We start from the raw sequence: 72,089 nt of genomic DNA on the forward strand, positions 1-72,089 counted from the left end.
GGAAAATATGAGGGACTTAATGATGATGAACTGCATGTATTCCTGTATAGAAAAATGACATTAACAATACTCATATGAACCTTCTCAGTTAATAGAGCAGGTAGAGGGAGCTTTTATAAAGCACAGGAAAAAGCTGAATTTCAAGATAAAATATGGTGTAAAAATGGAGTCAATAGAAAAAAGGGAAATGTAATGGAAGAAAGAAAAAGGAGAGAGGGAATAGGCCAAGATAGTTCATATAAGATTTTTCATTATTACAATGAGCTATTGCAATGATATGGAATAGGGGAAGGCAAGGGGGAATGAGGGAAACCACTCTCATCAGAGCTGGCTAGGAGAGGAAACAGCATATATACTCAATGGGGTATAGGCATCTGGAGTAAGAAGGAGGGGGGCGGGGGAAGGGGGGAATGTGAGTGATGGAGGAGAGGATGGACCATGGGGGGAGAGTGGTCAGATATAACACATTTTCTTTTTTACTTCTTGCAAGGGGCTGGGATTGGATGGCCTGTCCGGGACCACAAGGCCAGGTGGATGCTGGGCCTAAGGGGTGGTATGGGGGCTCAGGGCCTCTTGGCCCCAGAGCCCGGGATCTGTCTGCTGCACCACTCAGCGACCCTACAGCAGAGTCAGAGTGAAAGGAGAGAGAAAATATAGTACATGGTAAGGGAGAAATACGAGAGTAGGGAGTTGAGATCAGCAATGGCAACGGTGGAAAAATATGGAAGTAACTTTTGCCATGGACTTATCATAAAGAATGTGATACACCCACGACAGAGTTGTTGGTGTTGGAACAAAGACTCAAGAACATTTTTTATTATTATTTTTGGGGGGGTGCAGGGCAAATGGGGCTGGGTGGCCTGCCTGGGGCCACATAGCAGGGTGATCATTAGGTGTCTGAGGCCGGATTTGGACCCAGGTGCTCCTGGTTCAAGGGCCAATGCTCTGTCTGCCACCCAGCCACCCCTACTATTATTACTATTTTATTTTGGGTCTTTTTTCTTTTTTTTTTTTGGTTTTTGCAGGGCAGTGGGGTTCGGGTGGCTTGCATGTCACATGGCTGGGTGATTGTTCGATGTACAGGGCTGGATGTGGGCTCAGGTGCTCGTGGCTCCAGGGCTGGTGCTCCATCCATTGTACCACCTGGCCATACCTACAATTATTACTATTATTTTTTTTAATTTTAATTTTTTTCTCTCCCCCTTATCACTCAAGCAAGTCTATATTTATGGGGGGAGGGGGTATTTCATTTACTCTTAAACAAGAATATTTTATTAATGTAAAAAAACATTATTTGTACAAAATGAGAATAAATATTAAATAAAAGAGAAAAGAAAAAAAGATTTTATTTTGAGTTTTACAATTTACCCCCTAATCTTCCTCCCCCCGCCAGAAGGCAGTTTGTTAGTCTTTACATTGTTTCCATGGTGTACATTGATCTAAGTTGAATGTGATGAGAGAGAAATCATATCCTTAAGGAAGAAACATAAAGTGGGGCAGCTAGGTGGCGCAGTGGATGGAGCACCAGCCTTGGAGTCAGGAGTACCTGGGTTCAAGTCTGGTCTCAGACACTTAATAATTACCTAGCCGTGTGGCCTTGGGCAAGCCACTTAACCCCATTTGCCTTGTAAAAACCTAAAAAAACCCATAAAGTATATGTGATAGCAGAATTACATAAGATGATAACAGGTTATTTTTTGTAAATTAAAGGTCTTTGGTCAAACTTTTGGTCTTTGTTCAAATTCCCTAATTCTTTCTCTGAATACAGATGGTATTCTCCAACACAGATACCCCAAAATTGTCCCTGATTAATGCACTGATGGAATGAGCAAGTCCATCAAGGTTGGTCATAGCCCCCATGTTGCTGTTAGGGTGTACAATGTTTTTTTTGCTTCTGCTCATCTCACTCAGCATCAGTTCATGCAAATCCTTCCAGTCTTCCCTGAATTCCCAATCCTCCTGGTTTCTTGTTTTTTTTAGGTTTTTGCTAGGCAAATGAGGTTAATTGGCTTGCCCAAGGCCACAAGGTTAGGTAATTATTAAGTGTCTGAGGTCACATTTGAACTCAGGTACTCCTGACTCCAGGGCCGGTGCTCTATCTACTGTGCTACCTAGCTGCCCCTCATTTCTAAAATATAACAGAGAACTGAGTCAACTTTTCAAAAAAAAAGAAGCCATTCCCCAATTGAAAAATGGTCAAAGGATATGCAAAGGCAATTTACATATGAGGAAATCAAAGTGATCCATAGTCATATGAAAAATTTCCCTAAATCATTACTTATTAGAGAAATGCAAATTAAAGCATCTCTGAAGTACCATCTCGCACCTCTCAGACTGGCCAATATGACCAGAAAGGGCAATGATCAATGTTGGAAGGGATGTGGGAAATTTGAGACACTAATGCATTGTTGGTGGAGCTGTGAACTCATCCAGCCCTTCTGGAGAGCAATTTGGAATTATGCCCAAAGGGCAACAAAAATGTGCATACCCTTTGATGCAGCAATAGCACTACTGGGTCTATACCCTGAAGAGATTATGAAAAATGGTAAAAACATCACTTGTACAAAAATATTCATAGTAACCCTATTTGTGATGATAAAGAATTGGAAAGCAAGTAAATGTCCTTCAATTGGGGAATGACTTAACAAACTGTCGTACATACATACATACATATATATATACATATATATGTATGTATGTATAATATATCACAGAACACTATTGTTCTATTAGAAACCAGGAGGGGGGCAGTGGATAGAGCACCAGCCCTGGAGTCAGGAGTACCTGAGTTCAAATCCGACCTCAGACGCTTAATAATTACCTAGCTGCGTGGCCTTGGGCAAGCCACTTAACCCCATTGCCTTGCAAAAGTCTAAAAAGAAAAAAAAAGAAAAAAAAGAAAAGAAATGAATCCTTTCTTAGAAATACTAGTCTTAAAAATTGTTTCCCAATTTACTACATTTCCTTTGATCTTGGTTACAGTGGTTTTTATCTGTGCAAAAGCTTTTTAATTTAATGTAATAAAAATTATCTAGTTTGTTTTTAATGATGTTCTCCATCTCTTCCTTGGTCATAAATGGCTTCCTTTTTCATGGATCTGACAAGTAAACTATTCCTTGATCTTCAAGTTTTCTTATAATATTTTTTATGTCTAAATCCTTTATCCATTTGGATATTATCTTGGTTCCAATTTTCCCCAACAGTTTTTATCAAAGAGAGTTTTTATCGCAATAGCTGGACTCTTTGGGTTTATCAAACAGAATATTACTATAATCATCTCCTGCTATTGCACCTAATCTGTTCCACTAATCCACCACTCTATTTCTTAGCCAATACCAGAGTGTTTTGATGACTGATGCTTTATAATATACTTTTAGATCTAAGGCTGTCACCTTCTTTTGCACTTTTTTTCATTGAATCCCTGGAAATTCTTGACTCTTTCTACATATGAATTTCCTTACAACTTTTTCTGACTCAATGTATTTTTTTTGGAATTTTGATTGGTAGGGCACTAAATAGGTAATTTAGTTTTGGTAGAGTTACCATTTTTATTATATTAGCTCTACCTATCCATGAGCAGTTGATGTTTGCCCAGTTATTTGAATCTGATTTTAATTGTGTGAGAAGTGTTTTGTAATTGTTTTCAAAGTTTTTGAGTCTGCCTTGGCAGACAGACTCCCAGGTATTTTATAATGTCTGAGGTTACTTTGAATGGGATTTCTCTTTCTAGCTCTTTCTGCTGTATCTTGCTAGTCATATATAAGAATGCAATAGTTAATCAGAGAAGAATACCACTCTTTTGCAACAATGATGGCCCAGGTAATATTAGATTATGTAAATTTGAATTATATCCAATTCAAATGGTTCTATTATTTTCTCCAAATAATTAGCAATGTGAGAAAGTAGTAGCCAAGGTATTGACGTTTGGGTACAGTCAGAGTTAAAGATGGAGGACAGTATAACTGATTAATCAAGACTGTGAAAAAAAAAAGATAAGGCCAAAACACAGGTCATGGTAAGAGAAAAGAAAAGGTTAAGAAAGAATGGAATAGAATGAAAGATGGGAAAATTAGATGACTGGAAGGGGAATTTTTAAGCTCTGGGTAATGCATCCTCAGCCTCAGTTACCTAATCTGTCAAATGAGTATCTTGGACTAGATCATAGGATCATACATCTAGACCTAGAAAGAACTTCAAAAGCCATGTAATTAAAATCCCTCATTTTAGAGATGAGGAAATTGAAGCTTTGGTTAGATTAAAGTGACTTATCCAAAATCAACAGAAAGTACATATTAGAGGCAGAATTTGACTCCAGGTCCTATGACTCTAGAGTCTATAATAATCTGATATCTAAGATCTCTTCCCAATTCTAAATTATGGTCTTTCCCTCTCTCTCTCTCTACATTACATGAAATATGCATAAACTTTATGTAGAGATTTATATAAATGTCATAGCCTACCTTAAATCCAATTTATGCACAAGTTAAGACAACACCCTGTGATTTCAATGGTCCTCTTTGAAAACAAATGACAAACAACAACAAGGCTATGTATACATGAAAAATGTTGATTCAACTATTTTGATTACTGGTCCAATAACTAATTTGATTTATTCAATGAATTTATTGGTTCAATTTGGCTAACATTTCTTAAGCACTCATTCATACACTAGGAGCAGGGGATGCAAAGGCAAAAACAAAATAATCCTGATCTAAAGAATCTTAGACACAGAATAAATATACCTAGTGTTCTTTGGGGTTTTGTTTTGTTTTGGGGTTTTTTGACAAGGCAATGGGTTTGAGTGACTTGCCCAAGGTCACATAGCTAGGTAATTATTAAGTATCTGAGGCTGCATTTGAACTCAGATCCTCCTAACTCTAGGGCCAGTGCTCTATCCACTGCACCACCTAGCTGCTCCTTAGAGCTCTTTTGATAGAGTTAGGAAAGGTCTTGAAAACTATATTGGGTGGGGTTGCTAGGTGGCGTAGTGGATAAATTACCAGCCTTGGAGTCAGCAGTACCTGGGTTCAAATCCGGTCTCAGACACTTAATAATTACTTAGCTGTGTGGCCTTGGGCAAGCCACTTAACCTCATTTGCCTGGCAAAAACCTAAAAAAAAAGGAAAAAGAAAACTATATTGGTATTTCTGACCAGCCTTACAAGGTGAAAATATATGAAATATACTTTATTAGCAAACATTAAGTAATGTAAGTTAGTACATATAAATTCTTTTTAAAATATTTTAATCTCTTCTTTGTGTATCACCCTTCATTTTCAAACACATCTCTCCCTTGTGACAAAGGGAAAAAAGTTAGGCAAAACTAACCAACACATCAAACAAGACTCATGGTATATACAATGTTCTATACCTAGGGTCCCCAAATAAAAGAGAAGAAGCATTTTATCCTCTTTTCTTTGGAGTGAACCTTGATTGCTATACATAGTATTGAACTTCACTTTGAGTTTTTTCCTCATATTATTATGGATTTCTGATGGAGTCTGGCCTTCTCTAAAAATGTCAGTATTTGGGTCAACTGCCAAAGAAAAGGAAATTAAAACAATTATTAGGGGCTATTTTGCCCAATTATATGCTAACAAATCTGCCAATCTCAATGAAATGGATGAATTTTTGTAAAAAAAAATAAATTGTCCAGATTAGCAGAAAATAGAATCACTTAAATAACAAAACTTAGTAAAAGAAATTGAACAAACCATCAATGAACTCTTTAAGAAAAATTGCCAGGACCAGATGGATTCACAAGCAAATTAACTGTTTAAAGAACAATTAATTACAATACCATAAAAACTATTTGGAAGCCTTGGTGAAGGAGGCCTATCTAATTTCTTTTACAACACAATTATGATGCTGATACCTAAACTGAGAACAAAAACAGAAAAATAAAACTATGAAACAATTTCTCTAATGAATATTAATACAAAAATTTTGAATAAAATACTAGCAAGGAGATTACAGCAGTATATCACAAGAATCAGACACTATGACTAGGTGAGATTTATCAAAATTCCAAGATTGGCTCAATATTAGGAAAATTGTCAGCATAATTGACCATATCAAGAACAAGAACAACAGAAATCATATGATTATCTCAATAGATGTAGAGCAAATCTTTGACAAAATACAATGCTCGTTCCTTTTAAAAATACTAGAGAAAATACGAATAAATGGAGATAACCTTAAAATGATCAGTAATATTTATCTAAAATCATCAGCAAGGATTTCCTATAATGGGGAACAGTTAGAAGCCTTCCCAATACAATCAGGGGTGAAATAAGGATGCCCATTATCATCACTGTCATTCAATGAAGTACTAGATATATTAGCTATAGCAATCAGAGAAGAAAAAGAAATTAAAGGAAAACAGGCAATGAGGAAATAAGACTATTATTCTTTGCAGATGATATGATGTCATACTTAGAGAATCCAAGAGAATCAACTGAAAAACTAGTTGAGGTAATTAATAACTTTAGTAAAGTTGCAGGATGTAAAAGTCTCACATAAATCATTAGTTTGTCTATATATTACCAACAAAGTCCAGCAGCAAGAAATAAAAAGAAAAATTACATTTAAAATAACTGAAGGCAATATATAATAAATACTTGGGAGGCAACCTGCCAAGACAAACCCAGATACCACGTCAACACAATTACAAAATGCATATCACACAAATAAAGTAAGATCAAAACATGGAAACTGGAAAAATGTTAATAGTTTGTGGGTAGACCAAGTCATATAATAATGACAATACTACCTAAATTAATCTAATTACTGAGTGCTATACCAATCAAAATACCAAAAAATATTTTAGAAAGCCAGAAAAAAAATAAAATCAATCTCAAAGAACAAAAGGTCAAGAACAAGAGAATCGAAAAAAATGTGAAGGAAAGTGGTCTAATTATACCAGGTCTCAAACTGTATTATAAAAAGTAATTATCAGGATGTCTAGGTGGTGCAGTGGATAGAGTACTGGCCGTGGAGTCAGGAGGACCTGAGTTCAAATACAACCTCAGATACTTAATAATTACCTAGCTGTGTGGCCTTGGGCAAGCCACTTAACCCCATTTGCCTTGCAAAAAAAAACTAAAATAAATAAAGAATAAATAAAAATAATTATTATACAGTCTACTACTGTCAAAGAAATAGAGTGATGGACCAGTGAATTTGGTATATATTGCAGTAAATAACATTAGCAATTTATTATTGAAAAACACAAAGATCTAAGTTTTGGGGACACAAACTCCTCACTGACAAATCTACTTGGAACACTAAAAAACAGTATGGCAGAAATTAGGTATGGACCAACATTTTATGCCAATTAGGAGAGTATGAAAGAGTTTACCTGTCAGATCTATGGAGAGAACAAGAATTTAAGTTGAAACAAAATATAAAGAGCATTATGAAATGTAAGATGGATAATTTTGATTACATAAAATTTAAAAGGCTTTGTGCAAACAAAATAAGAAGGAAAGCAGATAACTGGAGGAAAAAATTAAACAGCAAGAATATCTGATAAAAGTCTCATTTCTCAAATATATAGAGAACTTAATCAAATTTATAAGACTGCAAGTCATTCCCCAATTGATAAACAAAGGATAAGAATATGCAGTTTTCAGACAAGGAAATCAATAACATGAACTAATACAAAGTAAAGTGAGCAAAGCCAGGAAAATAGAGATAGAATTTAGGAGTCAAAATGTTAGAAACAATTAGAATTGTTTTCCCCCAATATTTTACTTTCTACAATTACATGGAAACAATTACATGGTTTTTCCATGTAATGGGGAAAAATAAAATATTTCTAAGAGAACACAAATATAAAACTTATCAAAGAAAAATTATGTAGGAATTATGAACTATAATATGTACATTAAAAAGCATATAAAGGTTTTCAATAAAAAATATTAAGAAATACTAATATTAAGTATAATGCCTTTCTATAAGAATTGTTAGTATTCACTGGATTTAAGCTGAAGACATCCCAAATTATCTGGTTTACCAGTCAGTGTCAGGACTCCTGTGACAAGACCTCACCTCTTTTTTTTCCTCTTTTATTATGTTTTTCAGAGTTAAGAGATCCAACAAGCAAACTGTCCAGAGCTTAGCATAACAACAATCTTCTGTGGCTCACCCTTTGGATGATCTCAAACACAGCAAAATCCCACAATTGTTTCACACCAGCACCAGGTTGTCCCTGATCAGACAATCACTGGCAGTGTCCATGTTCCAGTCATGAAGTCCTTGTCTCATTGATGCCGTTATCTCTTAAGTCAGGGCTACAGCTCACTGAGTAGCCATTGGTAGAAGTATGGAAATTTGTCCCCTATAGGGTGAGGGGCAGGGGAGGGGAGGCTACATATGAGTCGTTTCCTTGCTCCCATGGAATACAGCAAGCTTTTTGTTAATAACCACTGGTATCTCTTTGATTTTATTTTTTGTTTTTAGAGTTAATTGTGAGCTCTCTGAGGTTTTTTTGGAGTTAACAGCAGTTGTAGAATTAATAGCAGTTGGTCATTTGTTATCAGGGTTGACACTATTTAATTCCAAAAAAATTAATGTTGTCTACTAAAAAAGTTGTAAAATGAATGGGTTCCCAAGAGAATGTAAAAGATCATAGATTTAGACCATAGAGGTCATGGAGTCTGACTCCTTCATTTTCATGGAGTCTGACTCCTTCATTTTGTAGATGAGGAAACAAGTCCATAAATACTAAGAGACACAGCAGGCAAAATTTGAACTCGGGTCTTCCTGTCTCCAAGTTCAGTCCTCCACCATTTTGCTTCACAGTATCCTTTAAATGTCTGGGACAAAATGTTAGATGAATGCATCAAAAAAGAGATTCGACTTTCAATGAGAGGAGGAAGGACTGATAACTCTTGAGTTCCTGGATCCTAATGTTGATTAGTCAGCAAGTAGTTTAAGTAAACTGATCCTATTATAGGCCTGTTCTGGTTTAGTATTTTAAATTAAATGTCATTCAGTGCTTTTCTGCCAAATTAGTTGATTGTTCATGAAAGCAAATAAAGGGTCCTTAAGGATCTCATACTGACAGGCAGTCTAGACAAAATTTCCAATAACCCATAGAATGATACACTACCACCATCAACAAAAAAAGTAAACAATTCTTCTTGTTAACAGCTCAGGTAGTTTTAAACTTCATGTTTATCTCTGTCTCTAAACTGTAGAATTCACTAATACTAAAGAGTTCAATATCTTTCCTTCAGCCACCAGTCAACTTTGAGAAGTCAGTGTAGAATACAATATATACAATTCCTAATTGGAAATAAATGTGGCTGCTTCAAGAAAATGTGGTGTGATTCATTTTAAAATTCCAGATATGTTTTAAGAAATAGAAAATTTTGTTTTTAAATTTTACTGTTATTGAGAAAAATAAATGTTTGTTGGGGGGGTAGATTAAGAAATTTATTGCAAATTGACCTTCTGATATTATAAAACCCAGAGACTTGTCATATGACCAGAAGGTGGTGCTATTATATAGTTTATAGGAAAGAAAATCTGTTCTCCATTCATCTTAATGGTAGAATACTACTTTGTAAATGAGATATAATAATCAAAATTCTAAAGGCTATCTCAATCTCTCAATGTTGGAAGAAATAATTTTGTTCTATGTAATATTTAGAGAAGTGCAATTTTTAAATTATGCTGAAATCATCTGATTTATACATATAATTTTAAATGATGCACATATTTAAAAAGTTGGTATGAGAAATAAAAGTAATTTATAAACACCTTGTATCATATCTGTGTGTTTATGAGCATTTGGAAAACTAACCAATCCTTTCAAAAACAAAGGGGGCATCCTTTAGCAAATCTGTTTTCATGAGTTTGATACATTTCATATAATCAATTACATGACTAGAAGGGGGAAAATTATATACTTGATATCAAAGGGAAAAATTATATACTTGATATCAATTTTACTCTACTGCATAGAGTAAAATACTAAGAATGAAAAGATCTGGATTCCATATAGAAAAAATTCTTTTTTAATTGAAGATTCCTTTCACATGCCTTACTTTTTAAGTGTTCGGTTTTAAAATCCTTTATAGTAGGTTAAAAATCAAATAAAGTTGTACTAGATAAAATGTGACAACACTAATAGGGATCAGAATTAATGTGCTGCTAAGGAAATGTCGCATGATAATAATGTCATAAAATTCACACTGGAAGCAACCTAAGATGTCATTTAATTGTAATAACATTATAAAATTTAGGTACTTAGGATCTAGGACCTAGAGAAGTGCTTTACCAACAGCAGGTTAGAAGAGCAAGGATTGGATGGAGATGTCATCCCTCCCTTCTTTTAACTTATCAAATGTTATTTCATGAAATAGATAATTTTTAACCAATAAGAAAAATTCATAAGGATAATATGATCTTTGGAGTCATATTGTCCTGAACCCTTAGAATAAAATACTATGGAAATAAACACTAGGAGAAAATATCCCATCACTAGCACTGGAATTTTCTTGGGATTAACACCCATATAAATGCTAAGGTAGGAGATCCAACCCTACCTCAAGAAGTTAATAGGTCTGTGTCCTTAGTCAAGTTAGCCTTTCTGGCCTTCAGTTTCCTTATCTGTAAAAGGGGGGGGGGGGCTAAATTGTTTTTGTCATTTTAGTTGAATCTGACTCTTCATAACCACATTTAGGGTTTTCTTGACAAAGATACTGGGGAGTTTTGCCATTTTCTTTTCTAGTTCATTTTTACAGATGAGGAACTGAGGCCCAGGGTCAAACAGCTAGAGTCTGAGGACAGATTTGAACCCAAAAAGATGAGTTTTCCAAGCTCAGACTTTCATCCACTGCCAAAGATTGGACTAGATGGTTTCTAAGACACACACACCTCTCCATCCCCTACTCCCCCCAACCCTGGATCTAAACTTATGATCCTATTATAATGGTAGAAATATCATTAGAATATTCCTAGTGCACAGATGGCCCTGAAAGTAAGCCTCAGAATTAAGTGATGGTGATAAAGATGACAGGTACCAAAAATACCAAAGAAAACAAAAATGGACCATTCTGAACATCTAGGCACTTCTTTCTTGAGATAAAATAAATATTAAATATACATCTTACATGTAGGTAACTCTAAATCTCTTTTGGTGTGCTGGGTGAGGCTTCCCAGAAAAAAAAATTAGGATTTTAAAATAATTTGAGGTAAAAGAAAGGAATAAAGGTCATTCTAGAAAGATTGAGACTTGGGAGACTTGAAGAAAAAGGTGATAAAAAAGACACCAAATAAACATGTCTAGAACAAAAGAAAAGTACAGGAGAGAAGAAAAAGACAAGAGCTATGTCTTAGTCTAGAACATTCTTGAATTGAAATCTAAGTTAGGATGGATACATATTCTTTTATGATTTTCAAAATATTTCCACATATTGATATATACATACATTTACATGTGTGTTATACATACATGTATAACATATATGTAAATCTTGATTCTATTCCAAAATGCAACTGAAAGTCAATGGAAGTCTCCAAAGAGATTTTTAGATAATCTAAGGAATAGTCAGAGGGAGAATTTCCTCAGAGGTTGGTTGCAATTCCTAAACAATTCCTGGAAAAAGGTCTTCCAAGTCTTCTAGAGGGACAAAGGGGAGGTGTTGGAAAGCCTTTATGAGCACAGTAAAGAAATAACTATCATCTGGAATAAGGCCATAAGGAAAAGATACAGCAACACAGACTTAAATTTATTAATTCATCCAATAAATAATTATGTATCTACGCTAGCCTGAGGAGTGAGGTCCACAAAGTTTAGATAAACCTTGGAGGCCACAATCTAGGAGCAAAATAATGCAAGTGCATTGAAGTTGTAAATTCTGGAATAAGGTCTGAGAAGATTTAAGATATTTCCATAGCTCAGGAGGGCTACGAGTTTTTACAAGTCTTAGTACCAGATCAAGTATCTTCTGTTACAAATTATTTTCACTGTCCAGCCCTCAATTCTGAGGAACAAAGGAGCTATAAGGTGATACACCAGGCTATTTCCCCATTTCATAGCTTCCTCCTTTCCCCTTTCCCATATACTTTTTTTTTTTATTTTTTATTTAAGGCAATGGGGTTAAGCGACTTTCCCAAGGTAACACAGCTAGGCAATTATTAAGTGTCTGAGGCCAAATCTGAACTCAGATCCTCCCGATTCCAGGGCCAGTGCTCTATACTAGCTGCCCCCTTTCCTCTATCTCTTTTGGGGGTTTTCTCTTTATGTATGAGAAATTTGAGGTATTTAAAAAGTACCCTATGGTACTGGAAGAGAACATCTATGTCATGGTAGGGTAGTGAATAAAGAAATGTGTACACAGTAAATAGTAAAGTGAATACAACTTTCATTATAGCATGCATCAAATTAACATTTAAAATCATCCAGGCCATAGTAAACATCCTTCCCCATACTCATCTTCAGAGAACTTTAAAATATGGAGTAGATGTTATACTTAATGGCCCCATTTTTAAAATGAGGAAACAGGGTCAAAGATATTAAGCAACTTGCTCAGGATCCATTGCATAAATGTCAGTGGAAGACTTTTTTAAATTATTTTTATCACAATTTAAATATCAGAAGAGTATTTTCCTATTCCCAGCAGAACATAAAAACAGGATTGTCACATGAAACTTTAATTTTTCATTTTATACCCTTTTAAAGTGTAACAAATTCCACACTTAACTACAAAACTATCCTATTTGTGTTTCCTTGCCCTTTTATTTTAAACGTCCAAGTTGGGTTTTTTTTTTGGGGGGGGGCACATTACTAACCTCTTTTATCCCCAATTAAAAACCTAAAGAAAAAAAAATCACTTTCATAATAAGTAATCATAGTCAAGCAAAATGAACTCGTACTTTGGCCACATCAAAAAAATGTCTCGTATCATCTGTCTGGAGATGGGTGACGTGCTTCAGCATAGGTCTTCTGAATTGTAGGTGGTTATTGTTAAATCAGCATCCTTAAAACTTCACATTTTCTTTTAATTATCATGTTACTGTCCATGTATAAATTGCTCTTCTGGTTCTGCTTACTCTATAGTCATACCTCCTAGGATTCTCTGAGACCATTTCTTTTGTCAAAATATCATTCCATATTTGTACAATAAATCCCCAAATGATGGGAATGCTCTTTTAAATTCCACTTCTTAGTCTTTCTTCATGCTTAACTTCTTCAGGGTCAGAAAGTTTTTATTTTCAAATTCCCTCATAAGTCCCTTCTCCTCCATTTTCCTATTGAGTTCAATGGATTTCTTCAATTTTCATCTTGGGTGTGTATGAAACCCTCCATTGTAGAGGAAGGCTTGGAACCCAGATATTGCTGACTCCAAGTTCAGAAGGTTCATCATTATGCCAGACTGCTGAATACAAGCTCCTTCACTCATGTGTTTCTCATACTGTAAAATGGGTGCAGTGAACTTTTTCTCATACTAGATTTTGTTTTCTTTAAGCATCAGTGACATGAGTCTTGAGCAATGGCATATTTGTAAGTTAATGGGGTCAGCAGTCACAAGGATGTAGTCTGTGTTATTGAAATGAGTTGGGTTTTTTTCCTTTATGCTAAATGATGCATGAGAATTAAATGCTTACTTTGAATTTTAATCATACTAGACATTCCAATCATATATGCTAACCATATTATTCAAAATACACTGTACTATGAAATATGATTAATTTTATTCAGAAAACTAATTCTACATGTTAACAAGATAATCAGCTTATTTTTTTTCAAGACATTATCTTTCTTTAAATTAGGCTATGGTCCAACAATCTTACCTTAAAGCTGAAGCTTATTGTTATTTATAGGCAAAATACTTTAAAGGGCCCAATACTCCTTATATGTGAAAATCAAGTCAATGAATTGAACATAATATCAATTTCTTTATCAAGTTCCATTTTTGGTGTTATGCTATAGAAGAACTAAAGAAACCAAAATGAACAACAAACAATAGAAATTAAATCTAACCAATTTATTAGTTAGTCATTACAGTGTTCAACCAGTCTGGGGGGAAAAAAGCACCTTAATTAAACTTAAACGTAGGTACAAGGGAAGAAGGAAGAACGAGTAAATATATTTTCCCAATTATGAAAGAAGCATGCAACATAATGAAAAAATGCAACAACCATTAAGTTATCCAAACTATTTTATTGACATTTCAAAATGTGACATATTTACAAGAAACAGCACAAGTTCTAAAATAATTTAACAATTTTCATAGATTTATAAAAGTATTGATAAATATTAGAACCTGACAATTATCAACCACAAGAACATCTTCCTATGCTAATGAACCACCATAGTAGTTCTATAAAAAGTCCCAAAATGGAGCTAAACTTTTGCCTCCACCAAATATGTCAAATTGCCAATACCAAAATACACTAAAATGAACATGCAAGGTAAAAGTTGTACCAAAGAAAGTTAAGTTCAGGTCTAGAATGAAAACTGTTCTCCACAGCTATACTTTCAGAAATTTTCAAAATAACTATTTTTGATAAATCAGTTAAACAATTTTAAATTACTTTAAGCAAGTTTGATTCTGTTATTAACTCTCAAAGATATTTGCCAAGATAGATGTAGTGCAGTATAGAAAGTTGACCTGAGAGCTAGGAAAACCTGGGTTCAAGCCTCAACTCTCACAGATTCTGAATGGTGACCATAAGCAGTCTCAGAGGCCCAGGCAATTAACTCTAGGTTATAAATTGGAGAACTGTTGTTGATCTGCATTGGTAGAGAGACCGGGACTTCTCTAAACCAACGAAATCACAGGTCTGCAACAAATAAACAAAATCTTTAAAAAAAATCTGACAAAGAAAATAGAAACCATTTACAAGTAGAACTTTTATAAATGTTAGCTTATTTTAAAAAAACCCTCAACAATGGCATCCTTTATCCATCTTGGTTTTTAAATTGTTTTATGTATCCTGGCATTATCATGAAAATTGTATGACCCTTAGATCCTGCTTGTTTTAGTAAAAAAAAAAAAACAAAAAAAAAACTTTAGTATCTCACAGATGAGAAGTCAATTTGAAAAAATGAAAAGAGACTCACATGACATGTTATCTATTAATTTGCAGGGAAAAAAAAGCTACTGCAAAATGGCAAATTGTAATCACAAAAATAGCAGCACATAAAATTCAAGATTGTTTGGTTAAAGCAAATGTTTTCAAAACTGAATCACAAAATAGTACATGCTCAATTTAGATTCACTATTAAATATTTGAAATTTAAAGATTCCTTAGAAGTACTGTTCTTATTTATGACATTGTATAATATAATGTATATCCAGAATTCAGTTTTAGAAATGTACATATTGCACAGCTAGGAGATGTAATATCAGAATTCTGATATCCCTAGCATAAGAAATTACTTAAATAGTTTAATACAAATCATACTACTCAAAAACAATCTCATCCCAAGTTTTTAAACCAGTAAGGTAGGGTCATGAACACATTGATCTCAAAATGTTTAGAAACAAAATGAGAAAACACAGGCACTTTAATATAGATTATCAGTGACAAAAGTTACAGGCCACAATTGAATGACTAAGAGGTTCATCAATTATGTCTTTACATATAAAATAAACTTGAGGTCTTTCACTGATCCAAGTATAGAAACAAGAATTAGTCACAAAATGTTGATAAGAAAAATCAAATCTCTCAAAAAAAACTTATATCAAATAAGGTAATTTTCAACATTGAACAAAGCAAGGCCTGATGTAATACAATATAAAATGTACTTAGTTCAAATGTCTAGGAGATAGTAGTTTGAGTTCCCATTTTTCCCCTTAACCCAATCCAACCAAAACCCTTACAAAGATGGTCCAATAATACCTGATGTGCAAAAGTTACCACTCACCTTAAGAACCAGTGCATTTAAAAAAAAAAAGAAGAAAAGGTCTAATTTTCAAAATCATCAACATTCTAAAGAAAATTTTGCAGCACCACAGACTTAAGATGAAAATAATATCTTAGTCTGGTAACTTTTCAATAGATAATGCTGATCAATCAAAAGGTATAGACAATGAAATACTTAAGAGGCATTCACATCAATCTTTTTTTTAAAAAAGACCAATATAATCCAATCCATCCACCCCCTCGAAAAAATTGAATGTTTTTAATATGGTATGTATGAAATTGTCAAATTTTCCAAGAGTGATTTAGACAGATGTTTAATCACTCAGTAGAGAACATAAAACATTACTATTTCTTAGCAGGTGCTTACATCAGTATTTATTGAACTGAATTTAGATCCTTGGTACTGAAACACATTCTTAGTATTTTAAGATTGGTTCTACTTTGACCATTCTCTAGTTTGACCATCAGAATTATCAGCTTATAAGAAAAACAGGTTAGAGGCAATACATTTCACGTAAATCTTCCCCAAATTTATTTTACCCTCTCCCTTTCTTTCTCTTTTCATCTTTGGCTACAAGCCCCTAGAAAGGGAAAGCAAGCATTTAACAAGTGGATCCTTCTCTCCAAATATTTCCATTCTTAGACATCACTAACTGGAAGGCTTGCATCATCCAGATCCACTAGGTCATTCTCTCTTTCCTGAGGGTCACTGGGATGCTGAGGTTTCATCTCGGCTTGTACAGTCACTTTGGAAGCTGGTTCTCTTGGAGTGAGAGTCTGGACCTTGAAGCTCCCTGGCTTGGCCTTGGCAAGAGATTCGTAAAATCCTCGCTTCTCCATGGTAAAGCTTGAGCCCAGAGAGTTGTTGCGAGAGGCTGTGGAATGTGAGGTGGCTGCTGTTGCATTGGCAGAACGGAAAGCATAGACTGATTCTGAAGAACAGTTGGAATGCTCCTGTAAAGAGGAGTATTGGTCAAACACGCCATTAGTGATGAGAATGAGAGCTCAGTGTTAGACTGAAGGACAAAACATACACGCAGACACATGCAAACACATACACACAAAGCGAAGCATGAGCCACAACAGCACAAATAAACAGGGGCTTTCCCAAAGCAATGTATTTTTAGGAGTGAGTATGTAGCAGTGAGAGCCAACAACCATTTCAGCTAAGAAATCAATTACCTATATATGTAGATATATGTGTGTATGTATACACACACACACACACATGCACATATATACATATATATAACATTAAAGTTGGTCTTGGCAGCTCCAGAAACTTTAAGGACTTTGCCAACTTAAGTTGTTCTAATTTAGTTAAGTGTTCCATTGAGAACTAAAAAATATATTTCAATGGGAACCTAACAATGATTTCATCTCAATAAAAACACTACGTATAATCTAATTCAATGATAAGAAATATTCTCCAAACAATGTTACAAAAGAATAATATTCCTAGTCGTTCAACATAAAAAACATAGGTTAGAGAAATAAAATTCCATTGCTTCAAGTAGAAATCATCAGTTGTTCTTTTAAAGGTGCTATTATTACCTAGCAATATGATTTACAGTGAGTTTTTATTTCACTTACTGACAGAATTAATAATTATATATCTAGACACATGTATTTTTTAAGTGACGGAGAAACATATAAATAAAATGTTTATTAAAACAAATTTCATACATTTCTTATTGAATTTCATCAGTGGATATGCTTAAATCTGGCAGTTGGCTACAACTATATATCTTAAGTACACTACATTCATTTTCAATTCTCACAGGTTTGAAAATAAAGGGTTAATAAAAATTATTCAAATATTAGTTTCCATAGGATGGATCTATCTAATCTATAATTTTAAAATGTCAAACAGATTATTTTAATAATCTGTTTTTCAAGTGTAAGTGCATGCATGAATTTATACATATCTGATCATTAGGTCAGAAGTGACTGACATGAAGAGTAATGTAAAAATTGGAACTCTCATGGGAATTCAAAAAACTAATTTTTACATGAATTACTTGTAAACTTTATCATACTTCGTAATCAAAATGTATATTTTGTATATCCTAAATGATCTCCAACATAGATGAAACCTGATGACTGGTTAGTGTTGACAAAAGCAGTTATGATAACTGCAAGAGATAGTTTAGTTAACTCAACTTTCTATGATAAGTGGTGAGTAGTGTGTAAGTCCTAGCCCTCTGTTAAGAAGGCAAGTTTATATGAGAGCCCACATACGTGCTGCATTCACCAGTTCTTGATGTATACCTCGGTATACAAGGATTCGACAGCCTTCTGGCCTGCCGCATCTGGAACACAGTGCAAAGCTAAGATTAGAGTTAACCTATACTTAAGAGAGGGAGGAAAAGAGAAAGTGTTGCTGAGAAATAGGAATAGTTAGAATGCCCAATTTGCCCCCACCACAAAGCACAAACACCCTTCTCCAATTTTTCCTTGCCACAACACCCATTGCTTTTGCAGAAAGACTCATACTTCAATGCTAACAAGTTCACATGTAACATTAGGCAGTTTAAAAAATTACTACCTAAGATTTCACACTTATATTTTTTAAAAAATGTATATCTCTAATGACTTGAATGTTGAAGAACAAGCAAAAATTGTTTTTTAAGTACTGATCTGTTTGTAAGAAAAGTACCACCACCAAGGAAAATACAAAACTCATACTTAATGAACAGCTGAGCTGTGATCACTGCATGATAAGTCTACACATAAAGGACATGATACTATAAAAATTGTCCTGCCAAATAGAGTATTTTAAGAACAATTGAGAAACTTTTTCACAGCAGAGTTTAGACTTCCTAATTACTGGTCAAATTTTATTCCTTGTTTATATGGGTTGAATAAATACTTGAAAATTTCCTACCAAAAGAAAATTAATGTTGGGTTTTTTTTTTAACTGTTTCTGATGAGAGGAAAAACCCATGCTGTTTACCTTTTAGTACTTAACAATATTTGAAGCCATTAATCTAATTTATCTCTATGCATTATTGTCTATTTGAAAATATATTTAAAGGAAAGCAATTTTCACAGCTAGTGTTTCTGATAAAGGACTCCTTTCTAAAAATATAAAGAGAACTGAATCAAATTTATAATACAAGTCATTCTTCAACTGATAAATGATCAAAGGATGTAACAGGCAATTTTCAGATGAAGAAATTAAAGCTATCATATCAAAAAATGTTCTAAATCATTATGGTTTAGAGAAATGCCAATTAAAACAATTCTGAGGTATTACATCACACATATATGATTGGCAAAATGATCAAAAAGGAAAAATGATAAATGCTGGAGGGAATGTGGGAAAAGTGGACACTAATGCACAGAGTTGGTGAAGTTTTGAACTAATCTAATCATCTGGAGGACAATTTGGAACTAAGGGTAACAAAACTGTGCATACCCTTTGAACTAGCAATATTACTACTTTGTATCCCAGAGAGATCATTAAAAAAACGGGGAAAGACCACCCCATTGCAGAAAAATATTTACGACAGTTCTTTTTAGTAGTGGCAAAAAATTGGAAATTTGAGGGAATGCCCATCAATTAGGGAATGGCTGAACAAATTATGGTATGAATGTGATGAAGTACAACTGTTCTGTAAGAAATCACAAGCAGGTGAACTTAAGAATAGTCTAGAAAGACATAAACTGAATGAGCTGTGTGAAGTAAGCAGAACCAGGGAATATTGTACTTATTGACAGCATCACAGTCTGATGATCAACTACAATGGACTTAAATCCTCTCACCAAGTCAGTGAGGAAGGAGAATTTTAAAAGATGACAAATGTCAATCACATTCAGAGAATAAACTATGGAGTCTGAATGCAGATCAAAGCTATTTTCACTTTTAAAACTTGCTTTATGCTTCCCCCCGCCTTTCTCATGGTGTTTTCCCCCACTTCAGTTCTGATTCTTCTTTCACAACATGACTAATATAGAAATATGTAACATGATTGTACATGTATAACCAAATTTGATTACTTACTGTCATGGGAAGAGAAGAAAAATGTGGAACTCAAAAGTTTACAAAAAAGATGAATGTTGAAAATTAACTTTGCATGTAATTGAAAAAATAAAATAAAATAAAATAACATTCAAAAAAAAGAAATAAATTTTTTTAAAAATTACTTTTCTAATTACTGTAAGGCTATCTACTAAGCAAACCTATATGCTTCAGGCAAAGAACTTTATACCCTATGATACTGCCAAGTAAATATAGGCCTAAGTTACATAGCAAAAAAAATGAATAAAAATGATCTCTATGAAGAAGAAATTCTACTTCCAAACATAGAAATTGAGATGCACACCTCCCTCTCCCTTGTCTATGGGTCTAGATATGAACTGGATACTGATCAAAATGAAAATTGACTTAAAATGTTTTATCCAAGAAGACTGTACTGAACAATTTACAATTAGCTTCATGGTGTTAAGGACATACTAGGGCTAGACATGCAGCCCAGAAAAATCACAGTAGGTACCCAACAATAAAAGTTGATTCATACAATTACACTGGAAAACTCACGAATTTGCAAGTAATTTGATTAAGATTCAGTATCTCTAATATAAAAGATAAAGACCTTAGGACAGATTTAAACTGATCTTCGAGACTGTAAAAGTTCCCTAGTGGTAAAAATGTCAATTCACACAAGTGGTCAAATGAGTTAGAAGTTTTCAAAAATCTGAAAAATGATTTAATGCTAAGAATTAATTGGTTGTCCTAAATCTATAACTATTAAAATTTTATCCTAAGACTTCCTAAAATCAATAGAACTGGGAAAATATGTTTTCCTAATTGTGCATTTAGGACAATACAATGCACACAAAAAGGTACAAATACATAACACTAACAGGAAGCATTAAATTAGAAATGCATTATTTTTGCAAGTCTAGTTGGTATGACAGTTATCATGCAGTATACTTTACTACAAGAGGAAGACAAGAAGGATTAGGAGGAAGGAAAGGATATACAACTTCGTAAAATGGAAATAAACCTTGGAAATCAATAAAAGCTCAGAAACATACAGAAGTTGCTGATCTTCCAGGTCCCCGTTGTGCTACTATGGCACCAGAAATTGCTTTAATCCAATTATGCATCTCCTCTGGACTGTCAGCCTAAAAGAAGAGGAAGAAAATATTTTATCATGTTTTTTTCAAGAGAAGGTTCCACCTTAATACAAGACAAGTTAATAATACATTATTTCCTCTTCAAATGTAATGATCAAAAGATACTAAAACAACACAGTGGGTTTAGAGCGCAGGAACAAATCTGGTTCTGCTATTTAGTCTCCCACTGAATCCAGGGCCATTTCCAGTTGTCCTGATCATATCTGGTCACTACATCCAGATGGCTGTGGAGGAGAAAGAGGGACTGGTGACTTAGCAAAGTCTACCCTGCCCCGCCCCCAAACCCTCAAAATTCACTTGCATGTCATGGCATCACCTCCCTGATGTTTTTCCTGACATTAATAAATCATCAGACAATCCTGGACAAGCCATTCTTAACTTGGGGCTTCAATTTCCTCATTTGTAAAATGAGGAAGTTGTATTAATTGCTCTATCTCTCAAGTCCCTTCTGGCTCTTCATGCCAAGGCTCTCATTCTCAAATCTCCCCAGGCAAGAGAATTATATTCTAAATCCAGATCCTAAAGAGAGAGATGAAAGGGCCATAGGTACATAGGTACATAATCACATTTTCAGCTAACTTTGTTATCACTTAATAAATATCTTTAATGTACAATACAGAGGATTTCACTATTATGTATTTTAACCTTTCCAAATCTGCCCATCTTGTATTACTTTATCCATATTCTCCAGGAAATATTCTGCAGGAAGCTAATTCAATGAGCTGGATCGGGCCTTCCTCAACATTATCTGTATATTGAGTAGATACCAAAGAAACTTTCAGTTTTTTAAATTCATTCTAGATAGGTTACTGGCACATCTATTTCTAGTCATGAATTTTCCCCAATGGCAATATTTAAAAATATTTTGTATTATCAATTTTAATATTAAATATGGCTAAGTATTTTATTAATTAAATGTTAAATCAATTTTTTCCATTTTTAAAAAACTTTATGAGGGAGGGAGGGAGGGAGGGAGGAAGATGCACACCAGTTCTTTCTCTGGAGGAAGACAGAATATTTTATCATAAGTCCTCCGGGATTGTCTTAGACCACTGTATTGCTAAGAATAGCTAAGTTATTTACAATTCTTTTTTTTAGAAGAAAGATTTTATTTATTTTGAGTTTTACAATTTTCCCCCTATTCTTGCTTCCCTCCCCCAACCCCCCACAGAAGAAGGCAGTCTGTTGATCTTTACATTGTTTCCATGGTATACACTGATCTAAATTGAATGTGATGAGAAATGATATCCTTAAGGAAGAAAAATAAAGTGTAAGAGATAGCAAAATTACATAATATGGTAACGGATTTTTTTTCCCCTAAATTGAAGGTAATAGTCTTTGGTCTTTGCTCAAACTCCATAATTCTTTCTCTGGATACAGATGGTATTCTCCATCACAGATACCCCAAAATTGTTCCTGATTGTTGCCCTGATGAAATGAGCAAGTCCATCAAGATTGATCATCACCCCCATGTTACTGTTAGGGTGTACAATGTTCTTCTGGTTCTGCTCATCTCACTCAGCATCAGTTCATGCAAATCCCTCCAGGCTTCCATGAATTCCCATCCCTCCGGATTTCTAATAGAACAATAGTGTTCTATGGCATACATATACCACAGTTTGCTAAGCCATTCCCCAATTGAAGGACATTTACTTAATTTCCAATTCTTTGCCACCAAAAAACAGGGCTGCTATGAATAGTTATTTACAATTCTTATTCATTATAATGTTCTACTATTTTTGTTCTTTGCATCTGTTCATCCAATGGCAATCTTACAATACTTCTGCATAAATTTTCCTTTATAATTACTTCTACCTGCTTCTGGGGACCTTTTTGCCCCTTCAACACCAGAACAGGCTCTGCCTGTGGCTACCAGGAGGTGGGACCAGACATTTTACTTTCTGTTTATGTTGTTGTTTTTCCTTTGCTCTTTAAGAGGCCCATAAACTCAGTAATGGGTTACCATGATATGCAAGTAACTTAGATTTAAGTAAGGGGTGCTGTGTAAAGTCACCAGCCTCACTTTCTCCTCCAGAGACATCTGGGTCCAGTAGACAGAAGTGGATCAGGAAGACTGAAGAATGACCTAGATGCAGTGGGAAACTTTGGTCTTTTTAGGCTAAGTTATTTAAGAGGTGTTTGACTAAGGCAACAACCATTCAGTGACTAAGTAAGAAAGAAATGAGGCAGAGACTGGCCTCTTTAAACTAATCAATATCAACAACAAAATAAAAATGAGAGGAAAAGACCCTCAGGATTTCTGACCAAAAGAGAAATCATTGCTATTTACATTCACTATGAACTAATCAGGAATCAAACAATGACCAAGTGGGGCAACTAAATTAGGCTGTTGTCCTATTGGTGCCTGCTGGGAAGAATGCTCAACCTTCTGATTAGATTACCAAACTCCAAAGGACAAATAAATCTCTCCTGGTCATCTCTGCAAGGTAGGCTCTTGGAAATCTCACAGTATATGGCAACACTGTCTACCTCTCCCCACCAGATTAGAATCATTCCCAATAGTTAGCATACTACTCTTACTCTCCCAAAAAGCTTATATAATGTTGAAATTAACTTCATTAAATGTCTAGTAAGACTCAAGGTCCCATGTTTTTGTTTTAGATTTTGTTTTTTTCCCTTTGGGCATTCATTTTTGGTGTGTTAAGTTTCTTTTGCTGAGACTGGGTCAAATCCTTCATTAAGTCCTCTTTTCTATTAAGCCGAGCATTATGTATTTTTATAAATATTTATCCATTTCATTTATATTGTCAGTTCTATTAGTATATAATTCTTTTTCATTTGTTGTAAATTTACCTTTTATATTTTTTGATCCTTGTAGTTTTGGGTTTTTTCCCCATCAAAATAGTTATTGAGATTCATTTTTATTGCTGCTGTTGGTTTTTTAAAAACTAGATCCCAGATTTACTACTATTTCAAAAGACTGAAGTTTGATTTGGTTTTTTGTTTTCAATTTTATTTTTTATTTTCAGGTTCAGTTAGGTGGCACAGTAGATAGCACTAGCGCTGGAGTCAGGAGGACCTGAATTCAAATCCGACCTCAGACACTTAATAATTGCCTAGCTATGTGACCTTGGGCAAGTCATTTAACCAACCCCACTGCCTTAAATTAAAAATAAATAAAATTATATTAAAAAAGAAAAGTAGTTTATAGGGCTTTCAATCAATAGCTATTATTAGGCAGCAAAGGAATCACAAAATTTACATTCTAAAAGCATTTACCCCCTATTCTATTGCATTATAATTGTATTAATAATGGAAAGAATATTTTCTACTTTTTAAAGATTCAGCTCAAAATCAACCTTCCATAGAAAATCTTTTTTTCTTGTATCTGCAGCTTAAAAATTTTTAATCCTACTAATAATAGATTCTAATAATAAATTAATGCTGTCTTATATTTTCCTGTAGAAACTCAAAATAATTGTCTTACCTGCACATAGAAGGTTCTAGATGTTGTTACAATTTCAAAGAGATTGTCCCTCATCATTATGTCACTGAAAACAAGATATCCAAATGAACTTATAATTAACTCTTCATGTTCATCTTTCATCAAGTTTCAACAAGTAAAGAGAAACCCAGATTTTTAAAAAGAAAATTTCCTTAATAATAAATAAATCAAAGTCTTATGAATCTAAACAAACTTAAGTTAGCAACTACTATTTCAGTTTTATTTCCTTTTTTTGTCTTGGGGAGAAGCTTTTATATGGTGCCTACTGTGCCAAGTGCTTTACCAATATTTCATTAGAAGAACACAAAGTTATAGAACATTTTTATACTACATTTATGATGCAAATAAAAATGTTTACATTTAAAGATCTCATTTTCAAGTTATCATATGTTTTTGATTATCTTTTTGTGTAGTCCAATCTGCTGATTACACTTATCTTCCTCCCCCTCCTCTTTATGTCAGTTCCAGTTTCAAAGCTATTTTCTCTTTTACCCTTGGAGAAACATTAGCAGAAATGACAAATTATTTAAGCAAGCTACATTTGCAGCACCTATGAGTACTAAAAATAACCTAAAATATCAAGTCAAGTTGTCTATTATAGACTATTTTTATCAAAATTATTTTTCTAAGTGTTTAAATAAGTTGAAAATAGATTTCTAATAATTTGTTTTGTCATAAAGATCATGAAAAAATCTAACTCTGTATATATGATTTTTAAAATAGGCATGAAGTGGGGCAGCTAGGTGGCACAGTGGATAGAGCACCAGCCCTGGAGTCAGGAGTACCTGGGTTCAAATTCAGCCTCAGACACTTAATAATTACCTAGCTGTGTGGTCTTGGGGCAAGCCACTTAACCCCATTTGCCTTGCAAAAAAAAAACCCTAAAAAAAATAGGCATGAAGTAAATGTCTCAATTAAAAAACAACTAAGTAATGTAATTGATAAAAAAGAAGTTAGCAATTGGCTATCACAATCCCAAAAGACATTACCTATTTATCTACAGGATAATATTTTAACAGAGTTTAAATTAGCATGGCTCACCTTTGTTTACATTCTTGGACTTTATGAACCTCCTTAAGTGGTATTATTCGGAGAGGTTCCTTTTCCTGCCAAAAGAACATGTAAACCAACACATAACTTTTTTTTTAAGATCATGTTTGAGGTTTTCTATTTTCCTTGGGAATCTATATTAAACTTGACAATCTTATTAGTCATCCAAAATATGATCACTACAAATCTAATACAAAACTTCATGATACGAAAGGCACATACCTCTCACATTTTTTATGCCTAGCTTTAATGAATGCCTGGTTTTCTTTCAAACTATTAAATTAACTACCTAGCTTTTTCTCCCTACAACTCTTAAAAGATTTGACAATGGAACAATGTAATTATAAGCCATGATTCCAAAGGCCTGAAGATGAAGCATTTTATCCACCTTTTAATAGAGATAAGATGCAGAATGCTACATATATTGTCAGACAGTCAGTGAGGGATTTGCTTTGCTTTACCATTGTGTGTTCATTAGAAGGGTTTTCTTTGTCCTTTTTTTTTTAACATTTTGCTCAATGAGGGGAAGGAGAAAAAGAAAATAAATGTTCATAAATTTTAAGAAATTTAAAAAAAAATGTTTTTTTTCAATTGTGAGTATTGCAAATTTAAAATAACTCCCATTACAGAGGCTTATAACTCATTTCAGATACCAAGTAGAATCAGAGTCAAAAAGGTTTTCAAAGAAATATACAATTGAAAGATGTGGGCAGATAATAAATATACAAGTGAGAGTGGGGTAATAACCAATGGATAGCCCATATGCTCTACTCCAGATATCAAGAGAAAGTGAGGAAGTTGTCCATAAATTTGAATGGACCTCTAGTGTCAAACTTACAGGAGAAACATAGAAGAGGAGCAAAAGCAGTTATAGATAAATAGCAACTTGTGTCATTGAAGGGAATATTCATATTTCGTGTGATTAGAGACTAGTTCAGTATAGAGTTTGTTTCTAAGAATTTTTCCTCCCAACAATCCTGGGAGGTAAAGTAAGGTAATTACTATCCCCATTTTACAGTTGTGGAAAATGAAGCTTGGATTAAATGGTTGGTCTATTGCCACCTAGGTAGGAAATCTCGGAGCAGGACTCAAACTCATCTCACTCAAAATTGCCTGGGGTACATTTCATAGGACTATAAGTATGAGGTACTTGAAGTCCTATGTGAACATGAGATGGTCGTATTACTTTGTCAAGCAATACTGACCACTCCAACTGGGTTAAATTTTATACTTAATTAACTTTTTTTTTTTGGCAAATCAGACATGGAATGCTATTTCTAACAATTCGTTGTTTTAGAAGGGTATAAAATTTACTTATGTTTCAACTGCGACATTAAGATACTTCCTAAATGTGCAAAACATAAAATAGCTATAAATGTAAGAAAATCTTATACTATGTATTTGAAAATATTATTTAAATGTGTCAAAAGACAGTTTTATTTTTGGTTTACATATCTGAAATCTAACATAAAAGCATCTCATGTGAAATAACAAAAACTTAAAGGAAAGTTTCAACATTCTAAAATAAATCTCATCTAGTTTTTTCCAAATAGATTTATAGGCTGGGCGAAAAAAAGAAAAATTGGAAAACATAAGGCAATATTGACAAAATTTGACTGATATTGACTTCCAGTGACAACTAATTTTTTTTCCTATGGACCTAGTTATATAGGTTTATCTTTTGAGAGTGATTTCTCAGGTTTTTTTTTTAGTCTGGATCTATGATTTTATTGGGCTGGGGAACTCACATTGTAAAAATCTCCTTCCCTCAAAGGTTATCTGCAGACTCATCATGTATAGCTTACTTACAATGTCCAAGAGCTCCCTGGGAGGCCTGGGAAGCTGCACTTCCTTCATGGTCACAAATTAAAAGAGGAAGGACCTGAAGTCCCTGCTCCTGGCTCTATTATATCACACTGTCTGGACCTTTTGGCTTTTATGATCCAGATACAAAATATAAATAACATTAGCAAAATACAGAGAAATAACATCATTCAAAAGTGGCATCTATCAAAGACTTTGAATCTATTATTTATAAGGCCAAGCAAGCACAAGAAATCAGAAGTTTGCTCAATACAATACAGAGACAGGGATAAGGACTGGCTCTATAAATTCATAAGTACAAGGAAATTTTGGGAGATACAATGCCCTCTCCCAGAGGGAAGCTGGTACCATCTTTGCAACTCATCTAGAAAAGAGATGTCAAACTAAAAGAATAGCTGCTAGCCCAAACGGACCACCACACAGTAACATTATCTATGTTGAATTGTATTTTTATTTTATTTAACATTTCCCAATTACATTTTAATATGGCAAGAGTTGACACCTCTTGTCTAGAGCACTGAGAGGTTAGAACTTGCTTAAGCTCATACAGCTAGTATGTATTAAAACAGGATTTAAATCCAACTCTTCTAGGATTCAAGACTGACTCTTCCACCTTGCCAAACTACTTCTCTCTTTCTAAATATTTTTTAAACTGTTTTTATGCCCATAGACCCTCTCTGCAAAGTTATGACACCTACAGATCCCTTTTCAGAATAATGTTTAAAATGCAGCAAAGTTAAATTTGCAGACCTTATGAATTCTATCCACAGACTCCTCTCCAAAGGGCCATGGTCAGGAATGCCAGTGCTAAATATTTACTTTTTCATCAAACTCTGTGACGGAGAAACATACCAGTTCAGATTTGAAGTAACCTATTGTATTTTCATCCAATTGAAAGTATCTTCGCTTCCAGTTCTTCATCTACCAAAGATAAAAAGAAACAGTAAGACTTCTGTTTCTAAGAATGTCAAAAGGTGATGGTTATTTAATTATTCTAACATGAATACAAAAGTCAAAAATGCCAAAGGCTGAAAAACTTCTTTATTCTCACTTAAATACAAATGATATCTTTCCTGTTACTCCAGTCTAAGGTTTTAATAAAACTCAGAAAAGTAGAAGATTCAGGTTTTCAATTCTTGTGATACAAATGGCTTTAGACTAGAGATAAGTGAACTGATGGGCCTTCCAAACTTTAATAAGGAGATCCCCTTTCACCTTCTCCTCCCTCACCATATATTACTGGGTCTTCAGGTTTTCCATCTGAAATATGAATCTACCTAGATTACATGTCAAGGACCTTAATGTTTTTTCCAAAATCTCCCTATACCTAGCACCCTGTACTAGGTATAATCAAATTTCAATTATTCCTAGTCCTATTGCAGAGAAAGGAAAGAAGGGTCAGATCATTAGCTATCACCACTAGTTCCTTCTCTTAGTGCCTACACGTGAAACCCATAGTGATGCTGGTAACAGACTTGAAATCATTCATCAACTAGTAAAAAGTTTCTACCACATCATAACTTCCCTATCATAGTGATCCTGAACTCCCCAGATTCCATTATTCAAACCCTGTTCTCCAACTTCTACTTTATACTCCCTCATTCCTATCTGTCTCAATCCAATTCTCCCTCTCCAGGGCTACTAACCATTTCCAATGTGCCCTCTGAAATGCCTGCTACATAGGCAACAAATTTGCTTTTATCTTTAATCTCTTCCTTTCCAACTCCTTTCATGGTGCTCTCTAAGATTGCACTCCCTTTCTGATGCTTCCCATTCCAGCATTAGATGCACGTTCACTCATTTCTTCTATTAGAATGTCCCTTGGTCCCCACTGGCATTTCCAGGTTCTCCCTTTACCATCATTTCTCAGTAACTTTTCCTCCTTTGAGGTTCTCAATTCATAACTACCTCTCTCTCTCTCTCCTTTATTCAATAAGGGACTGATTCACAGTATCTTGTCTCCTCCCCAACCCTCACACCTGAGGACTCTAACTTATGTACTGATAACTCAAACACCAGACCTCACATGACATACTTCTATAGACCACCTCAGCTACAGAATGGTCATAGCTCTGATCATCACCCACAAATACACCACTTCACATTCATGAACTGACATTTCCTATCTCAGTCTGTGGCTACTCCACCTCTCCCTCTGCCCTGCGTTCTTCCTTTACACCATGACCTTCAATCCCTCAACTTCTCAAGCCATCACCCCTCCACTGGCTATACTCTCCTCCCTTTCTCATTTGAATCTCTTAATGTGTTAGTTCAACTCTTCGCCACTCTCTGTCCTAAGTGCTCTGTCTCCATATCTTATCATCTATGTTGTCTTTCCAAGCAGTCCTAGATTATTCCCATAATCTGTAGTCTTCATTTCCAACTCAAACATGAGTGAAAATCATGAGCCATGATAACTAGATCCTTCACAAATTCATATAACATAATCTGAACTGGGCCCTACTTCTTCAAACCCCATGTCCCTCTTTCCTCACAGTTAACAATCCTGACCCACATTTCACTGGGGAAAAAAAATGAGGCCATTCACCAAGAGTTCTGTCTTCTCCCTTCCCCATAGCAAATAACAGATACCTTCTACTATTATGTCCTCCTTTACACTCACAGAAAGAGGTGGCCCTTCTCCTTGCCAAGGCCAATCATTTTTCATGCACAGTGACCCCCCCCCCCCATTTCATCCTATATTTTCCAAGAGTTTGTTCTATCATTCCTAATCACTTATCTTCAACTGTTCCTTCTAGATCTCCTTGACTGGATCTTCATCTAAGTCATTACCACTAACCAACTGTATCCCCTAGAGCTCTGTCATAGGTCCCCTTATTACTCTTCGTTATTTCACTTTGTGATCTCATCAGTCACATGGATTCAATTATCATCTCTAAGCAAATGATTCTCAAATCTACAAATCCAACTGTAAACCCTGATGATCCCCAGGTTTCCATCTACAACTGTCTACTGAGAATCTTGAACTGGATGTCTCAAGGACATCTTAAATCACATGTCCAAAAACTTAAACTCTTGCCCCTTTCCCCCCAATTCCTCCCCTCCTCCTACCTTCTCTACCTTAGAGAGCATTACCATCTTTACAGGCCCCCAAGGCTCCTCATATCCAATCTGTGTCCATGTCATATCTTGATTTTTACACAGAAAATTCTCTCTAATACTGCTATCATTCTGGTACAGGTAGTCCTTACCTCCTTACCTAATGCCTTCTGGTCCATCTCCCTGCATCAAGCCTCATCCCATTGGAGTTATCTCTCACTTAACTTCAGAGTATCTTTCTAAGATTAGGTCTAACTATGTCATGTTCTCTGCTCCAAAGGCTACCTATTGCTACCAAGAACAAATATAAAATCCTCTGTTTGGTCTCTAAAGTCCTTCAAAACCTACCTCACCCAGTCCCTGTCCCTCTCTTTCCATCTTTTTATACTTCATCCCCTACCATGCATTCTCCTATTTAAGGGCACAGTCCTTCCTGCTATCTTCATCTCCTGACCTGAGTATTTTCACTGACAGTTCCCTCATGCCTCCCTTCCTCCTAATCTGGCTTGCCTGGCTTCCTTTAGCCCCAGCTAAAATTCCAACTTCTAAAAAAGCTCTTTTAGATAGATAATCAAGACAATCCTTCTTGATGTTAGTGCCTTCCCTCTGTTGTCTGGTTTGAACTGTCAGGAACTCTCTTTTACCTTTCTTTGTATCCTTGACTCACAGGAAATACTTGATAAATGTTCAGTGAATGACTAATAAAAGTTAGCATTTGCAAATTGCTTTAAGGATGGCCAAGCTTTTAGATTACCTTATTTCTTACCACAATCCCAGTAAAGGAGGTACTCTTATTAACCTCACTTTACAAATGAAAAAACTGAGGCTGGTGAGTTAAGAGACTGGCCCAGGGTATCAGAGGCAGAACACTGAACTCAGGTCTTGGAGACAGCAAGTCTAACATTCTATTCAGTGCACCAACCTAAGTGCCTATAAGTTTGATGAATGGAGCTGAGCTGGATCCAGGCTATTCATGACCATGTAAGACAGACAGAGTTAAAATGGAAATGACAAGTAAATTTTTAAAAATAAAATCATACTAAACTTATTTCACCTGCACCCTTTCATTCTGATTGACTGCGGACAAAAACAATCTCAATAATTATCTCAAAAGAATATAATAAGAATATTTTTGAGCCAAACAAAGAAAATATGTAATGTATTGTTTAAACTTTGCCATTAAGTTCTTCATATTATAAGTAAAAAAGAAACCCAAAACAATTAAAGTCCCACAAAGCATATTAAAATTTTACTTTAAAAAATTCCACTTAGAGGGGCGGATAGGTGGCACAGTGGGTAGAGCACAGGCCCTGGAGTCAGTAGGACCTGGGTTCAAATCCGGCCTCAGACACTTAATAATTACCTAGCTATGTGGCCTTGGGCAAGCCACTTAACCCCATTCGCCTTGGGGAAAAAAATTTCCACTTAGAACTAGACAGATTTTTGAAAGAGGCTCTCTCTTCAGTGTCTGTGGTCCTCAGCTTCCTTTCATTCAGCCTCCTGAGACCACAAACACTGACCCAAAGAAAATACTCTCCTCCCTTGTGCCTTCCCAACAACCAAAAAAGACCACAACACCTACAGGGTTTCCTGCTTCCTCTCTGCACTTCTATTTGAGTCTTGTCTTTTAAATCAGAAAGGTAAATGTGACAAATTCTGTTCAACTTTAAAAAAAAGAACTTAGATGACAGTATAAAGTGATTTTTTATTGGCATAAAGAATATTAATTTGGACTACCACTTTTATTTAGAGCAAGTTACTTGACTGCAATTACTTACTTACCACTGCCCCCTGTTTAACACAATAACCAGCTTTGATAACTGCATTATCTGGCGGTGGTTTAGGAGTAAAGTAAGGAAGATGGCTTTGTGACCGTTTCAAATTATTCCTGTCAATACCATCACCAGATTCATTTACTTCTTCTTTCTAAAAAAGAACAAAAGATAAGGGAGTGAATTTTTCTGACTACTCTTACTTATTGGTACAAAAGTATCTTTAATATTTTTAATGCAATGGAACATTCTTTAAATCTCATCTCAGTTTCATTTAGATGTATATAAGATTTAGGTTAAGATTTTTCCCAGTTAATCTATACCAAGGAATATTATTACCTAAAGGGGAATCTTAAGTCCTTCTCAAAGGTTCCTAATATATTTCTTGCTCCAAAGAGTTCATTATCATTCAAATATAACCCAATCACTTGAATTACTTAAACATTTCTCATCTCTTTATCTAGTTCCTTTCTTACCTCCTTATGGAAAAGAAACAAAAAACAAAATTTACCCACTTTATATATTCAATTACAGTCAGTTATCATTTAAAAATGGCAAAGAGGAAATTAGTTTGGACTTTTTAAAAGCTTTGCCACAGATTCCAAAGAATTATAATTGATATACATCAAAAATTCTCAATTCTGGGCAGCTAGGTGGCACAGTGGATAAAGCACCGGACCTGGAGTCAGGAGTACCTGGGTTCAAATCCAGTCTCAGATACTTAATAGTTACTTAGCTGTGTGGCCTTGGGCAAGCCACTTAAACCCCCATTTGCCTTGCCAAAACTAAAAAAAAAAAAAATTCTCAATTCTATTCAAGAATAAAACATTCACAGGGTGGCTAGGTGGTGCAGTGGATAGTGCACCAGTCCTGGAGTAAAGAGTACCTGAGTTCAAATGTGGCCTTGGGCAAGCCAGTTAACCCCATTGCCTTGCAAAAACAAAACAAAACCAAATAAAACCCTAAAAATAAAAGAAAGAATAAAATGTTCAAGAAGTACTCAAATTTCCTAACATAAGATTTCCCCTCACTTTAAAGCATGACAAAGTGTAACGTTGTTAGAAGCTTTGTTTAACTGCATCTTTAAATCTGTAAGATTATATTAACTTCTATAAAAGAGTTCACATAATGTTGACCTGGTCTGGTTCAGATCCTGGGGAAGATACATTTAATAAGAATTCTCTCAGTCACTCTCTCTCCCCTACCAAAGATTGAAAAATCCAGTATGTAATAAAATTTAAGTTATTACTGATTTTCCAAAGTTTCATGTCACTGAAGAATAAATGACATTTTCATCCTTTTTTGGTTATAGATCATGAAAGAATATTAAAATATTAACTTTCCAGGCCAAGTAACCTTTCTAAATCTAGGATTTCTCTACTGCTAAAATTCTACTTGAGCTCTAAAGCAAGTTATATGCCATTAAGCTAAATAAAGACTTTAAATTACTGGATGGAATTTCAAGAAAATATTCAAAACAGATATGAAATAATATAACAAACATCTAGGTAATAAAAAAGATCATTAAGTATGTATACCAATAAAATATACAACAAATATCCAACTATTAGAACCACTAATCACTTAAAATGTACATCAAAATAAGTCTTTTTCAATCATTTCAAAAAACACAGTTCCCAATATCTTTTAGGTGACATTTAGAGGAGATGAAATTTCTTGATTAAGGACAATTAAGGCTGTCAGAAATGAAGTTCAGGGCTTTCATATATTTTCTTCATTTAAAACCACTGAAATTACTTTTTCTTCAGAAAAACAGGTTAAAAAAGAAAAATCTCAATATAATCAGCAATCTTTTAATAAGATGAGGAAGAATTAGATAATTTTATATTAGCATTATAAAGTGAATTCAGAAACTAAAAAGTCACAGAGAAGAAAAATTGTGATTGGTTTCAGGCTATTTACCTGAGTTGGTGTTATAATAGGCACACCACCCACGATTTCTGTCCTGTAAGACACTTGCTTTTTTCCACCTGGAGTTTCAACTTGGCGAGTTAAGCTATCAGAATGAGACTGTGGATCTGATTGCTTTGGTACCTAAAAAAAAAAAAAAAATTAAAAAACTAATTAAGTTATTATAAAAACATTTTCAAGCTAGAATTTTTAATTAGTAACACATTTTCTTTCAGGCAAGCCCTTCACATCATAAAATGCAAGTAATCTGGGGTTCTCAAAGTATGCCAGCAGAATACAAGTTCAACTGTAAATCAACTAAGTGCCTATTCTTGAAAGATAATCCTCAATAAACTCTTCTGAGATATTCAACAGTAAAAGGCTGGTCAACAAATTATTTTTTTTTCTGAGCAATTGGTGACAATTATTTGAAAAGGCACAGAGTCTATGATTTCGCCTCATTCCTAAAAATCAGGGATTCTTGGTGATGCCTAGGTGATTCAGTGGACCTAGTCAGGAAGACTTAGTTCAAATACAACCTCAGATGCTAGATAAATCAAGTAATTTAATCAAGTAATTTCTCATCTGAAAACTGAGAACAAATTTAGCATATATTTCCTAGAGTTGGTGTGAGGAAGTGATGAAATTAGTAAAGTGTTTTACAAACTTTAAAGGGCCAATGCTATCAATCATTTAATTATTATTATTATTATTAAGCATTTTAAGATGATCAAAATACACAAAAAGGTATATTCAACATTATAGAATATTTTAGAGGAACTTACTCCACAAGTCTTTTGGATGAGGGGGGTGGAGTAAGATGGAATAATGTAAAATATTGATGTTTCTTTTTTAAAAAATGCACCTTAAGGCAGCTAGGTGGTGCAATAGATAGAGCACTGGCCCTGGAGTCAGGAGTACCTGAGTTCAAATATAACCTCAGACTCTTATTACCTAGCTATGTGGCCTTAGCAAGCCACTTAACCCCATTGCCTTGCAAAAACTAAAATAAAAAAAAGGACCTTAAAAACATTCTTATTAAGAATTGAGGGACAGCTAGGTGGCACAGTGGATAGAGCACCAGCCTTGGAGTCAGGAGTACCTGGGTTCAAATCCGACCTTAGACACTTAATAATTACCTAGCTGTGTGGCCTTGGGCAAGCCACTTAACCCCATTGCCTTGAAAAAATCTAAAAAAAAAAAGAATTGAGGCAAGGCAGATAAATGAAATATTTACAATGAGCATGAAATTCATTTTTAGATTGGACCAAAATTATCATAGTAAAAGCAGTAATGAAAATCCCAACAAATTTGCAGATACTGAATATGTTTGTTCTGTATTTAGTATTTTGTAGGACCACTTCTAGTAACAGAATCTCAAGTAAACACAACTACCATATAAGCCACAAATGACAAGCATGTGCATGTTAGCAGGGATATTCAGAGTTCATCCAGGTTCAAGTACAAAAGAAGATAGTGAAGCCAAATTCCCCCAACTGAGTATGAGGCAGAGGTAGCTAAGTCTCATGAAATGGAGCAATTACAAGCTAAAGTGGGGGAATCTAGCAAAATGCCACCAGAATCTGCTCAAAAGTTTTAACACTCGAATGTTACTGCTCTAGGTGCTTAGGTAGATTCCAAGATAAGATGCAACCCTGAGCCCTCACAGAATTATTAACCTATTCTGTAAGAAATACAGTTGCACAAATATGCTAGAAAATAACATGTATGCCTGATAAAGCATTATATGAAACTTTGATTTTTTTCCCTTCCTCATATTGAGCTAATAAACTTTCTAGAATCTAATTCCATAATTTCTGTATCACTATGAAAAGTTTATGATCAGTAGAGTTTATTCCTAAAAGTTGACACAGGAAGAGATATCAGGAATTTTTCTCTATTCTTTGTGGTTAGAAAATATATGACAGAGATAACATTTTTACATTTATATTTTTAAAATAAAAAAAATTCAGTTTATATATATATATATATATATACATATATATATATAAATATATATGTTATATAATAATAATATTTAGGGTATCCCAAAAGGCTTAGTGAAATTTTAAGCTTTAAAACTTCAACAGTATATATGCTATAAACTTACCCCCCAAAAAATCACCTAAAATTTTGGCTATTTAACACTTATTATTTCTATGAATTTTAAATAATATATGTCTAATTTTATTTTAAAAAGACAGAATGCTCTGTCATTACATCGTGCATGTGATAGTTCTAGATGACATTATCTGAAATTGGCCTGTCTCCCGACCTAACTCCATTAGACTTTTCTTGTGGGATCTTGTCAAATCTGTTTTAGGCACCAAAACCTCATTCTTTGGACAATCCTTTTAATCACTGAACAGGAGTTGATGAAAGATTTTACAGTTCTAAAATCAACTAGCATGATGTATAAAAATATAGACATTTATATATCTATTTATAGATACATAGATAGGTAGACAGACAGATAGATATCACTGCCTTTGATAAATAGATATATATAGGGGCAGCTAGGTGGTGCAGTGGATAGAGCACTGGAGTTCAAATCTGACCTCAGACACTTAATAGCTGTGTGACCTTGGGCAAGTCACTTAACCCCATTGCCTTGCAAAAACAGACAAACAAAAAATAGGTTATACAAATGTGAGATACACAATGGTGTTGTTGCTCATTTTGTTTGATTTTCCACTGTGAAGAAACATTCTCTGACCTGGGAATGCAGGTATAAAAAGAAAATAGAGATTTATTAAAAGAAGTCACAACACAAAAGAAAGTAATAGCAAGTTAAGAAGACATTAAGGAAAAGTCACATGGATTGCTAATTAATCTAAAGCAGGCCAGCTGCCAGGTTCAACAGAAGTTAGGAAACAAAGAAAGCTGAGTATCTCCAGAAATCCCTTAAATTCTGGCTCAGGGTTCATGGGAAGAGATGGTGACCTGGGAAGGGTCCAAGTCCCACATTGGAGAGTTTGCCTTTTGGGGAGGGTTGAAGGATCTCAGATTCCAGTATGGGTGGTCTCAGATATTGTTTCCAGTGCCCGCACAACTTAGCTGCCCCAACCAAAAGAGGACATAATCTAGATCAGAATGAAGGTCAAGCCATGGCCTAGATTAGATTGAAGGAGTATTTTAACAGAGGGATAAAGGAAGAAGGAAGATTTCCTTAATAGTGCAACCAAAAGATCTACAAAATTTGACTCCAATGGACCTCAACACTCCCTATGCCCATGGTTCTCTGCATCAGTGTTATGTTGAATTATAATAAGAAACATCAATATTTTAACATTTTAAATAATTAAACTTTTAAATTTTTTTCTAAGTTTGTAATATCTATACTGCTTAAATTAGTTAAGCTTAAAACCACACTAATATATTTGAGACAACATGTTATGGTTGCTTTTTTTGACTGACAAAATAAGAAAACAGAAGATTTCATGGGAGAGAGGGTCATTTGGTAGGGGTCCTGATGGAGAGGAAGATTTACACAGGCAAATGTGGCTAAGGCTGAGGAAAGCACAGGACCCAATGACTGGAGCAGAGGCTTAGGCTGGTACCCAAAATGTTTTTATGGACTTTTAAATAAGTATTAGTGGTTTAAAGAAAGGTTTGCACAATTCAATAAATCTGTTTGTAGAAATTCCTTTTAAAGGTCAATTTGCAAGTAAAACAGTTTAGATAAAATCAACTTTACCATTTCAATTTTTTCAGCATTACCTAAAGATGCACATTAAGATAGTTTCAATGAAAGCTTCATATTACAGTGAGATAAAAGAAATATTGCAACTTGAATAAATAAACCCACTTGTTTAACACCTAAGGAAACAAAAAAATCAGCAAAAGTTCTGTTCCTCCAGGTGTCACAGTACAATAATTTTAATTATAAAAACAAAATGTACCAACAGTTTTGCTGGAAAAGATGCTTGGGTCCAAAGAACAATTTGCAATAATTCTAAGAAACTGAACCTCATAGAGTTCTTTTGAAAATGAGTATCCTGTTGCTAGATAATGCTTTACTTCATTTTATTTTCATTGATATAAACCTGAACAATTTCTTTTTAATTATATGTTCTGTAACCTCTCTTTTTTTAACTTATTTTTTGTTTTAGCAAGGCAATGAGGGCAATGACTTGCCCAAGGTTAAACGGCTGGGTAATTATTAAGTGTCTGAAGCTAAATTTGAACTCAGGTCTTTCTGACAATAGGGCCAGAAGAATGGGAAACTTATCTAATGAGAACAAAAAATGGAATTAGCAAAACTCTATCCCAGAAAAAAACTATTTAAATCTAGTAGATAAACAAATTTATTAAGAGGCAAGATGAATAAACCTATGTTGAAAGTAGACATGTACTCTAGATTTGAATACCTGATTTAGAAAGGAGTTTCCCCCACTGCAGAAAACATTTAATATCTTTAAATATTTGGTATCTTATAGACTTCATTTTGGTTTATTTCCCCTTTATCCATAGTAAAACTATGTTACAATAAAGAAACAATGGCCTCATCCCAATGCATCTTATAGGTCCATATTATAAAAATCTTATATTAAATAAAACCCAATTTCCATGGCAAGTCTTATATGAAATTTATAGTAAGAATAAACTAGTTTTGATCATTTTAACACATAAGGGGAGATATATATATATATATATATATATATATATATATATATATCAATGACATTATTTCTGACTATGCTTCAGTCTTTTTTTTTTGTTTTTGCAAGGCAATGGAGTTAAGTTACAGCTAAGTAAGTATTAAGTGTCTGAAGCTGGATTTGAAATCAAGTCCTCCTGACTCCAGGACCAAGGCTCTATCTGCTGTGCCACCTAGCTGCCCCACTATGCTTCAATATCAGAAAATCATTCATTAAAATAGGCATATAATAAACTAACATTTCTTTAATAAAAATGAGAAAATAACCTTATTGAGAATTATTTCGTTAACACTCCTATTCCAATCCAACTCCTTACCATGAGATATAGTAAACAGCAGAAATTAAAGACTGGAAAAAAGAAATTATACTAAACATGTACCCTATGTATCAAAAAGTCAGCCCTAATCAATAAGGTTTCTGATTAAAGTCATTTCTCTATCTTTCTCTCTCTCTTCATATATATATATATATATATATATATATATATATACACATATATATACATATACAGATATATAGAGATAGATACTGCATAATATATACTATAAAGTTATGAAACTGCCATAATAGTTATATTTATAACATTGTCTCTATGTAACTAATATCTCTGACCCATTTCCACTAAAGTTCTTTCACCTGATGTCATATTTTCTTGCAACCAATTAGCATTGTTGAGGCACCTAGCTGGTACAATGGATAGAGTGGATAGAAATGGATAGATGGGCCTTGGAGTCCAAGGGGTCTAAGTTTAAATCTGGCCTCAGATACTTACTAGCTCTGTAACCTGAACAAGTCATTTCACCCTGTTTGCCTCAATTCCTCATCTATAAAATGAAATAGAAGGAAATAGCAAACCCCTCTAGTTTCTCTACCAAGAAAACTCCAAATGGGGTCAAACATGACGAAAGCAAATAAACAACAAAAAACAGGGAAAGGGCAGGGAAAGATTTTAGAATCCTAGATTTAGAGCAGAAGGGATCTATACTTTGAAAGAAAGATTTGCAGGTCTAATGACTTTTGAATATTATTAAAAAGATTTGTTTAGAAATAGCTTACTGCATATGATACAGCCTAAAAATCAAGAACCAAAATCACTACAGCACAATCAAAGCCCTCCAATATTCACACCCCAGGTTGGTCATGTTTCTAAGAGAGATGTAGGCTTGCCACCCACCGTGCAGAAAAACAGGCCTTGAATAAGGACAAGGAGGGCCAGGTACTGTTGCAGGCTAGTTACCTGCAAGAACCTCAGCTTGCACTGCACTTTCAGGCTAGCTAGGTGCTTCACATAATATCACCTTTGAAAAACCCTTCAAGTAAGGAATCACATCTTTCACCTGCAATCACAGAGAACAGAACTAGGTTCTGCAAAAAATTAGGTTTTTTTTGTCTTTGTTTCTGCAAAAGTATGACAATGACAGTAGTTTTTAAAGTTTTATTGTCAGATTTTTAAGAAGTAGATTAAAATCTATAGTAAAAAAAAATTTTTTTGATTGGTGTGAAATTGATGAAATTTGCAAATGATCCACCTAAAAGATAATCACAGATATAAGAAGAGTTAGCTAAAAGTAAATTTACTTTAAAATTTGATCTTTTAAAATTCTTGTGGTTTATAATTTCAAGGCAAGTTTAGGTCACTTATTTTCTTACATATTTTATAAAGAGGAAAGAAATTTTAAAAAAATGTAACTACCCACAAGCATTCACACAGGCCTACATAAAGTAACTAAGAAAAGACACCAGGCAGCTATGTAGGTGGACAGACCATTAGCATGGCAAGACACTGTAATTAAAATATGGTTAAACAATCAACTATTCCCTTTCCCTTTCCTTAAACACACACTTCCAAAACAAATGTAATTTTAAGTCTTGAAAAAAATTTCAACATTTATACCACACAATACTCTGCAGATCACTGAAAAAGTAAAATGCTACACTGCTAAAATTATTTGGAATTTTCCCATAAAAAAGTAAATTCCAAAGTCAGTTAAACTGTGCATACTATTTTAATCCACAAGTAGCGACAAAAAATGAACTTCTTATTTTGAGAGACTGATATTCTTATAAGCAAAGTTTTATTTTATACATTTTATTATTCAATACATTTATAGGCCCAAATTATATTCTTCCACTCTCTCCCTTCATACATATATACATATATATAAGCAAAATGTGAAATAAAGAGTTACAAGGTTTATTATGTGTCTTGTTTTAAAAGAAACAATGTTAACAAAATAAAACTGATTAAAAATATACACAATTTCTTAATACATAGTTCCACTACAGTAATAAAACCAGTCTAATTGTTCTAGGTTAACTTTGCATTAAAAAGTTATTTTATGCTAAACACTGTCAAATAATTTACCTAAAAGTATATATTTCTGAAATAGGCATTTTAATCTAATCAAAATCACTTCCCTAAGTTTCCTAAGCTTTATATTTTGTTGTTCGTTATTTAAGAATTTTTCAACCCAGCAAACAGGGTTAAGTGATCTGCCAAGAATCACACAGATAGTAAGTTGTCTAAAGCCAGATTTGAACTGAGGAAGATGAGTCTTGCTGACTCCAAGTCCAGCACTCTATTCATTGCACCCCCTTAGCTGTCCCATGCTTTATATTAATCTTTTCTAAATGGAAACAAGCAAAAACATCAATATTAATTATTATTAAATACTTCTTAAGAGCTAAAAAAGAGTTTTGAACATAAGAAAGAGAAATCTATAAGCAAACTGATAGTAATACCTATTCAATCATATTTAAAATATTATTATACCTACTACAAACTATGAATTGGAAAATATCAAACATTCTAGTCTAAGGAGTAGGAAAGGTGACAGAAACCAGGACTTTAACATGACAAACTGCACAAATGAAGCTACACAGAAACAGTTACTAGAAATTATTTTCCTAATAAAAAAAAGAAAAGAGTAAACAGATCCTAAGAGACAATCTGCCCTGTGGGGTCAGCTGAACTCTTCGAAGAATATGTACTTCTGAATCAGGCCACGAAATTACACAGAGGAAAAAAAAACCCTAAAAATAACTTGTGCTTCATGTCGAGATCAGATGCCATGTGTGGGTGTTTGCTGTCATGTGGTAACAAGCTGTTCTAGCGCAAGACAAAAATGCAGTTTAACCTCTGAGAAAAGCTCGAGTTATATTAACTTATTGTTAGGATAAATGGTTTTTCATATAAATATTAAAATTATTTACTTTTCAGATGGTAACCAGAGAATACAAGGGGGTTTATAAAATATATTTCAACAGTTAATGATTTTCAAAGGAAACACTGTTTTGGGAAATAAAATAGCACTTTAATAAAGATTAGTAAATAATTTTTCCATAGATCTAGATATTTAAGAAAGAACAAGAATACTTACTGTTATTTTTATAGCTTTGTTCAAAACATTCACCCACTCAACTAAGTCTTGCTGATCATTGGCTTGTAGAAAGTATTTCCTCATTCCTGCATTCATAACTGTTAAGACAAGAAGGATTAAATTAAATTACAATCAAATAAGCAATTTTTAAGTCTATATTAACATAATAAGTGAAGAAATATTTTAAGTCAACACCTTATCCTACCTCTGATATCACCTATAGAATCTGAAAAAAGTCATTGAGTCATCATTGGCTTGTTTCCTCATTCATGAAACGAAGGGGTTGGTCTAAGTGGTCCCTGGGGTCCCTTCCAGCTCTAAATCTTTCAAGCTCTAAATCTATGCACCTGGAAATTTCAAAGAAACTGTAAAAATGTATAAGTCCTTTACAAATACATTGTGACATGAAGTAGCCAGAACCTCTGGGCAGAGACTTAGGGTTGAAAGGGACTGTACAGATCATCTCATCCATCCCTTTTATTTTACAGTTAAGGAAACAGACCTAGGGAGGTAAAGCAGCTTCTGGAAATCACACAGGGAACAATGGCAGAGAGCTGGAATTTCAAGCTTGATACTCTGATCCCAATTCTGGGGGCTCAGAATCTTCTCTCCAAAAAAAACCTTTCTCTGGTGTTCAATTAATGGTAGAAGTGACTGCCCCTTATAATGGTGCCCTGTGTTAAGATAAGACCATATACAAAAATCCAAATTTCAAGGGAGAGATTCTTATTAGAAAATTTACTTTCAGGTTCTAGGTAGAGCCTGATTGTTTCACTGGTGGTGTCTGTGAGTCCTGACTACAGGATCTGTACATTGAAGACAATGTCTGGAAGCTTCTACTTTGTAATTGTAGGCCATCATAATAATCCAGTTTTTGAAATGGAATTTTTACCAGCAGGAAAAGTAGAATCTAAGGATGATCATCATCATCATCATCTAAACCAGTTCATAGTCTTGCAGCCCTCGACCTAGTAGATGAAAATATGTGGCTGTCTAACATGTACCTGAAACTGTGGACAAATTCAATGAGTGGTTTGTTTCTGCTTCTGTTACTGCAGGCCATATGAGATTTATTATGCTTCATGACTTAAGGCAAGAAGATGGAATAAAGAACTTCTTTAGTGATGTCTATGATTTATATATAAAGTTTGCAATGAATCCATTTTATGAACCAAATTTACCCATTCAATCAAGTGCATTTAACAGAAAAGTTCAATTTCTTGGGAAGAAGCACCTTCTAAGCTGAATACAGAAAACTTTTAAATAAGTGATGTCATAATATGCATTGTAAGTAACTACGAGCCCATCAAGTCTACCGTGTCTACTCTTGACTTTCAGTCTCTGTAAATTAATCACCTTTCTATAATTAGAAAAACAGTAGGGCACCTTTTGTTGTCATTGTTGCTGATGATTCAACCAAAATAAGGTATTCTTTTGAAAAATATTGTATTTATAAAGAATAGTAGATGAAATACCATAACAATTATTTTTGCTTTTAAAATTGTTTGGAAGATTCTACTTCAACTAGTCCAATGCAGTCTTCTTAATTAAACTGTAAATCAGGGAAATGCCATACTATTGATTTGGTTAACAGCATACACATGAATTTCTTTTATTTATAAATGTAGGAAATGTGCATAATGTTGAAGAAAAGGGTTTTTTGTTTGTTAAATTTTGTACTAAGTATTTATCTGAGAATATTGAGTCTGGCAGTAGTACCAAAAAAGATGGAAAATTTAAGAGCATGTATGTTTAAGAATCTACTTATAAATGAAATTAAGTGGTTGCTGAGACCAAAAGTTAAGTATATAAATGGTATATCTTTGCATAATGTTTTTTTATTATTATTATGTATTTGCAATCCTGATGATTGTTTTCTTTCCTCAACAGGAGTAACACAAATGATAATTGCATTTCCTCTAGATAAATTAGTTTCATACTTCTGTAAAAGTATTTAAGTTATTTACATATTTTGGCTTTCAAGAATAATCTGAATTAAATTAGCAGTTTGATAATAAGCATATACAGTCCATAAATAAGAAAGCTACTTGGGGTTTTTTTGCATTGTAGAAAAGTATGAAATCTTATTCTATACGATATGTGTTACATAAACAAATGAAATTATCATAACCAAATAGTTCCCGGAAAAAGCTACTAATGTCTAAAAAAGTATTATTGAATTCAGTATAATCAAAGGGAACTTTTAAGTAAAAAAAAAAAAGAAAATTTACTTTCAAAGTAACCTATTTAATTGTTTGGCTGTAAATATTTTACTATATGACAGAAAATCTGGATAAGAATTGGAAACTGTAAACTGATAAAATAAAATATAAATCATCATGATTTTATTTAAACAAACCTTTTCAGAAACATAACTGCTCCATTAACCAAAGAGCTAGTTACCTGCAAATTATCAATATCCATCACTGAAAGAAAACTTTTCTACAACACATGCATTTTCCTGGCAAACTTTTTTTTGTTTTTGTAAAAATAATCGAAGGCATGTAAACAAAGTAATCCCACTGTTTAAGTCTCTGCAGGCAGGACCTAATGGGCCTTGACAGACCTTGAGGATAGGTCTTACACAGGTGCAGTTAAGTGATATCACATCCTGCCAGGAGATAGAGAAGACAGGAGACTCTTTAGGTTCTACCAGCAGCAGCAGCTGCGTGGATCTTCTGGGGCTCTGTGGGTCCTAGTTTCCTATGGGCAGCAAATTCACATCCATACTTTCCAAATGCCAGTGAAAACTGAAAGCCCAGATGCAGAAAGCAAAAACTTCACTCTCCACCTCAAACCTAGCCTTCCCAGTCCTTCCTTCACCTCTGCTAATCTCCCCTTAACAACTTTACAGCAGGCCTCTTAGCACTTCCTTGAATTGAGCCTGAAAAACGAAAGTGTTGGGAATGTCAAGTATGATGGACTAGAAAAAAAGATTAAAGAGGAACATGTCTCCTAAAGATCCAGTTTTAAGGTTTCCTGAAAAGCAATCATGAAGCTTTTAAGCTTCAATATAAACACAAGGATATTAATAATGAGGATATTTTTATATGCTTGAAAAAGAAGTGTTTTTCTAAGCAATGAATCAAGTGATCCTTATGATCTTTCCTCATCCCAGAAAATAAAGCCTTCTCATTATTTATGCTAATACTGAATATTTACAAAGCTTGAGCATCAATCAATGTTAGTTTGCTTTAGGACTAATGGGGGGGGGACAAAAAGAATGGAGAAATGTGAGTGCCATACTGACAAAAAAAAAACCCTTTTGATTTTCTTTTGTCTTTGGAACTCAATGTGCCTTGGATGTGTCATGTACATAATAGTCCCTTAAATGTGTTCATCAGTTGAACTGAAATGAATTAAGTACCTAAGGATTTGCAAACTCAGAGAGCAAATTGTAACAAATGTAATGAACATTTAAAAATCTTAAAATATTAGCAAGTCAACAAGTCAATAAACATTTATTATCCAGTTACTATGCTCCAAGCATGTGCTAAGTACTGGACAAATCAGCAGGGAAAAAAAATGAGAACTACTCTCCAGGAGTTTATTATACTCTACCTGGAGGACTCAATATACATACTGGAGGATTTTGCTGCATAGAGGAAAGACCTCAAGGTTTTCAGGGTTTAACTCCAAGTCAGTGGTCAAGACCAGGAAAACTGAGGAGGCATCAGAGTATCTGCACTACAGGAAAGAGAATCTGGAGCGGGAAATGGTCCACCACCACAAGGAAGGGGGGTAATGCGCCTAAAATCCAAAAGGAATGGGGATTGTGAATCTAATAAAGTGAGAGGAGGTTAGTGTCTAGTCAGGAGAAATAAGAATTGGCAGGAAATTTGGTAGTTGGGACTGGATATTTTTGGGTGGTGGGGAGGAAGAGGGGCACAGTCCCACTTGGTGCCAAATCCAATATTAACTTATGACATTCATTTTGTATACAAGGCTCTATATGAGGTATTGGAGAGATAAAGAGAAGAAAAAGATAAGAGGGAGGGTAAGGGAAACGAAGCAAAGAAAAGGGAAGCATCAAGGAAGATTCTGGTTATGAAACTGAGTTAATAAAAAGATGTCTGGGGGAAGTATGGTTACTCTGTTATGAACAGACTAAGTTGGGTATCCTAATAGGATATCCATGTAGAGTGTTTACAGAATAAACATCAGGACAGGTCAAGGACTCTAAAAGTCAAACTGAAATCCTAGATAATGACAACTCAAATTTAACTGAACGAAACAACCAGAGCACCATAAGAGAGAAAAGGAGATTGAGACAAAGTTTAGAGCAACACTAGCAAAGGAGTATGCAAAGCAAGGGTCATACAATTAGAAAGAAGGAAAAAAGGTCACTAAAGCTAAGCTAGGAGGAGGAGGAGGAGGAGGAGGTAATAGCAGTAAAAGCTGCAGAAAAATCAAGAAATATGAGTGAGAAAAGACTATTTGGATTCAGTAGGAGATGGCTGGTAAATTCAGAGAATAGGTCCTGTAGAGTTGACGAAATGCAAGTTATTTTATCAAGGACTGAAAAGTGAGTGGGCAAGGAGGCAGTAAAAGGCAGTAAGAGGAGGTGTTGTTTTTCAAACAGTACACAGGAGACTGAAAATTATAGTTTAAGTGATAGAATTCATTCCTTTTCCTTTTATAATTTTTTAAAGATGCAGATGGGGGAATCTTTGTAGGTGGCAAGGAAAAACCCAGCACAAAAAGACAGATAAGATTGGAAATGAACATGATACATTCCAGAAAGAAAGAGGAAGGCATGGGATCAAGAGCAGTCATAGAAAAACTATTTACTTCTTAGAAGATACTAGAGGAAAGAAGATGAAAATGTAGAGGAGAAGATTGGAAGTATGAAGCAGAAGAGATGAAGGAAATTTGTGACAGATGATCTAAATTATTTGCTTCCAATTAATGTGGCAAGTAAGGTCACTTGCTGAGATAAGGAAAAGTAAGGGTAATTAAGAGGGGGAAAAAAGAGAGAATTTGGAAAAGCCACTATGGGGAATATGAAAGAAAGGAGATGAGTGAAAGAATAGTCATGTAACAAAAGCACAAAACCTTAGCAATTATATTACATATTCAATTTAGAACAACATACCCAAGTATTTACTGAATCTTTGCTTGTAGAGCCCCAAGGGAAACCCAACACTTTCCATCCCACTTCTGGATAATTCTTTTTGATAAGAAGTTTTTCCTTACAGATGGATTAGATCTGTTCTTTTGTTACTAGATATTCCTTTTAAGGAAACTGAGCTGCTAAAATGTAACCAAAACTTATTCCAGTCGTTATATATAAAGATCTAGCATCTGGCATTCTTTCAGATTTGGACCAGGCTCTACTTAAGACCACTAAGCCACAGTTACAAATACAGAATTAGAATAAGGAAATACCTCAAAGTCAGTAAAGAATTAGAGAAGTTTATATGGAAATAGAAAATAAGATTACAAAGATAGAAAGGGGGAAGGGGGAAAATGGAGAGAGACAGAGACACAGAGAAAGAGAAAAGAATCAACAAACCACATATCATCTCCACTTTAACATCTGTGCTTCTATTAATTGTGTGAACAGCCCTGGGCTGATATGAAAACTAGAATAAGAGGGGAATGGAAAGTCTCAGTTGCTGTTACTAGAAGCCTCAGGTTAGCCTCCACAAGGAAGCCACACACTGCTCTTAGCTTCATATACCTTGAATCCCTATTTGACCAAATCCTACAATAACAATAAAAGAGTAATAGTAGATTGTTTCCCAAGGTGTCAAATCTACATTGGAGACCACAGGCTTAAACAAGATATCCAGATACAATTTCATTTTTCCCTTATAGTATTACTAATTAAAAAAGAGAAAGAAGTTGGGGGTAGAACATTGCTATGGAATTGGCAGTGGGGCTAGAGAAAAGTCTTTTTATTGTTTCCCTTTAACAGTGTAAATCCTTAGAAAATTGTTCTCTTCAGCTCTGAGTCAAGGAAAACAAGAAACTCTATCTTAGAAGCAACAAGAGCAGACATAGAGTTCTTGGAGAAAAGAAAGTAGGTGATCAGGGAATCAGCTCCAAGAATGATCTCTGGGGATATACAGAGACAAGAGACATCTGCTCCAACCAGAACACTAACTAGAATAAAACACTAGCCTGCCCAGCAACCCAGTCATGATTAGTCCCACAAATCCTGATTATCAGGGCATTGCTGTCATGCCATATCTAAGGTAATGGCAAGTACTTGCAAAACTTTTCTGCAAATTCCTGACTGGGAAAGTTAATAGAAGACTAAGAAAGAATTGTAATCACATACTCAAAAGGACTCACATTCTATTAAGAATAAATATAGTAGACAAACTTTTAGTGCTATTTTGCTCTTATTATGCATATACAAAAGTCTTTTTAAATGTTTATTGAATAAATGAGTAAATTAACACTTTTAAATATACCAACTTTCACTAAATTTTAATATTACCACCAAGTTGCTCTAATAGTTATCACTAGATATTACTATATCTGGATAAGTATCTTGATTTAACTAGACAAAACTATCTAGTAAAGAAAGTCCAAGAAGAATATAGTAGATTAAGCTACTTTCTGTCCATTAAATTTAATGCTTTACTTCTGTGTTCTTCCTACAAAAAGTTATCAATGTATAAGGTATATTATACATAGTAATATCAATTATGGGTGCTTTAAATTTTTCCCACTAAACAAGATAGCCAAATTAGCTATAATTAGCTATTTGTCAAATGAATAAAAAAAATAAAGAACAGAAAAAAAGAAGATTTCACGTCTAATTATATTATCAACAAGAATTCAGGACAAAAGAAAGATAGAAAAGTGCTCAATATGAGATTTATTATTTTTCCTCTATTAGTAAATTTGAATTCTGCATCCTTTTTTTCTACCAGTTTAATTTCTCATAATGAACAGTATTTGCAACTTTAGGATTATAATGAAAGTCAATTGCTGTAGTTAGCCTAATTTGTTCTGATGATCAAAGCAAAAAAGTAAATCCATAACTAAATTCCAACCATCAGACATTAAATAAAACAATATAAGACAGCTGAGTAAAATCATTAGGTCTTATCCAATAAAAACCATCTATGTGCCAGCAAATTTTATTAAAACAAAAATAAGGAATGGAGCCAAATAGAAATACTGCTGCCATCTTCTTTTGCAGTTTCCTAAATTTCCAGTTTTATAAATCCATAAAAACTTCAGCCATACTAAGTGTCCACTCCGTACAGATTTTTAAGGTGGTCAGTCAACTGATCCACAAGCATGTATTATGCCAAGCACTGGGCTAAGTATTAGAGAAATAAAGAATGACCAAAAAAAATTGTTTCTTCCCTCAAGGAGCTCCCAAATCTACAGCATAGATAATGTACAAGTAACAATGAGCATACATGATCTAACCAGGGTAGAGAAGGGGAATCAGTTAAAACTACTTTCAGGAGACTAGGCTTGAACTAACACTTTAAGAAAATCAGGGAAGCCAGGACAAAGAAGTGAGATGGAGAGGAAAGAAAAAATTGGAGGAACTTGGCCAAAAGGGAGAAAGAATATACAGAGAAAACAAAATTATATAAAGAAAAATTCTCCAAATTAATAACTAATATGATTATGTCAGCCTAGCCTAAAATGAGATGGAAAAATATGGTACTTACTTACCAAAACAGAATTCTGCCTTTGGCCTGAGCTTAGTTGCATCGCTAACCTAACAAGAAAAATAGAAATGTCATACCATATCTTTATGTTTTAGCTATGTTAAACCTTAAACTCTATAAATTCACACACAGATTATTTGCCTATACAACTCTAATTTTTACAGCACTTAAGATTTACATAGTGATTTAAATTATTCATTACTGATAAAGGCATTACAGATCAATCTAAAGGAAAAAGTAATATAATGATGTAATTTAAACACAAATAATTCAATGTTTATTAAGGAATTTATTTATGAATGAAGTGCCATGCTAGATACTAGGTTACATCTCTAAGAGATTTTTTAAAAAAGATATTAATGTTTTATTAAGACAGACTTGTTTCAAGGAAAACTTGAGTAAAAGGAATAAAGTAAATTTTATACTATGCATAAATATTTCATATTTGGAGAAAAGTTTGAAAATTAGTTCACAATCACTTCTTGAAACCCATATTTATGACCCTCATAAAAATTCAGAGCAACTATGAATTTTCCATCTTCAAACTACTCCTTAGAATCTTCAACTGCTTTTATGGCTCAGCTAATGAGTCCCCCCATACCAATCATGTTTAATGTTTTCTCTCCTTCCTTATGCTAGGTTATGTTTACTCTTTTGCAGATATTTGTAAAACATGTTTCTAAAAATGTTTTATCAGCATAATATAAGTTTACTGAAGGTAAGAATAATTTTATTCTGTCTTTATGCCCCCACACCAAGCACACAGTAAGAACTTAATAAACAAATAAAATGAACTTAATTGCTAAAGATTTGCAAAAAAAACCCCTGACATTTGGAATTGAAATTGAAAAGAAAACTGAAGTCTACTTTAAGGCAAAGTTACTATGAGAAACTATGAATGTTAGGACTTGTAAGTGGACTCTGCCACTTACAAGCTGTGAAACCACTAAGTCATTTACTGAATCTCAGTTAACACCATATGGAAAATCAGACTAATATTTAAAATTTTCACCTCACCATAAATCTTAATGTTACATTTTGTAAAAAAAAAAAGTAGATGAACATCAACTGAGAAGTGGCTAAACAAATCATGGTATATATGAATAAAATATTGAATCAGAAGAAGAAATAAAAAATGAATTCAAGACCTTGTAACAAATATACAAGTCAAGCAAAACAAACTCCCACATGGATGTCTAAAGAGTATGTCACTATCTGCACCTTTCATTAAGGAGAAAGATAAAATCAAGGCACTGATCAGAGTTGCAGCTTTTAAAGTTATTTATCCCTACAATGTTCTTGTTATTGTATAAATTCTTCTCTTTCTAATCATTTCATTTTGCATTTCACCCAAGTCTTCCTAAGTTTCTCTAAAATCATCCCCTTCTTATAGCACAATATTTCATCACATTCAAATACTGTAAATTGTTCAGCCTTTCCTCAAGATGAGAACTCCCTTAGTTTCTAGCTTTTAGCCATCAACTAACTGAGTTGCAATAAACATTTTTTACATATAAGTCCATTTTTTCTCTTTCTTTGAACTCTTTGGGGAATAGTCCTTACTAATAATATTGTTGCATCAAAAGATTTAGTTACTTTTTGGGCATAATTCCAAAGTCCTTTGCAACAAAATCATAGTTCCACCAATACTGAATTAATGTACCTGTTTTCCCAAAACCCCTCTCCAGCACCCATCATTTTCTTTTTTTTTCTCAAATTTGCCTCAGAACTGACAATTCTTCCTCTGAAAACTGCTGTTCCTATCAGTTGCCTACTTGTCGGTGGGAAATGGCTCTGATTCTCAAAAATGTAATAAGTTCTCTATATATAAAATGGAAAATGAAACTTTCATGAGAGAAACAGCTGCGAAGACTTTTTACCCCCCAGTTACCTACTTCTATTCTAATTCTGGTTGTATTGATTTATTTGTGCCAAGACTTATTACTACATATAATCCAATTTGTTCATTTTATTTTCCATGATCTTCTCTATCATTTGTTGGTGATGAACTCTTCCCTATCCAGAGATATGAGAGCTAATTTCTTCCTTGTTTCTCTAATTTACACCACCATTTATGTCGAAGTCACATACCCATGTGGGAAAATCTTGGTATTCAGCATGATATATATTAGTTTATACTTAGTTTCTGTCAGATTATTTTCAAATTTTCCTAGTTTTTGTCAAATAATGAGTTATGAAAATTATAGAGCAATTTCCCTAATGAATATGTATGCACAAATCTTAAATAAAATCTTAGCAAAGCAATTACAGCCAAGTTATCTCTAGGATAATACACTATGACCAAGCAGGTTTAATCCAGGAATGCAAGGTTGGTTCAATATTAGGAAAACTGTCAGCAAGAACATATGTTTAAAAGCCTTTAACAAAATACACTACACTACCCATTCCTACTGAAAACACTAGAGTGTAGAAATAAATAGATTGTTCTCTGATAAACAGTATCTACATGAAACCATCAACAAGCATTATATGCAATGGGGATAAGCTAGAGGTTATTCCAATAAGACCAGGGATGAAACAAGGATACCTGTTATCACCACTACTATTCAATATTGTATTATAAATGTTAGCTTCATCAATAAGATAAAAGAAATTGAAGGAATTAGAATTGGAAGGGAAGAAACAAAACTCTCACTCTTTGCAGATGACATGATAGTATAGCTAGAGAATACTAAAAAATCATCTAAAAATGACTAGAAACAATTAGCAATTTTAGCAGAGTCAGAGGATATAAAATAAACCCTGATAAATCCTCAGCATTTCTATATAATTTCTATATAATTTTCTATATTTCTAGTAAATACTAGCAAGACATAGCAGCACGAGCTAGAAAGAGAAATCCCATTTAAAATAACTTCAGACAATATAAAATACTTGAGAGTCTACCTGCCAAGGCAGACTCAGAAACTCTATGAAAGCAACTATGAAACACTTTTCACACAAATAAAATCAGATTTAAATAACTGGGAAAATATCAACTGCTCATGGATAGGTCAAGCTAATATAATAAAAATGACAATTCTATCAAAATTAAACTATGTATTTAGTGCCATACTAAACATCCAAAAATTGCTTTAATGAGCTAGAAAAAAATTGTAACTAAATTTAAATGAAGAAAATTCAAGAATATTAAAAGATTTAATGAAAAGAAGTACAAAAGAAGGTGGCTTTAGTCTTAACAGATCTAAAATTATATTATAAAGCATCAGTTACCAAACCTATCTGGTACTGGTTAAGAAACAGAGTGGTGAATCAGTGGAATAGATTAGGTGCAAAGGGGACAGCAGGAAATAATTACAGTAATCTGCTGTTTGATAAACCCAAAGAGTCCAGCTTCTGGGATAAAAACCCTCTGTTTGATAAAAACTGTTGGGGAAAATTGGAAGTTAGTATAGCAAAAACTTGGATTAGATCAACATCTCACACCCTATATCAAGATAAGTTCAAAATGGGTACAGGATGCAGACATAAAAGACAATATTATAAGCAAACCAGTAGAACAATGAATAGTTTATGTGTGAGATCTATGGAAAGGGGAGCAGTTTATGATCAAGGAAGAGAAACAGAACATCATAAAAAACAAAGTGGGTAATTTTGATTACATTAAAAAGCTTTTTCCCAAACCACTGTAACCAAGATCAAAAGAAATGTAATAAATTGGAAAACAATTTATACAACTAGTGTTTCTGACAAAGGACTCATTACTAAAATATATAGAGAACTGAGTCAAATTTATAAAAAAAAATAAAAAAGTCATTCCCCAATTGACAAATGGTCAAAGGATATGCAGAGGCAATTTACAGATGAGGAAATCAAAGTTCTCTACAGTCAAGTGAAAAACTGCTCTAAATCATTTCCTGATTAGAGAAATGCAAATTAAAGCCTCTCTGAGGTACCATCTCACACCTCTCAGATCGGCCAATATGACCAGAAAAGACAAAAAACGTACACGTACAAAAACATTCTTAGCAGCTGTTTGTGGTAGCAAAGAACTGGAAATTGAGAGAATGCTCATCAATTGGGGAATAGCTAACAAACTGTGGTATATGTATGTTATGGAACATTATTGTTCTATTAGAAACCAGGAGGGACAGGAATTCAGAGAACCTGGAAAGACTTGCATGAACTGATGCTAAGCAAGATGAACAGAACCAGAAGAACATTATACACCCTAACAGCAACATGGGGTGATGATCAACCTTAATGGACTTGCTTGCTCCATCAGTGATCAGGGACAATTTTAGGATATCTGCAATGGAGAATATCATCTGTATCCACAGAAAGAACTGTGGGGTTTAAACAAAGACTAAAGTCTATTACCTTCAATTTAAAAAAAAAATTATCTTATGTACTACATAATTTTTCTGTCTCTAATATTTAATTTTCTCCTCAAGGATATGATTTTTCTTTCAGCACATTCAATTTCAATCCATGTATAGCATGGAAACATTTTAAAGATTATTAGACTGCCTTCTGGGGGGGGGGGATGGGGAGAGAGAGGGAAAGGGGGGGTAGAGGAAAAAATTGTAAAATTCAAAACCTTACCAAAAATGATAGGTAGAAACTACTACTATGAATGTCCTTCAATTGGGTAATGGCTTAACAAACTGTGGCATATGTATGTCATGGAATACTACTGTTCTATTAGAAATCAGGAGGGGTGGAAATTCAGGGAAGCCTGGAAGGATTTGCATGAACTGATGCTGATTGAGATGAGCAGAACCAGAAAAACATTGTATACCCTAACAACAACATGGGGGTGATGTTCAACCTTGATGGACTTGCTCATTCCATTAGTGCCAACAACCAGGGACAATTTTGGGCTGTCTGCAAAGGAGAATACCATCTGCAACCAGAGAAAGAATTATGGACTTTGAATAAAGACCAAAGACTATTACCTTCAAATTAGGAAAAAAACATTATCTTATTATGTAATTTTACTATCTCATACTTTATTTTTATTCCTTAAGGATATGATTTCTCTGTCATCACATTCAACTGAGATCAATGTATAAGACAGAACCAATGTAAAGCAAGAATGGGGGAAAATTTGTAAAAATAAAATCTTTCTAAAACAAGAAACTACTACTGTATACAGTTGGAAAACAAAACATTAATTAAAAAATTGAATTAAAAAAAGAAAGAACTGTGGAGTTTAAACAAAAGCCAAAGATTATTACTTTCAATTTTTAAAAACATTGTCTTATATACCTATCTTTCTGTCTCTTAATATTTTATGTCTTCCTCAAGGATATGATTTTTCCTCTCAACACATTCAATTTTGATCAACTCATAGCATGGAAACAATTTAAAGATTAGCAGATTGCCTTCTGTTGGGGGAAAGGGGAGGGAAGGGTGGGGAATTGTAAAATTCAAAACCCTTACAAAAAAATGATAGGTAGAAACTACTATTGTATATAATTGGAAAACAAATAAAATATTTATGTAAAATTTAATTTGATATTTAAACAATTTTTAAATACCAAACCCCGCCCCCCGACCCAAATGAGTTCTGATCCCATACCTGGGGATTTTGTGTCTATCAAATACAGGGCTACTTGTGTTCCCTTGCTGCTCTATATGTACAGTATATCTAATTTGTTCCAATGGTCAATGTCTTTGTTTCTTAACAAATACAAAATCAATCATTGCTACTTTGTTGTAGAGTTAGAGATTTGATAATGATAGACCCTAATTCTTCCTGCTTTCCCCCCATCATTTCCCTTGGGATTCTTGCCCTTGTCTTCTTACAAATCAATTTGGTTATTATTTTTCTAATTCTATAAAATAATTCTTTTACTGTCTGGCATAAGCACTAAATAAGAAAATAATTAAAGTATGGACTTTTTGATTATGAAAGTGCCTTATGAGGCAGCTAGGTCCTACAGTGGATAGAGCCCTGGTCCTGGAGTCAGGAGGACCTGAGTTTGTCTGACCTCAGACACTTAATAAATATCTAGCTGTGTGACCTTGGGCAAGCCATTCTCTTGTTAGTAAGAGATCTAACTATCCTCACAACAAAGATCAAATGGAAGAAGACTTTTAATATGTATCTGAATGGACAACTTATATAAATCTGCCCATCAGTCAGGACAGACAGTACAAATTTTTCATAGGATCTAGAGTTGGAAGTGATCTCTGGGATCATTTTATAAATGAAGAAACTAAGCCCCCCCCCCAGAAAAGATTACTTGGCTTTGTCCCAAGTCATATCGAGACAAATGAACCCAAAGGCTCTAAATTCAGAGCCAGTACTCTTCCCATCATATATGCTGCCTTCTAATGAACAAAGAAGTATGATGAATTTCACCAAGAGTTGAACAAGAGAAGTGATTTCTTCAGGAAATTGTAAAAGCTCCTTAAATGACCCTAGAGCTTCCCATGAAATTCAAGTTCCATCTTTTTAACTCCAATACTGTATAAATATTGATTGCAAAGGAAGAAAGACTAAAACAATCTCCAAAGAATTAAAAATTAGTATCTTTTTTCTTAGGTTTTTGCAAGGCAATAGGGTTAAGTGGCTTGCCCAAGGCCACGCAGCTAGATAATTAAGTGTCTGAGGTTGGATTTGAACTCAGGTACTCCTGACTCCAAGGTCGGTGCTCTATCCACTGCGCCACCTAGCCACCCCACTGCGCCACCTAGCCCCCCCTAAAAATTAGTGAAGAAATAATGTTCAAGTAGTGCAAGAAGTTAAGGGCATGAAGTACACCAGTTAGTAGATTTGAACTGTCAGGAGAAAACAAGGGAAGCCACCAGCACACATTAGGTGGATGCTCTCCAATCATTCCCTAGTGTGATATTGTGGGAAGACAAGATTTACAGAGGATTCAAGCACAGAAGAAAGTTTTCCAAATTGATGAAATCAAATATTTACTTGAATGTTTATACTATGATAAAATTAAAAATTATTTATTATATCTAGTTAGATTTATAAGAGGAAAGCAAGGATGGATCAATATTAGGAAAATAATTAGCATCATTAATCATGTTAGAAATATACAGAAAGTTAAATAATTAAAGTAACAAAATGCAATAATCATTTATATTAAAAACTCTAAAGCACAGTAATAAAAGAATTTCCTTTATTATGATCAAAAGCATTTATTTTAAAACATTAACATCACTTGTAATCAACTGGAAAAAAGTTTGAACTGGAAAACTAAGGGGTAAAACAAGAATGTTTCAGTTGACAAAGAAAAGTAATGCCGGCATAAAAATAAGAAAAAGAAATTGAAGGAACAGACTTTGATGAAAAAAGCAAAATTATCCCTACCTGCAGACAATTATCATGTTTTACTTAGAAAATGCAAAGAAAAAACTAAAAGATAAATCAGTAGTTTTGTCAGAACACATTAGAAATCTATAAAAAATGACAATATTTTTGCATATTACTAACAAAAATCCCATTTGAAATAACTAAAAAGGGCATAAAATATCTGCAATTGATTGGATGTGTGGAATAAAGTAGAAGAGGCAAGGACAACTGAAAACTGAAAAAATAGTGTGATTTTTTAACTACAATAGAAAATCCAGAAAAGGATTGTGTTTAAAGACATAATAAATTGTATTGTGGACATGCTATTTGTCTATAGTAAATCCTGTCTGAAATGTTGAAATGAAAGTTGATGAGGAGGAATTAAGAGCTCAGAAGAGAGACAAGAGTTGGATACAGTTATGTAAAGAGATGATTAAACCTATGAAAGCTGATGAGATTATCAAATGAGAGATTACAGAGGATCCAGGACAAAGCCCTGGGTTATATGGCCACAATTAACAGACATGGCATGGAGGAAGAAACTCTAGGTAGAAGGAAAACTGAGAGAGAACACTGTCAGGAAATCTAGAGAAGATAAAGTATTTAGGAGTTGAAGGTGGCCAATAATGACAAATGCAATGAAGAGATCCCATTAGATTTAGCATTAAAAAACCATTAGTGTGACTATGGAGAGATAGTTTAGAACTCTAGAGGAAACAGACACCTACTACAGAGATGTTTCTTTTCAAATTTAGTTGAGAAACAGAAGAAATCTAGTATGTTAGCAAGTATGGTAGGAAACAAAATTGGGTGTACATGAGTTGTAGAACAGTTAAAAATACTACTGGTATATAAATGTAATAAAATATTTTGACACCAAAGAAATTGATGAAAGTTATTATTTCAGAAAAACCTGACATATAAACTGATGCAATGTGAAGTGAACAGTTAGACAAATCATTTCTACAAATACAATGATAATGATAAATAAAACAATTCTTAAAAAAATTAAGAAATCTGATTCATGTAATAAATTATGACCCCAATTATGACTGATAAGGAAAGCATATCTCTTGGCAGAGGTGTGAGGGGCTAAAGGTACAGAAGGAAACTATACTTGCAGACAGAGTCAATACATGTACAATTGTTTTGCTTGACTATCATTACTTGTTACAAGAAAGGGCTTTTATTGGTTGAGGAATGGACATATGGACAAGCAATGGGTGGATAGTAAATGGGGAAAAAAAACAGAACATCAATCAAACATTTTTAAAAAAAGAAAAAAACACAGAAATTTAGAAGGGGCTGGAGACAAACAGGATAATTTTGTAACTATATATAAATCCATAAACAAAATCTCTCATTTAAAAAATATGTAATAAAACAGGAGTCCCTTGAATTCTCAATCTCAGTTCCTAAAATACTTGGCAATAACAAATCACGTTTAAAAAAATTAAAATGGTAATTTAAGAAATGAAAATGAACAAGCAGCAAAGGAAAAATGTAAAGGAGGATAACGTAGAGCAAAACTGTCTTTTACAATATAAAGTCTCTGTTTTTGCCAAAATAAAATATATAAATAATAGAATTTCAAAAGGGCAGAGTCAACTGATAGGAATAATTTTAAAATACATAATTATAAACAAAAATTAAGACACAAAGAAGTCTTTTAAAAAGTATGACAGTAAGAAACTACATTCTTTCTTCGCTGTTACTCTATGAGATTCACAAAAATATTTTTTATCTGTATCATCCATCATAAAATAATTTCATTTTGCCCCATAATTTCTAATTGTATCTATATTCAGAACCTCCAAACCATAATCAGGCTCTTTTGTCAGCAGGATCTGAATCTTCTTAGTAAGCCTTAAGAGTCTTATTATTATTGTCAATATTATTAAAAGAAATTCCTTTCATTTATAGGACTAAATAAAAATATGTACAAAAATAAATACCTTCGAAATGTAGGTGAGTTTAATAGCTCCAACAGGTGGGGATCCAGAAGGAAGGTTCTAGGAGAAAAAAGGATTATAATTAATAAAAAAATATTACAGATATGCTACTGTCCCACATTTATATACTTAAAATAAGAACATTAATATTGAGCATTTTAGTTACAACAATCCTTCAAATGCTTCAATATCAAGTCAAAAAGATTACTATTATTATTCTAATATAATTATACATAATAACATAAAGCACTGTAAGAAACATTATTATTGAATATTTTTTATCTTTTAGGCTAGCTATATATAACCTAAATATAACCTAAAAGGTTCAATATTTCCTCTGCAGCAACAAACATCAAGTTGTATGGTTAAAAATAATGTAATACGTTGGTACTAAATGCAATGGGCAAAAAAAAAGTTAATAAACACATAGGTCAAAATGTTTCTGACAAAAAAGGCAATGGTCTGTTAATAATCTTTTGATAGAAAAAATGTAAACTGAGGGTTTGAAAATCTATTTTGGTTTCTGTTTGAATGGAGTTGTGTTATTTAAAAAAACTGACCAGTGATTCGGTCAATAAATTATAATTCATGCTACAAAGACAAAATATAGAGCTTTATGATTTAATTCACCTCAACTCATAAAACAAAGGGGTAGCTAGGTGATGAAATGGACAAAGCACCAGCCTTGGAGTCCTTAGGATTTAAGTTCAAAACCCACCTCAGACACTTAACAATTACCTAGTTGTGTGACCTTGGGGCAAGTCACTTAATCCTATTGTCTTAAATAATTTTTTTTTAAAAAACTGGACAAAACAATGAAGGACAAAACAAAATTGTACTGGATATTATGAGGAATTCAACAATATTTAAGCACCTTAACAGACTTACAAATCGAACCAGGTAGATAAGAGTTGAATCAAATAATTATACAAGTCGATATAATAGGCCATGAGAAAACAAGGCCTAAGAAAAAAGAGAAATAATATTTATAGAGAAGAGGAATGATAATAAGGAAAGGATTCATGAAGAAGATTGCATCTGAGGAGGGAAGGGCCCAAATGAAAGTGTGCTTGAAGGTAGAAAAATCTAAAGGTCTTTAATTTGAAAAATAATTACTAGTTCACTCTTGTACTAGACTTGTCTAAAACAAGGGAGGGAAGAAAGAAAAGTTGCAACTGACTGAATCCTTCATATTGATCTATTCTACTCTTTTCCCCCTAATGTTTTCAAATTTCAAATCTTAAATTTCTACATGACCATAAATTTCATCTTGATAAAAGAATATTTTTATACAAATTTTTTAAATTTCTTGAACAGTGAGCTTCTAATTAAATTTGCTTCAAATATCTAATTATTCCTTTAATTTATAAATATATGTGTGTATACATTATATTTATATTATATATTTGTATTTTATATTATATATTTATTTTATATTATATGTGTGTATGTGTGTATATATCGATATAATAACTACTTTCAGATTAAAGAGGTCTTTAGCTCTTCCTTATAATAATCTACACACTTCTGAAGAGGTATCCACTACCCCCGACTTGATCAGTTTTCTAACCTACAGAATATACTGAGCCTGACATTATTCTATTATATTCAAGGTAGAAAAAGAAGCAAACTGAACATTTTAACAACAATGAAGAACCAATAAACATTTGAACATGGGAAATTATATAATCAATTAAATTTTATAAATATCAATCAGATATGATTCAATATGAATAGAAAACACACTTCCTCACCTTTAGTGATAAGACATTGTAATACAATGCAGAATACATTAAATGCTAAAATGATACAAAATATTGTATGTTACAAAAAAGGAATCATTTATGGATGGTTATAATAAGTATCATTTGAGCTTCTCTCTTGTGCTGACCTCATTGCTATATGCCTGTGAAACGTGGACATGTCAGGAAACTGATTGTCTAAGGAAGATTCTGAAGATCACCTGACAGGAGAAGACATCAGACGCTAAGGTCCTTTCTCAAGCTAAATTGCCTAGCATTCCAACATTATTACAGACAGCAACTATAATGAACTGGTCATGTTGTTAGAATGGCATAAGTATGGTTACCAAAAACACTATTTTATGGAGAACTCACACAGGACAAGCGCTCACAAGGGGGTCAGAAGAAGTGATATCAAGACACCCTGATGGTCTCAACGAAGAACTTCAGAATTGACTGTACAGCTTAGGAGACACTGGCAGAGGACTGCCCAGCATGGGGTGCCCTCATCAGTCAGGGTGCTGAGCTCTATGAACAAGGCAGAATGGAAACAGCCCAAAGGAAACTTGACATATGTAAGTTTAGAGAGTGACCCAGGTGTTCACATTTGTGCCCAACCAGTGGCAGAGCATTCTCATATTGGTCTGATCAGCCACAGTTGGACACACTGTAATTTGTCTAAAAAATAGTGATGTTTTGGTCTTCTTCAACAACAAAGGACAAGAACCAAGCAATGACATTTGGAACCAGAATAGAGTGACAATAAGACTGTACAGAACAACTTCTTGAGGAATGCTCTAATAGTGAAAGTTTCCCAGTATGGCAGGCACAAAGGATCAATGAAAAAAAAGAAGAGAATGACCTATCTGAAAAGGTAAATTCTGATAGAATTTAACTTTTTACACACTTTTTGTTTTCACTTACATGCATGGTAGATTGTCATCATTCATCCCTTGGTAAGTTTAGGAGTTCCACATTTTTCTACTACCCTCTCTTCCCCCACTTCTTTCTCGCCATTCTCTACCTTCCCCCCCTCCCCACGAAAGCAAAGAATCTGGTAAAAGTGGTACATGTACGATGTTTAATGTATTTCCATTGTAGCCATGTTATTAAAGAGGAATTAGAAATTGGGGGGGGGGGGGATCATGAGAAAAAAAAACATAAAAGAAATTTTAAACAATGAACATAGCATGCTATGCTTTGCATTCAGACTCCATAGTCACGTTTTGTTTTCTGGATATAGATGTCATTTTCCATAACAGATCTCTCAGGATTGTCTTTAATCACTGAACTAGGGGGCAGCTAGGTGGCGCAGTGGATAAAGTACCGGTCCTGGAGTCAGGAGTACCTGGGTTCAAATCCAGTCTCAGACACTTAGTAATTACCTAGCTGTGTGACCTTGGGTAAGCCACTTAACCGCATTTGCCTTGCAAAAATCTAAAAAAAAAAATCACTTAACTAAAAGAAGAGCTGCATCCATCACAGATGATAATCGCACATTGTTGTTTTTTTAATAAAAGAAATATTTTGTTTTGAATTTTACTATTTTTTCCCCTAATCTCACTTGCCTCTCCCCACAGAAGGCAGTCTGTTAAGTCTTTACATTGTTTCATGGTATACATTGATCTAAGTTGAATGTGATGAGAGAGAAATCATATCCTTAAGGAAGAAAAATACAAGACAAGACATAGCAAAATTACATGATAATGTAACGGGTTTTTTTTTTTTAAATTAAAGGTATCAAACTCCACAATTCTTACTCTGGATACAGATGGTATTCTCCATCACAGATATCCCCAAATTGTCCCCAACTGTTGCACTGATGGAATGAGCAAGTCCATCAAGGTTGATCATCACCCCCATGTTGCTGTTAAGATGTACAATGTTTTTCCTCGTTCTGATCATCTCACTCAAAATCAATTCATGCAAATCCCTCCAGGCTTCCCTGAATTCCCAACCCTACTGGTTTCTAATAGAACAACAGTGTTCCATGATATACATATACCACAGTTTGCTAAGCCATTCCCCAATTGAAGGACATTTACTTAATTTCCAATTCTTTGCCACGACACACAGGGTTGCTATGAATATTTTTGTACAAGTGATGTTTTTACCCTTTTTTATAATCTCTTCAGGGTATAGACACAGTAGTGGTATTGCTGGATCAAAGCGTATGCACATTTTTGTTGCCTTTTGGGCATAATTCCATATTGCTCTCCAGAAAGGCTGGATGAGTTCACAGCTCCACCAACAATGTATTAGTGTCCAAAATTTCCCATATCCCTTTCAACACTGATCATTGTCCATTCTGGTCATACTGGCCATTCTGAGGTGTGGGTTGGTATCTCAGAAATGCTTTAATTTGCATTTCTCTAATAAGTGATTTAGAGCAATTTTTCATGACTATGGATTGCTTTGATTTCCTCATCTGTAAATTGCCTTTGCATAACCTTTGACCACTTGTTCACTGGGGAATGGCTTTTTTAAAAAATGTGACTCAGTTCTCTGTATATTTTAGAAATGAGTCCTTGACTCAGAAATACAAGTTATAAAAAAATTTCCCAATTTACTACATTTCTTCTGATCTTGGTTACAGTGGTTTTGTTGGTGCAAAAGCTTTTGAATTTAATGCAATCAAAATTGTCTAGTTTGTTTTTAATGACGTTCTCCATCTCTTCCTTGGTCATAAACTGCTTCCATTTGCATAGATCTGACAGGTAAACTAGTCCTAGATCTCCTGGTTTGTTATAACATTGTTTTTTATATCTAAATCCTATATTCATTTTGATCATATCTTGGTATAGGATGTGTGGTGTTGGTCTAATCCAAGTTTCTTCCATACTAACTTCCAATTTTCCCAAAGTTTTTATCAAAGAGTGTTTTTATCCCAATAGCTGGACTCCTTTGGGTTTATCAAATAGCAAATTACTATAATCATTTCCTGCTATTGCACCTAATCTATTCCACTGATCCATCACTCTCATTTATTAGCCAATATCAGACAGTGTTGATGACTAATGCTTTATAATATAATTTTAGATCAGGTAGAGCTAAGCCACCTTCTTTTCATTTAATCCCTGGAAATTCTTGACTTTCAATTTTTCCACATGAACTTACTTACAATTTTTTCTAACTCATTAATTTTCTGGAATTTTAATTGTTAGGGTACTAAAAAAGTAGTTAAATTTTGGTAGGATTGTCATTTTTATATTTGTTCAACCTATCCATGAGGAGTTGGTATTTGCCCAGGTATTTAAATCTGATTTTATTTGTGTGAGAAGTGTTTTGTAATTGTTTTCAAAAAGTTTCTGAGTCTGCCTTGGCAGGTAGACTCCTCAGGTATTTTATATACTCTGAAGTTACTCTGAATGGGATTTCTCTTTCTAGCTCTTTTTGCTGCATCTTGCTAGTCATAAATAGAAATATTGAGGGTTTATGAGGGTTTATTTTATATCCTGCAACTTTGCTAAAGTTGCTAATTATGTCCAGTAGTTTTTTAGATGATTATTTGGGATTCTCTAGATATACCAGCATGTCATCTGCAAAGAATTTTGTCTCTTCCTTCCCAATTCTAATTCCCTCAATTTCTTTTTCTTCTCTTATTACTGAAGCTAATATTTCTAATGTGATATTGAATAGTAGTGGTGGTAGTGAGCATCCTTGTTTCACCCCTGATCTTATTGGGAATGCCTCTAGACTATCCCCATTGAATATAATGCTTGTTGAGGGTTTCAGATAGATACTGCTTAATATTCTAAGGAACAATCCATTTATTCCTACACTCTCTAGTGTTTTTTAGTAGGAATAGGTGTTACATGTTGTCAAAAAGCTTTTTCACCATCTATTAATATAATAAAATTTCTGATAGTATAATTAATTATATCAATAACAAACCTAACAGTTTTCTGAATATTGAACCAACCCTATATTCCTGAGATAAATCCTACTTCATCATAATATATTATCCTAGTGATAACTTATTGTAATCATTTTGCTAAGATTTTATTTAAGACTTTTGCATCTATATTCATCAGGGAGATGGGTCTATAATTTTCTATCTCTATTTTAACTCTTCCTGGTTTAGGTATCAGCACCATATTGGTGTCACAAAAAAAAGTTAGGAAGAGTTCCATCTACAGCTATTTTTCCAAAGAGTTTATATAGAATTGGAACCAATTTTTCCTTAAATGTTCAATAGAAATCACTTGTGAATCCATCTGGCCCTGGAGATTTTCTCTTAGGGAGGTTCAATAATGGCTTGTTGAATTTCTTTTTCTGAGATAGGGTTATTTAGGCATTCAATTTCCTTTTCATTTAACCTGGGCAACTTATATTTTTGTAAATATTTATCCATTTCACTTAGATTATCAAATTTATTGGCATAGAGTTGGGCAAAATAATTCCAAAGTATTATTTTAATTTCCTCCTCACTGGTGGTGAGTTCACCTTTTGCATTTATGATACAAGAAATTTGGATTTCTTCTTTCTTTTTTTAATCAAATTGACCAGGTTTTTTTCATAAAACCAACTCTTGGTTTTATTAGTTCAATAGTTTTCTTGTTTTCATATTAAATTCTCCTTTAATTTTTAGAACTTCTAATTTGATATTTAATTGGGGGTTTTTAATTTGTTTTCTCTAATTTTTTTAGTTGCATATTTAGTTCATTGATTTCCTCTTTCTCTAATTTATTCATGTAAGCATTTAAAGACATAATATATCCCCTGACAGACTCCTTGAGTGTATCCCATAGGTTTTGTTATGTTGTTTCATTATTGTCACTATCTAGGATGAAATAATTAATTCTTTCTATAATTTGTTCTTTGATCCATTCATTCTTTAAAATGAGGTTATTTAGTTTCCAATTAGTTCTGGGTCTATATTTCCCTGGCCCAATGTTACTTGTGATTTTTATTGCATTACGATCTGAGAAAGATGTATTCACTATTTCTGTCTTTCTGAAATTGATGATTAGGTTTTTATGCCCTAGTAGATGGTTAATTTTTGTGTAAGTGCCATGCACTGCAGAAAAAAAAGTATATTCCTTTCTATCCCCATTCAATTTCCTCCATAAGTCTAGCATGTCTAGGTTTTCTAACAATCTATTTACCTCCTTAACTTTTTTCTTGTTTATTTTATGGTTAGATTTATCTGAATCTGAGAGCGAGAGGCTGAGGTCTCCCATCAGTTAAGTTTTGCTCTCTATGTCTTCCTGTAACTCCTTCAACTTCTCTAAGAATTTGGATGCTATAGCACTGGGTGCACACATATTTGGTAATCAAATTACTTTATTGTCTATAGTACCTTTTAGGAGGATATAGTTTCCTTCCTTATCTCTTTTAACGATATCTATTTTTGCAGCTGCTTTGTCTGAGATAATAATTGCTACCCCTGCTTTTTTCACGTTGTTCAACTGAAGCAAAATATATTTTGCTCCAACCTTTTACCTTTACTCTATATGTATCTCTCTGCTTCAGATGAGTTTCTTGTAAGAAGCACCATTTTAGGATTCTGGTTTTTAATCCACTCTACTATTTGCTTATGTTTTTAAGGGAGAGTACATCCCATTCACATTCAGTTATAATTACTAACTCTTTACTGCCCTCCATGCTATCTTCCTTCTGTTTTTCTCCTTTTTTCACTTTATCCATATTCCCCAGTATTTTGTTTCCCAATACCACTGAATTCTGTTTTTCCATTCACTTTAATAAGAAAATATGCAATTTAAAATTGTCCTGCTTGTCTGTGCTTTCTTCTAAACTGTGAATTTTGTAAAAATATTTTTCCTCAATTACATGTTAAAACAATTCTTTACTTTTTTAAAAAAATGTTCCAGATTTCAGCCTTCATTCCCTCTATCCCTCACCACCTTCAGTGTTTGCCCTCCTATATCAACCCCCTCCCTTTACTTTCCCCTTTGCCTTTGTCCTTTCTTCCTTCCCTTCCTCCTGTTGGTCCCCCTTTTCCTCCCCTCATCCCCTTTTAATACTTGAAAAGAGAAGTTTCTTAACTGAGTGTATGTATGTTAACTTTAAATCAAATCTAATGAGAGTAAGATTCAGGCAATTCTCACCTCCTCCCTTCTTTCCCTCTATTGCAACAGGTCCTTTGTACCTCTTAATGTAATGAGATTTACCCCATTTCAATCTTCTCCATCCTCCTATCTCCTTACTGACCCCCCCTTTTTAAGGAGGTATTGTTTTTAAGTCATTCTATCTGAGTTACAGAAAGTAATCAGTGTCCATCACTTCTGGCTAAGTATACTCTCTCTAATAAGAGTTACAATTCTCAAGAGTTATGAAAATCTTTCTCCCAGGTGGGGATATATAGCCAGTTTCATCTTACTGGATAGCAGTTTTTTTCTTTACTCTTTTTTTTAACCTTTTCATATGTCTCTTGAGTCTCATGTTTGATTTCCAAATTTCCTATTTAACTCTGGTCTTTTCATAAGGAAATATTGGAAGTCTCCCATTTCATTAAATATTCATCTTTTTCCCTGGAAGGGAAGACTCAGCTTTGCCGAATAGTGAATTTTTGGCTGCATTCCAAGCTCCCTTGCTCTTCAGAATCTCTCATTTCAGGCCCTTTGATGCCTTAATGTTGATGCAGCCAGGTCCTGCATAATCCTTACTGTGGCTCCTCAACATTTAAATTGTTTCTTTCTGGTTGCTTACAAGATTTTCTCTTTTATCTGATAGTTTTGGAATCTGGCTACAATATTCCTTGGAGCTTTCATTTTAGGATCCCTTTCCGGAGGAGATCGATGTATTCTTTCAATAACTACTTTGCCCTCTGGTTCCATGATATCAGGGCAGTTTTCCATCACTAAATCATGTAATATCAAATCCAGGCTTTTTTTTCTCTTCAATGTTATCAGGAAGACCAATAATTCTTAGGTCATTTATTCTCCAGGTCAGTGGTTTTGTTGATGAGCTGTTTTACATTTTCTTCTATTTTTTTCAATCTTTTGTTTTTCTTTAACAGAATCTTGTTGTCTCATGAAGTCATTAGTTTCCACAGATTCCATTTTTTTTTAAGAGAAGAATTTTCTTCATTTACCTTTTGCAGCGCCTTTTCCAATTGGTCAATTCTATTTTTGAAGGAGTTTTCCATTTGCCTAAGTGGAGTTTTGAGGGAATGATTTTCTTTTTGCATTTGCTCAACTTAAGACCTGAAAGAATTAGTCTCATTTCATATTTGTTCAATTGTATTTTCCAAGGATTTGCTTTCTTGTTGCAAGATACTAATTTTCTCTTGTAATGTGTTAATTTTATCGAGTTTCTTTTCCCAATTTTTCCAAATGATTTTTAAACTCCTTTCTGCTTTCTTCAAGGAAGTCTTTCTGGGCTGGAAACTAATTCATAATCTCCTTGGAATTTCTAGAGCTTTCTGGGTTAGGATCTGTGCTTTCAAAGTAACTCTCAATGGGCCCCCCTTTTCACTGGTCTTTCTTTATTTTCCTAGGATCTTTTGTTGAGGGAGGGGTTGGCTCTCAGAGGCTTTGTTCACTTGGCTTAATAACTCCAAGCAAGCTGGCCAGTGGGGGTGCTGGTTGCTTTCTCTGGAATGTTTGAGCCCCTCTCCCTTGGCCTGGAGGGAGTGAGGGGCAGCAGCAGGATCTGAATTGTCCTTGAACAATGTGGGCTGGGCCCTGGGGGAAGTAGTTAATCTCCATTTCAGCTGAGGAAGCTCTGCTGCCCACACCTGAGGCTGAGGGAGTGGAGGAATGGTTACTGCTAGTTCTGGGAACAGGGCTCTGTCCAGTTGAGCTCTGCAACTCTCTTTGCTAGAACTCACCCTCCAGCCTGGCTTGAACTCACCAGACCTCCGTTCCCCCAGCCAAAGATTCCATGGCTAAAGCTCACCAAAGCCTCCATAGCTAAGGTCTGTTCTCTGGCTTCACCCCACCACTGCCCCTGCTTTACCCATGGTCCCTTGAGACAGACCTTTTGTTAGGTATTCTTCTCCTAGCTTCTCTTTCTGGGTTTTGTCAATTGAATTTCTGTTAAGAGGTTTCTTTCATGTTATTTTTAAAGGAAAACCAGGAGACCTTAGCACAGTGCCTGCCTTCTCTGTGCCATCTTTGTGTCCAAACCTTTAATAGTATCCACATTGTTGTTAATTGTTCACTTCACTCAGTATCAGTTTATTCAACTCTTTTCAAGCTTTTCTAAAGTCCAGCTAGCACTCCATAACATTCAAAGACCATAATTTGTTCAGCCATTTCCCAAATGATGGGCATCCCCTCAATTTCCAATTCTTTACCACTACAAAAAGAACTGCTATAAATATTTTTGCACATGTGGTTCTTTTCCCCTTTCTTGTGATCTCTTTGGAATACAGACCCAGTGGTGTGATGGATCAAAGGATATTCAGTTTTATAGTCCTTTGGGCATAATTCCAAATTGCTCTCCACAAAGGTTAGATCAGTTCACAACTCTAACTGTTCATCAGTGTCCCAATTTTTCCATAGTTCAACATTTTTCCCTCTCCAACATTGATCATTTTCCTTTTTTGTCATTTTAGCCAACCTAATAAGCATGAGGTAGTACCTCCAAGTTGTTTTAATTTGCATTTCTCTAATCAACGATTTGGAGAATTTTTTCATGACTATAGATAGCTTTAATTTCTTCAACTGAAACTTCCTCATTTTGACTATTTATCAATTGAAGAATGACTTGTATTCTTATAAATCTATTCTCTATATATTTTAGAAATAAATCTTTTATCAGAAACACTAGCTGAAAATTGTTTCCCAGTTTTCTGCATTCCTTCTAATCTTGGCTGCAATTGGTTTTACTGTGCAAAAACTTTTTAATTAATGCAGCTGAAATCATACACTTTGCAATTTATAATATTCTCTCATTCTTGTTTGGTCATAAACATCCCACTGTATAGATCTGATATATAGACTATTCCTTGTTCTCCAAATTGGTCTATGGTATCACTATTTATATCTAAATCCTACATGTATTTCTATTATTTTGATGTGGGTCTAATGCCTAGTTTCTATCATACTATTTTTGTCAAATAGTTCTTATCTAATATCTTTGAGTTTGTTAACTAGATTACTGTAATTATTTACTACTGTTTCTTTTATATCTAATTTTTTCTAATTCTGTAAAATAGGTTTTTCATAGTTTGATTGAAATGTCACAGACTAAATAATTTAAGCAAAATTGTCATTTTTATTGTATTATCATGACCTACCCTTGAACAATTGACATTTTCCAATTTTTAGATCTTACTTTACAGGGCAGCTAGGTGGTGTAGTGGATAGAGCACCGGCCCTGGAGTCAGGAGTACCTGGGTTCAAATCCAGTCTCAGACACTTAATAATTACCTAGCTGTGTGGCCTTGGGCAAGCCACTTTAACCCCATTGCCTTGCAAAAACCTAAAAAAAGAAAAAGTTCAGACTAGACCTTACTTTATTTGTGTAAAAGTGCTTCATAATTGTGAATTGTGTTCATAAAGTTTCTGGGTTTGTCTTGACAGATTCCCAAGTATTTTACTTTGTCTACAATTACTTAAAATGGAATTTCTCTTTCTGCCTATGTAGAAATGCCAATGATTTATGTGGGTTTTTTTTTTAATATCCTTCAACTTTGCTAAACTTGCTAATTGTTTCAAGTAGTTTTTTAGTTGATTTTCTAAGTTTACAACATACATATCATCTGTGAAGAGTGAGAGTTTTGTTTCCTCACTCCTTCAATTTCTATCTCTTTTCTTATTGCTAAACTAACATTTCTATTACAATACTGAATAACAGTGATGATAATGAGCATCCTTGTTTCACCTCTTAATCTTATCACATATAAAGCTTGCAGATGGTTTAATACTGCTTATCATTATAAGAAAAAACTCCCATTTATTCCTATGCTCTCTAGCATTTTTAATAGGAATTGGTGCTGTATTTTTTTCAAAAGGTTTTCAGTATTTATTGAGATATCACATAATTTCTTTGGTCAATTATGGTTATATGAATTCTGTATGGTCAATAATATAGTCAATTATGGTGAGTGTTTTCCTAATATTGAACTATGCCTGCCTACCTGGTATAAATCCTACCTGACCATGGTGAAATAGTCTAGTAATAACTTGCTATTATCTCTTTGCTAAAATTTTATTCCACAGACTATGAGGATCCAAAGAAGAGTTCTAAGGAGTAGTGTGAATGATCCATGATCTAGGAAAAAAATAATCTGGCAACAGGGTACAGAATAAATTAGAGAAAGAAGTTAAAGGCAGTCATAAGAGTTAAGAAGATTCAACCCCAAAGGTGAACAAAAACATGGTGATACCATAGACAGGATGGGCAGTCAGTGCAACAGCCACATAGAGAAATCTAGCAGACACTTAAAAATATAGGGATAAAATATGAATGAGGTATGGGATAATGAATATAGAATCACAGGTTTGGGGTTGAAAAGGATCTTAAAAATCATCTAGTCCAACCCACTAATTTTGCATAAGGAAAAACTAAAGCCTACAGAGAAGTGAATTGTCTAAGGTCAATCCAAATTAGATCAAAAGTTCAAACTAGTATCCTTCCTGGAGGAGGTTAAAAGGGGTGTGGGGAAATGACTCTGAGTCAATAATTTTATCAGGGGCAATGAAATGCTTATTCCTTTAAAAACTGGAAGACAACTAAGGAAGTATCCCACAAACAGATTATGGCATTAGGATCTTAGAACTTGAAACTAAAATAAAAATTTGAGGCTCTTCCCAAAGACTGACCAAGATGCTCTGAAGAGAGAGTTAATGTTTATTCTCTAAAGAATGACAGAGTAGGGGCAGCTAGGTGGTGCTGCAGATAGAGCACCAGCCCTGGAGTCAGGAGTTCAAATCCAGCCTCAGATACTTAATAATTACCTAGCTGTGTGGCCTTAGGCAAGCCACTTAACCCCATTGCCTTGCAAAAAGCCTTAAAAAAAAAAAAGGAATGACAAAGTAGATACACAGGTGATGTCAAGGAAGAAATTACTTTTAAGAATCAGGAGAAGAAATGAATTAAAGAAGGGGCTTATCCGTTGACCTAAAAGAATTGACAGAGGTCCACACCAGCAAAATCACTGCTATCAATAGATGGCCTACAAGTTCAGATGATCCACACGAACATGAGTGACACTGCCAGAAACACTACAGAATGTAACTAGGCCTCAAGCATAAGGCTGAGGAGCTTAAAGGTATAAGCCTAAGGGTTTATTACCAAAAGCAAGGAATTCAGGAGAGAAAGGTAGGTTTGGGATATGAATGAAAGATTAAGATTGTATGAGGCTAGGGGCGGCTAGGTGGCATAATGGATAGAGCACTGGCCC

General features: G+C 34.0%; 1 protein-coding gene and 1 pseudogene across 4 annotated transcripts; one reads left to right on the top strand and one right to left on the bottom strand.

Annotated features, from left to right (window-relative positions):
* Positions 1-14,155: 14,155 nt before the first annotated feature.
* Positions 14,156-59,140, bottom strand: LOC141521186 (pleckstrin homology domain-containing family A member 1-like). 4 transcript variants are annotated; one of them, XM_074233452.1, is made up of 11 exons: positions 59,034-59,138; positions 49,804-49,849; positions 42,154-42,251; positions 34,125-34,256; positions 32,212-32,355; positions 28,222-28,290; positions 25,537-25,601; positions 24,478-24,541; positions 20,928-21,017; positions 18,156-18,196; positions 16,537-16,838 (listed from the first exon to the last, which is right to left on the bottom strand). In XM_074233452.1, the coding sequence occupies exons 3-11, from the start codon at positions 42,247-42,249 to the stop codon at positions 16,628-16,630; spliced, it is 912 nt and encodes a 303-aa protein (XP_074089553.1). In that variant the 5' UTR covers positions 42,250-42,251; positions 49,804-49,849; positions 59,034-59,138; the 3' UTR covers positions 16,537-16,627. The 4 variants fall into 4 exon arrangements, with proteins under 4 accessions (XP_074089550.1, XP_074089551.1, XP_074089553.1 ...); XM_074233451.1 differs by having other exon boundaries at positions 18,126-18,196; XM_074233449.1 differs by lacking the exon at positions 18,156-18,196 and having other exon boundaries at positions 14,156-16,838; positions 59,034-59,139.
* On the top strand, positions 42,976-43,399 carry LOC141521187 (trafficking protein particle complex subunit 2-like; annotated as a pseudogene).
* Positions 59,141-72,089: the final 12,949 nt, after the last annotated feature.

Source organism: Macrotis lagotis, chromosome 4, assembly GCF_037893015.1.
Source record: "Macrotis lagotis isolate mMagLag1 chromosome 4, bilby.v1.9.chrom.fasta, whole genome shotgun sequence".
Taxonomy (NCBI): Eukaryota; Metazoa; Chordata; class Mammalia; order Peramelemorphia; family Peramelidae; genus Macrotis; species Macrotis lagotis.

Excerpts from the sequence above, each read along its gene's own strand:
- LOC141521186 (XM_074233450.1), bottom strand. The coding sequence starts at position 42,249 with ATGAATGCAGGAATGAGGAAATACTTTCTACAAGCCAATGATCAGCAA. Across the intron at positions 34,257-42,153 it reads ACAAAGCTATAAAAATAACA|GTACCAAAGCAATCAGATCC; the intron begins GTAAGTATTCTT and ends TTTTTTTTTTAG. Across the intron at positions 25,602-28,221 it reads GTTACTTCAAATCTGAACTG|GAAAAGGAACCTCTCCGAAT; the intron begins GTATGTTTCTCC and ends TTCTTTTGGCAG.